This window comes from Chlorocebus sabaeus, chromosome 4 (assembly GCF_047675955.1).
Source record: "Chlorocebus sabaeus isolate Y175 chromosome 4, mChlSab1.0.hap1, whole genome shotgun sequence".
In the NCBI taxonomy this organism is placed as follows: Eukaryota; Metazoa; Chordata; class Mammalia; order Primates; family Cercopithecidae; genus Chlorocebus; species Chlorocebus sabaeus.
In genome coordinates, this window is record NC_132907.1 from 3,644,322 (window position 1) to 3,716,410 (window position 72,089).

The 72,089-nt window shown below is 43.3% G+C and overlaps 1 protein-coding gene across 1 annotated transcript; it reads right to left on the reverse strand.

The window, feature by feature from the left end:
* Positions 1–23,206: 23,206 nt before the first annotated feature.
* Positions 23,207–34,787, reverse strand: NR2F1 (nuclear receptor subfamily 2 group F member 1). Its single transcript, XM_007978456.3, has 3 exons — positions 32,369–34,787; positions 29,386–29,913; positions 23,207–24,271 (listed from the first exon to the last, which is right to left on the reverse strand). The coding sequence occupies exons 1-3, from the start codon at positions 32,829–32,831 to the stop codon at positions 23,991–23,993; spliced, it is 1,272 nt and encodes a 423-aa protein (XP_007976647.1). The 5' UTR covers positions 32,832–34,787; the 3' UTR covers positions 23,207–23,990.
* Positions 34,788–72,089: the final 37,302 nt, after the last annotated feature.

Below are 72,089 nucleotides of genomic sequence, written 5' to 3' on the forward strand. Positions count from 1 at the left end.
ATCATTAAACTGTTGTTTGTAAAATAAACTTGAATATGCCATAAATAAATGTGTTTTCCAAGAGGAGTCTGGTGAGATTAAGTTGCCTCCAAGTTTGTGTATATAGGTTCTTGATGTACTGTGTTCGATCTGAAAATAACTTACATTTCTTTTACAGCTTTCTTAAAACCTTTAGCCCCTTTTAGAGATATGTTAACTATATTATCCGTGCTAATAAGTTAGATTTTGTTTGTTTCTCTGGAGTATCTGCGGTTCCAATCCAAACACATGTGTGTATCTTGTTATAATCATATTTTTTACTGTAAACTGACAGGTTCCTGTTGGTGTCTGTAATCCTAATTCGTTTAAGAAAGAGTACTACTACAGAAAGTAAAAATTTCTCAAAAACTTTCCACATGCCTCTGTGGAGAAAAAAAAAGTCTTTAAATAAATGTGAGACACTCTCATCTTTGAAATATGGGTGGCAAAAAGGGGGATGATGGTAGTGGTTATTTTATTATTACTTATTAGTGGCTGTAATAATATAAAATAAAAGACTCCAGGAGGTACTCCCTTTCAAAAATTGAATACTTTCCTTCCTTCCTTGTATAGAATGACTGAGTGGGAGTCTCTTGAATTGTTCGTCTTCCTTTTATCTAATATTCTATTAATCTCCAAAAAGATCAGTTTGAGTCTGGGAAAGGGTTTTTAATCAACACTTCACAGAGCTTAAAGCTACCCTACCTAAAGCGTCAGCTTTGTTAGGCGGTTTTAGATTTAAAGCATTGCAACTGTCATGCACTGTACTAAGAGTAAAGAATGTACACCAAGTGGAAGATGTTGAAAAGAGGGAAATAGCACAAAGTCGATTAACGGAGATTCGAGAATAGAAGTAGCCATCAAAGCATTCCAGCATTTATCTCAAAATCTATGTAAGGTTTTTTTTTAAAAAAAAAAAAAAAAAGCAACAATGATAGTTTTAAACCACACACTTAGGAGGGATGAATGTTGATTTAATTGATTCATTTGGATCGATGTTTTTAAAGTTTCACACCACTGATCTTTCATGTAGTGATGTCTTTAGCAGTCAGTGGTCTGACATGAGCCTTCTCAGATTTCATCAGTGGGACTCTCCATGACATCTAAAATTATGCAACAGCCTGTGCAATGGTAACTTTAAAATTGGGAGACCTTGATTCCAAAGAGCATGATTAGATTGAAGAACTTTGTTAATTCCCAGCACAAAGGTTTTAGAGAAGTAATAACTGTAAAACGAACTGCAAAGGTTAAAATCACCAAATGTTAAATAGTTGGCTTTAATTGCTAAATAGGAGAAAGTCATCCTGAAAGTTTGACCATGAAGTGGATACCACACAGTGACCAGTATTTTCCCCTGGAATATAAAAAGCTTGAAAGTGGAAGTTTGACTTAGTCCCTGAGGCCTTCTAAGCAACTTTTCCCAGTCCTTCGCCTTGAGATTTGTGAAAAACCTTTCACTATATCCTTTGTATTGTTGGAGTTGAGTTCTGTTTGAAACAGACATAAAACATGTTTCTAGAAAGAAATCTAGAGAAGTCCTGCACCTTTCCTTTTAGCTCATTCATCTTTCTCTTCCTTGGCTATTACCTCGGGTAATATGGAGAACTGTCACAGGTAAAATAATGTTGAAGTGCACTTTGTGGTCAGCCTGCAATACCAATACAAAGAATCTGAAATGAAAAGACAACCAACACCCCAAGAATGCTATGTCTCTTTTTAAAGTTTACAATTTGAATAATGAATTTGGATAGAAACTTGGCAGGAAAACAAACCATGGCACCCTCACATCACCAACCATTTTCACTTTTCTGTCCAATTTCAGAGTGCATGTGTTTGTGAGTATTTCACTAGATCAGTGACAGCTCTTTATTTGCATAATTATATGCTCTGGTCTGAAGAGAAAACTAACCCCCAAATTTCATGGGTCACCAAACTGCAACAATCAATGTTTTATCACGTATGCTAAGCAAAATCTAAGAAGCTATATGAAGTTTCTTGGGGAGTTTTTACTCCTCAGAAAATTAAAGGTTTTTCTCTCCTGAATAGATTCAAAATCTTTCCAAGTTCTTTGTAACTGAATTCTGTTTGAAGGCAAAACTAGAGATTAACATGTAGATCTGGATCGTAGACTCACTAGCATTACTTCAAAGTGGCTTAAGAAGAGCAGCATTTTGGGTGCACTAAACTTTTAAATTCTAAGCACTGTCCTTCATGCCCTGAGGAAAAAAATCACTGGTCAAATTATGATTAGCCAAAATGAAGCTCGATTAACTACAAGTGAGTATAAAGTTTATTTTCTTCTTTAGAATAACTCAAGATTTTAAAAAAGAAAGAGCTACCTAATTGAAAATATATATAAATGTCTCATACACACGTATTCATCCATGAAATACATGTGCCCATTCCTGTCCGTTTCACCTGAAATACACAGACAACATATACAATATGTCTATGTCTTTTCAATGCCTATAATATAGTAGATGTTCTGTATATGTTGGTTACCAAACTTCTGTTAAATAAATTTTTCATCTTCAAATCTGCAAGGCATTGGAATAAATATTTCAATGCTTCAAGTTCATTGAACCTGTAAATTATCTGTATGTAATGTGCATTTGTGTGTAAGGTTGGCTTCATTGAAGAAAAATTTTATTTAAACTGTTGGTATCTTTACTTTGTAGGCAGTCTGCCAAATTTGAAATACTATAAGGGATAAAGACACATGCAGAGAGAGACTTTTTATGGAGTTATTAAAATCCTGGAAAATATACCTTTACCTAGATTATTAAGGAATATACTAGGTGCATGATTTAATTCTGCAAAAGGCCTTAGATATGAATTTCATTTCAGAGCATGTAATACAGTGCCTTTTATTTGAAGTGATCTGTCAGTTTCTTATCAGGCAGTTTACTGTCATCAACAAAAACATCAGGAAAAAAGAAACATTTAAGGGAAAAATTTTTCCCTTAAAGAATTGCATAGTTTTGAAGTATTTTATTCTCTATCTGAAGAAAGATGAGAGGACTTTAGGTCAGGCATCAGAAATTTCCTAAAATGTTCTTATTCTTTCAAGTGAAAAAGAAACCAGGTCTCCCAATTTTTTAACTACAGTTGAATTCCAAACGAAAGACATTTACCTGCTCTTGAACCTAAAAAATGTAAACCTCTCCTTGCCATGGAACACTACCCAGGACCACCACATCTCATGTTGATTACTGTTCTTACTGAAATGTTCAGCAAGTTATAACCCCTCTGCTACCCCTCCCCCCATCATCTACCTCCCCAGAAATTGCTGTTTTGACTGAAGATCTTGGATTCCTCTAGGTGAAAATTCCTCAAAATTGAATCTGTAAAAACAAATAAATCCAAGTTTAGCATTTTTATCAAAATGGAATTTGTAAGCAAATGAGTCAAAATATAAGGTTAGGGTTAGGAACTATGTGTCTCTGACTTAAATTAAATACATTTTATTTTTTGCATGGTATAAATCCTTCTAAGGAAAATAATACACAATATTTAGACCTGTTTATTATTTTCTCTTTATTTGACCTCTGTGGGAACATTGCTTAGAGTGTCAGATAGGGCTCTCAGTTTTCCACTCTGCCAAAGATGGAGAAAAATTTGTTATTTCCCACTGAATTCCACACATGAGGGGATTGACCCTGTAGCGATAAGGCCTAGGTTTTCTCTTTTTATCCTTTTCATTTATTTTTGTTCACATGCCACCAAATCCCATTGTGTCTGAAAAAGGTGCCTCTGATCCAGTTCATCTTCATGTACCTCCAAATAATTTTTCAAAGGTTTATTTTAATTTTTTATCCATAATTAAATAAATGGCTTTTTTCCAATAAATGTTCACACCTTTTCTACGTACTTGGATAATCAGGATTTATCAACTGAAGAAATATTGATGGTTTGTTGTGGTGGTGTTTTTGGTTCCTCCCCTCCTCACTCCCCATTTTTGCTTTTGCTTTGCATCAGTAAATTACTTAATATCATCCTCTGGAGTAACCACCTCTAAGAATAACCCTATCACAGAGTGTCACAATTTGGCTTTCATACAGGTTTGAAAAAACCAGTAACATTGCATTGATCTCACAAATATTGATCTAGTGCTTGATATCAAATATCAGAAGAGATGCTGTCAGTTGCTGCTGATTATTGTGTCAGCTGTTTGAATTCACGTCCCTTTCCTTCTTCATTGTCACATGGATTCCAGTTGCGGAGGCTAAGTAAGATTTTCTTGATAAAACAAGTTCAATTACTTTCCTGTTTTTCACATTTCTGGTTGAACCAAACATAGTTTAATAGTCTACCTGAAATTTTGGCATGCGGTATGTCTGTACGTGTGTGTAACAAGAGTGTGATTCAGTTCCTAGGTTATTTGTCTATTTAGCCTAATCTTGAAATAATTTTAAACTGTACTCTCCTTTATTTCTGATCACCTGTATTTTTAAAAATGAAATTTGTTTTTTTAAAAAATGCAATTATTAGAGTACCATTTTATAACTCAGAATGAAACCTTAACCATTTCTAGTTTATACACACACAGACTACAATAGCAAATTGCTCCTTTTATGCTTGCTCACAAAAATATAACTATAGCATTTGGCAGGTATAGAGTTTAGAGAATTATTTAAGTGAAGTTGAATCTGTATATATTTAATACTGTCTCAGTAAACTCTTGTTATCTAGCAGGTTAAGTTATGCTGTGCTTTTATTTTCCATCAAATCTGGAAATAGCTAATTGCCCCTGCATATGTTTAGAGTTTCAAATCAAGTCTCAAATCATCCTTTTTCTTTCCTCCTTACTCTTTACTTTGTACACCAAGAATTGCTGATTACACTACTTTGAAAAATGGAACACTTTAAAGAAGAAGCTACCGGTTAACACTGCTGTCTAAGCAGTAATGACTGAAATAAGGAATAGAAACCCCATAAAGTACAATTTAAATTGTACAGCCACATTTGTATTTTCTACATTCGCAGGGAGGAAAAACAAAAATCTAGCCGCACGAGTTGTTGGTGTACCTTTCCCTTTTATACACTTGAGCTCGGTTTGGGGACAGCAAAGCGAAATGAAGCCGTGCTCTCCCCAGCACCATGGACAGCGCCCAGCCCCCCCCCCCCCCCCCGCCCCCTTCCCTCTCCCCTTCCTTGGCCAGAACCCCAAAGTTGTGGCCCTCTCCTGATTCCTCTCTCCGACCACTCCCCTGCCACAGAAAACTGGCTCCCGAAATCTTAAGATCTGAGCCTAAAGCGACAGTGACTTTAAAGAATATGCAGTTTGTGGGTGAAGAGTCTTGCTTGCTCCAAGCCGGAGTTAGAGCGCCCAGAGTTTGCACAACATTTGCCTGTGAATCTCCTTGAATTTGCATCTAGTCTAAGCTGAAAGCAGCGCCACTCTTGTCACTTCTATGGCAGGGCTCCCCGTCCCCCTTACCCCCGACTTTTCTGTGGCCAACTTTTCGCCACCACCCATAGCTGGCAGGAGCTGTACATGACTGTACTTTAAGAGGTCTGTACTGCGAGCACATTCTTCCCGGGCTCTGGATCTCAATCTCGAGAGATCTGCATTCCAGAAGATCTAAGTCCATACCCGGCCAGCCCTTGGTCCCACGACTCTGCCAGTGGCTGGAGCTGTCTGACTGGCTCGGGTGCGCCCAGGCACTGGTTAATTACCTCCCGGAGAGAGGCGGCTCCGCTGCGGGCGCCCGGCGCGCCGCGCTAAAGAGCCTGACAGCAACTTACTTGACAGCACCAAAAAGGGGACACGTCTGGCTCGGTACCCATCACCTCTTCTCCTACTTGCAGCCCTTAAGTCCAAGCTGTGCTTTTCGGCACATCTCCCTGTTTGGCTCTCTTTTTTGCTGTCGCGTTAAGCAAAGTACAATAAAGGAAGATCAGTTCCGTGTGGTATCTTTTTCATTGCGTGGTCTCCCTAGCAACACTTAAGTTGCCACTCCTAAGACAAGACTACTTTTTTGTAAATTTCAAATTGCACCTTGCTATATGGAAACTCTCCTCACTTGCTGGGTTTTGAGTGAAATCTCTTCCCTCGCACCAGGACCCCATTCTGGTCACCCACTCTTTTGAACTGATGTTGGGGACGAAAATACTAGGTTTAGAGTAGCTGAAACGGCCAAAACCAAATTTCTGTTAAATGTCAATTGTACTGAAATAACTTCAAACCAACTTGATCCAAACTATGCTGGAAAGAGTCAGGAATAAGCGAAAAGGGAGAGAACCCTAATATCTTAAGTTAAAGGGTTTATTACCTACAAAATGCCTTCAATAAATTTATTTGAAAACTGCTTCTGTATAGTAACATGAACTACAATACATTTCAGGATAAATTATTATCTATTTGCCATAGTATTGCAAGGAAAATTTTCAGTAAACTAAGGCAAAAATTTAGATTCAAAACACTATTTTTGTGTCCCATAAGACATACAAATATTTTATTAACTCCTTGATGGGTTAACAATTTAGTTTGTTTTCTCGGAACAGCCATCATCAACGCACTGCTTTCTCACAGCACTACTTGCACAAACTTTTTGTCTTTTCGTATTCTGCAAAGTAACTGCTGAGTTCTCCTCAAATATTTTTTCCCCCGTAGTTTGGTCATTTTTTCCATCTCAAGAGTCATTTTGCCAAATGCTAAGATAAATCCATGCTACTAGAGAAACTCAGCCATGCCGGAAACTAAACTAGCAACACGACCCTCCCACGAAAACGGGGAAAAACTCACGTTAGCTAACGCTGTTTGGCATCTGAAGTGTGCAGCGTAGCAAAGACCTGTTGAATAATAGTGACTTGAAGACTCGAATATTCTAGACTAGGATCCATCTCCCACTATCTAAACCTGCAACTGAAATATCTACATAATGTTTACATATCTTTGGCCAGAACCCTTTTGGGGAGCTTCCATGAGCTGAGTTTCCTTCCATCTTTGGATAAATTCATTCTAGCCTTCCGGAGTTCAGGAGCAAGCAAAGGGAATCAGGTGCAGAGAAGGACATGAGGTTTTCCTCTGTCAGGGCTACGGGAGTTGTGGAGATTTGGGGTGGAATGGACAGCCCTTATTGAACTCCTGAGTGCCTAAGGTTTACTCTATCAGTCTGGGTTTTGGGAATCGCTTTCTTTCACGAGGGATTTCCTTTATGACTTGGAGGAAAGGAGTAGTTAAGATCTGCATTTCATTAATCAAGAAAGTCTTACTTTTTTTAAAAAAACGTATACTCCTAATCCAGTTTCAGAATGACTTTTCTGGATTATTGTAAGTACGTTAGAAACTCCCAGACCTGAGTAGAAATTTCAGAACCACTGTTGCCAGAGAAAAATGTGAAGAAAAGAAGCATGGGAAACTCATTTTCTTTATAATAAATCAGAACATTGAGGATACTGATCAGGTCCCCCTGAGAGGAGCATCTTCAGTGATGTTTGCTCGCCATCTGTGTGTCTTCAGTGAAACTTTAAACCATTTTACAGCATAGATGACTATTTTTTTCCTTATTATCCAAGCGTTTGTTTTAATTCCAACCCTACTATTCCATAGGATTGCTGCTATTGAATCCATTTTTTCCCATTCAAAGTCTTTTAAAATAAGTTTCCTTATCTCTTGCCCATTTGTCAATGTCAAATATACACTGCCTATTTAGTTAAAGAAAAGTGTGTATTTCATATGTTATAAAAGAACAGCTTCTTTATTTGGTTTCTTGGAAATCAATAATCTCTTAAACGTTTGCCAAGACCCCTTGGGGAAGGGAGAGATGTAAACAATAACTACCAAACTTCAACATGACAATATCGGTTAAAATCTGCAGGATGATCATTCGAATGCGAAGAGGTAAAGGGGGATGACTTCAAACTCCCGCGATTCAGGAAGAAGGGACCCCAGGTGTCTGATGCCTGGCTCCATCCTCTGCAACTTGCAAGGGAGTTACCTTGGAAAGTGGGGAGTTAATTCTAAACTTCTTTACCAGGCATTTTAGTAGCCACGCTGGCCTTCAAATAATTTAATTGGGAGGTGGCTGGATGACCACAGAGAGGTTGCTAAAGATAGTTACCCCCATTAAAAGAAATACCATGATTTCAGTCTTTCCTGACATAATTAAAGGCTTTAGTAACACTCCTTTATTTTGCCTCATGCTGTGAAAAAAATCACTTACTTCTCCAGCAAATGAAACTTTAAAATAAATCCTGCAGTTTAATTTCTGTTTTTAAAAGTTAGTAGGTATACGAGGAAACACAGAAAGCATTAGAACAACTGAGTTACACTTCAGCTATTTAGCAGTGTAACATTAGAAGGAAGAATACAGCCAGTTTTCAACCTAGCCAACTTTTAAAACTACATGTGTTCCTGGAAAATAATACCCGACTAGAGTCAATTTGCATGAGATTCTAAGCTAGGATCTCAAGAAGGTAATAAAATACATGAAATTTATTGAATAAATGGTTGGGGAGGATTTGTAAGCGTTTGACGATCTAGTGATCTATTAGAAGCACAATGCACTCAAATTTGAATTTCCATGATCAACTTTCAACCTGAAAAAATGAGAGCCATTTGCTTAACTTAATCTGGAACATATGTTTGCACCAGTAGCAGGTTTTTTGGTGTGTGGCTGGGGCTGATCAAGTTGTAAATTTTCTGCTTTAGGTTTTCAGCGCCTGCTAGTTTCAGCCTAACACCTAGAGAGAGACTTTGCGGGGTTCTTCACCAAAGCAGCCAAGGTTTGACAAAAGGTTTCCAAACCACCCAGCTCTGTATGTTGTTAATTTCCCCCAAAGGTAGAACATTTCTTACAATTAGTTTCCAAATCCTAAAAGCAAGTAACAAGTTAAACTCTCCCATGTCCAAGTGTTTAAAGTTATAAAGAGATATTTTTCTTTAATTTGCAACCGTTGCCTTCCTCACTTGCAATCCTTTCTTTAAAAAACAGACAATGGTATGAGAGCAGTGGGTGCTGTGAAAATGACATCTTCATTCGACAAAACAATATTCAGGTCTTTTTGGCTTATCTTAATTTTTTCCACCAGAAACTTAGAACTACTGATTTTCTCTCTTCATGCTTCAACACAAAGGAATCTCCCCAAAAGTGTTTTGAATATCTGAGAAGAATCATTTAGTGATTGAAATAAATATACATTAGAATCCACAAGTCATCCTTCTTGTGAAACAAGCTAGGTAGTGACTTTCATTACTAAGATTAAAATATATCTCTTTGTAGACATAAATTTTTAGTACTTGGGCTATAATCATAATACTTTTTCAATCAATTAATGCTATCTCATAATGACAAATGAAAGTAATAAGTTCCCCAAATCAGCCTGATTCATCTTTGAGTGAGAATGGGGAGTAGTGGTGGGAGAGGGTGGTGGACTCTAGTGGGAAACTTCAAAGATTGTAAATCACCATCTGGACCTGCTGAGTTGTCTTCTTGAAAACCTCAATCAGACTCTTGGAGGAAAGTTACTAAGGTGCCTTTTTAAGTGCACCAGAACAGGTAATTAAACCACAAATGTGCCCTAAATTTGGATGCAGAGTTTCCCTGAATTTCATTATTATATGGATTAAGACTGGCAGCTCCCACCTGGACGATACCTTAATCAAAAAGGGAACAAGTGTGAAGAAAACAAGGGCAATAATAACATTACCAGCACTGTACTAATCAAATGCCCACAAATAGTTCAGAACAACGGTGCTAAAAAGCCGCTTTAATTCTGAAACAGAAAGTCCTGAGACACCGAGCGCCATCTAGCAAGCAAAGTTAGAATCAAAATACGCCCGAGTCGAGCACAGAGGGAGAGGGGATGGCGAGGTAAAGGGGGACTTCGAGATCACTTGCTGTGATTTAACCGTCTGCCCAGTCTCACCTGAGCCCAGAGATACCTGCAAGTTTCTGCTCTTCGCCTCACCGACCAGCTCAAATAAATTTAACGACTGAGGTGAGACAGACCATTCTGCCTCCAGCCAAGGCTAAAGGACAGTTCCTCGCAGGATTGCTTATTGTCTTTAATTAGAACAGGCCGCCTCTCCATACCCTCCTACCACCTCCCCAAAGCCAGCCCAGTGTCTAACTAGTTTTGCACTTTCTTATCCAAATGGGGACAAAGAGCAGTGCCTGAAAGGCTCACCTTGGGCTGAAATGATTCCCAGGGCTTCAGCGCAGAGGAAAGCGCATCGCTGGGAAAACATAGCACGATTTGAGAAGTCATTCTGAGTTTACAAGGCTGCCCAGATGCCTCCTGACAGGCGATCTGAGCTCTCTCCGAGTGGCATAAGACACAGATTTACTTAATAAGCCACTGATGGTCATGGAAATGGAATGCTGCCTCCTAAATATAAATGCTATAACTTTATTCTTCTCCAGGCAACTGGGTCTTTGATATTTCCTTTGGCTGAAGAAAAGTCAAAGGTAGCTAGAAAGCTGCCAATACCCCTGTTAGTGTGTAGCTTGAAGGGGGTGGGGTTAAAGCACTTTTTAAAAATAATTTTAAAGTTTGAATAATATTACCTAATTATATGAATATTCTTTGGAACTGGGCTAACAATGTAACTACCAAATAAAGCTTCTGGGATTTCAATGTGAAGAAAGTAAAGAATAATCTGCTGATTTCTGTAGAGGCAGGAACCCCATATTTTTCTTTTAAACCAGCCGGTCTGAATTGATAAGACTGGGAGAGTTCATCTCAATAATATGTGTGCTTTCTAAAGAGTCTTTCTGGAATTTCATTTTAAGGCTGGAAAAGAATCCGCATATATACATGCTAGTCTTAAACTACTCTTAATTTCCTGCTATTGAATATTGCCTCTATAATAGCTCATTGATTCACATTGTTCTTAGAATACAGAGCCAGAGCTAGGCTTTTCTATTGTTCTTTCCTCATCTCCACCACCCCACACACAATTTTCTCCCAATGTAGTGAAGCTTTGTAAAATAACGACAAAAACAAAAACAAAAAAAATTAGAAAATGAAATATTAAAATATTGCTGTTGAATATCAAATGCTATTCCAATCTCAGGTTTGCTGAGATTATGTTCATTGCTTCTCAATGAACATAAGCACAATAGATATGAAATAACAGTCCTCTTGATTTTTCTACTGTGCTATTTGCTGTGCAAAACAACCACATTAAGAATAAAGGAAGCATGAGATAAGAATATGCTCAACACGCTCACAGGTCATAGTACTTACAGGAAAAAAAAAAACTCAGAAAAATCACTACCCACCCAACAAATCTAAGCCAATAAAGAGAGACTTCATAGTTTAACCAACAATTTAGAACACATCTAAAACATTTCTACTAAACCTCCTTGTCTCCTTATGCCTGAAAATATGTGTAAAGATCTGAGGATGGACAGTAGACCCAATTCATGCTCTCTCTTAATTCCCTCTCCCTCTCCGAAGTTCAGAGGAAAAGTTCCCAGGGCAGTCTTGCCTCCGGATGTCAATAAAAATTTAACTTTGTGTGTGTGTGTGTGTGTGTGTGTGTGTTGTTAAATAGTACATTTCTCCCATCAAGGTCTTCTTAAACACGGAACCTTCTCCTAGACAGGGTACCCAGCTGTTTAATTTAACATTGATTTATTGCTTTTAAAAGTAAATTTACACACATGCCAGCAGCGCTCCGTTTTGTTTCCCCAGACTCTGAGATTTATTTTCTACTTAGCGCTTGTCTGACAAAACAATGTCCTTTAACTTTATTACACATCGATGAGGAAATCTGTCTTATTTTTGTTCAGATTTATTGCTGTGTTACTTGTGGGGACTTTTGTGATCCAGAAAGGCTCAGGTTCGAAAATAAATAGAAAATTAAACAGAGTTGATCACAAAATAATGATCAAAACCTTAGAATATGGTCCAGCCTATACCAGCCTGCTGGGGGGTGAGGTGGGGTGGGACACAGGATGAGACTCCCCTAGTGAGCACCGTTTCTCTGGAAGAAAACAAAATGTCTTTAATGGGCAGGTAGCCTTTGAAGGTGGAGTAGCCAAATCTGGGTTCTGTAATATCTCCAAGTTATTGGTTGAAATGTATTTGGAATTACAGGGCAGGGAGGTACATCTGCGAGACTCCCCACCCCATGGCGGCCTTACCTCCGTGCAGAACTCCCAATTATCACACGTTCGTGATGACTGAGCCCAAGGGAATTAAGATGGACTTTGAAGCAGCTTTTACGGTACACTTCATCTACATTTGGGTTTTCTTTAGTTCTCATTAAAAGGGCCACTTTCTTCTTTTCATTGATATATGTCTTTGTGTCCTTCATTTCACACTCTTAAAAAAGTTCTCTCATCAGATCCAGTGCAAAAAGGAGGGGACGACATAATAACCATCATAATCATGATAACAACAACAACAAACAACTGGTACTGTGGGTTTAAATCTTTTTTAAAAGAAGGTTTTCTCCTGTATAAGGCATGGCCCTCCAATTAAAAAAAAAACAACTGGGGTTGAGAATGAGGATAATAAAAGTGTTTCTAAGGTTAAATTACATGAAGGCAGGCTTAAAAATCATCTCTGTATGTGATGAGCTTTCCTCTCCCAACCTGATTTCTCACAGAGACATTCAGTAATCACTTCAGAGCTGTTCACATGAGGAAATGAGGACACTATCTTTTCTAGTAAGAAGTGAAGATGTGACAGGTTTTGTTATTGGAATGAGGGAGAACTTCGTAAGATATTCCCTTTTTTTCGCCCCTACAAACACAGCATCTTAAAAATCCCCTGTCTGAAAGCGTGACTCGTCTGTTGCCTTTCCACTCTGGTCAGTGAGTCCTCGAAAACACCGTAACATGTTTCAATAATTCTGAACAATCCAAGAAGATTTTTCAAAGTTAATGGATCATTCTTTCTCCTGAAAACACATAAAAACACGATTGTGCACGCAATTCCAATCTAATGAGAGGAAGGAAGGAAGGAAGGAAGGAAGGAAGGAAGGAAGGAAGGAAGGAAGGAAGGAAGGAAAGAAGGAAGGAAGGAAAGAAGGAAGGAAGGAAAGAAGGAAGGAAGGAAAGAAGGAAGGAAGGAAGGGAGAGAAGGGAGGGAGAGAAGGAAGGAAAGAAAGGAAGGGAGTGTAAAGACAGAAAGGAAAGAAAGAAAAATAGGAAAAAGGGAAAGGAAAAAATATCCCTCTTTAAACGGGGGGAGGGGGAGTAACTGCGAAACACTGAAAAATCTCCTATTCATATTAGGAGCTACTACTTCTTATTCTGTTTTTTTTTTTTTTTTTTCTATTTGCCCTTTGAAAAGGGGTCCTGTCACTCAGAAAGGGGCTGTTTCTTCAACCTCCTCCCCATCCACCCACCAGCCGGCCCCCCTCAGCCTCGCAGCCCGGCCCCGGCCCACCCCGCGGCCCTCCCAGCGCACACACAGTTTCTTCCAAGTGCTTTTTCAAGTAAGAGCCGGAGAGATGAGAGGTGAGGCTTCCCCAGCGCGGAGCCAGACAAGTACTTCTCATCCCGGCGGAGCGCGGCCCGGCGCGGCCAGCCCGAGGCCCGGACGTTGTTTTTATGTCAAGAAGCCCCACGGCCCCTCGGGCTGGCCGCCCCTCCCCGCGGCGGGACCACAACGCCGTGCTCTGGCCTGTCACGTGGCCGCGCCCCCGAGCCCCTGCGGAGCCCTTTGTTAAGCCCCCGGGTCCCCACGCGCGGCCGCCGCGGCTGGGGCGATGCCGCAGGGTATGCGCCCGGAAGACGATCGCAGTACCCTGGCTTTGCCTGGGCTCACCACACAGCCCCCAAACACCTTGGGCAGAGGCCCCAAGCACTTGGCAAATCAAGATTCTCCGTCCTCTGGGGAAGACGGCCCTGGGCCACCTCCAGTGTTTCACACCAAAGGCACAAAGTGGGGCGAGGGGGCCAGTGGAGGGCGCGCCTCTGCACAGGGGTGTAACCACTGGGCTGACTTCCCTCCTGCTTTGCATTCCGCCTCACCAGTTCCTCGCCTTTTTTTTTTTTCCTCTTCTCTTATCCTCTGCCACGCTCAGAGGCTCAGTGGGTGGGAGTGTGTGTGTAAATGTGTGTGTCGTGTGTGTGTGCGTGCATGTGCAGTTAGGTGGAAATTTCATAAGAATATGTCCAAGGCTTATCAACTTGCTAGGGTGAGGGAGGATGTTCTCCAGTAAATGGACTGGTGGGAGAGTTTAAGCGACTTATTTGGGAGGAAATAGGGGGTCAGATTTGGTCTAAGTGGAACATCTGCAAAACATTCAAGCAGCTTATTCAACAAAGAATCTAGCCATTTATTGTAGAAATAATAAAAAGCCACTAATGATTATGGTTCCCACCCCTTCCCCCAAAAGGCCAAATCCTAATGAAATAATTCAAAGGTAGGCCTCATTTCCTAATAGTGGAATTAAACAACAACAAAAAAGAGCCCAACTAAACTTTCCAGCTCGGCCTTCTTAAGGGCCTGGGAACCTTGCTGAGAAATTAGGTAAATAAAAGGCGAGTTGGAATTTCTGTTGAGCTGAGGCTGCAGTGCCCTGACTTGCACACAGTTCTGCCTTGATACGCAATTAAATTACAGTAAATTCCTCTTTAAATAATAAAATTTGGAAGACTCCTCAGGATTCGAAGATGTCTGGGGTTAAGTAGCTTTTAAAACGTCAGTTTTTAAATGGCTTGTGCAATGAATAGCTACCTTTAAATTCTAAAACCATTATAAATATGCTATACATCTGGGTGCCAGTTTATCTCTCCATATTTCTTTTTAAAATGAGGAAAGCATTCATAAAAAGCTACTTGGCACACTTTATTTTAGGAAAGCAGATGTTAATTTTTTCACGTATCATTTTATGACCAAGTACATGTGTAACGCTGGAAAGCATCCAGAACGCCTCTATTATTTGCTAAATGACTGTTAGTCGAGGCATATTATTCTCAGCCTAACCACGGTATAGGTTATATCAATAAAGGAAACATCTGTGATTTTTTTTTTTTTAAACCAGAGGAGGCGGGTAGAAAGAGTTACTAGAAGCGAGGCACGGGGGGATGGGGGAGAGTTTGGGTAGGAAGAGCGCACCTGCGTTGTAGCAAATAGGATATTTATATTGTTCGGTGCAAAACAAAGTCCCTCAGTCAGGCACTCGGGGATATTTACATGGCGGGAGATAAAGTTGAAAGCCTTTTCGGGCGTGCCAAATGGGATTCTCCCAGTGGCCTTCTGCCTAGCAAGATAACAGGTACCGAGTGCTCCTGGCGGCGTCGGGCCTTCTACCGCCGGCTCGCCTTCCCTGCACGCCAGCCCCAGGCCCAGCCCGGGTTGAATCAGGCGCTCAGGCTCTAGGAATTCCCAGGCACCGCGGAAATTTCAGCGGGGTTCCCAGCCTAGAAATATGCTCAGGAAGCGTCCTCATTTGCCCTGCGTCGCTCGAGGACGCCGGCGCCCAGGAAAAGCCAGTGGGGTGATAATTAATGGAATACAATATTTATGGTCCGATGTATTGACTCTGAGGCAAGCCGCCGTGTAGAGTCCGTGGGGGTCTGACAAACAGGGGTGAGTGAACAAACATAATGACCGGAGTACTTATGCCTATCCGGTTTACTCACTTAAACCCGAGGTATGTAACATCACGATAAATACTAATATCCACCTCGACAGACCCACAGCACCGCTGTCCTCCTAAGCTCTCCCTTCCTGAGCGCTGCCCTTTACAAAAAGGCCAGAGAGGAGGTTTTTAATATAAAATGCTGCAAATATGAAAAATAGGTCACCAATAAAATTGGTCTCAGCATGGAGCGTAATTGCAACAAAGTGCCGCCGAGTAAAATCGAGGAGTGAGCTGGCTGAGGCGGCACAGTCGCGAACCATCTGGTGTGTATTAAGAGTGGTGCTGTAAATATTGCTGAGAGCTAATGCATTATCGGCTTCTATAAGTGCACAGGGCCTGTAAGCTTTCCATATGTTAGAATATGTAGATCGGGTGAGAGCAGGGAAAGGTGTCTTATCAATCACAGGCTTCTAAAGCATTGTTTTGCCCATGCTTTGTGGATGTTTGGCCCCCCAAAAGTGTAGGATATTCATTCTCATTCTCTCCCCCCACCACCTTTTTCCTCTTATCTCAATTCCTCTTTCTCTTTTTCTCTTGCTCTTTCTCCCAGCTCCTTCCTTCCATCTCCTCCTCCTCTCTCCCTTCTCTCCAAGGGGATAGGGCAGGCATTGCTGACGTCACTTCACATCAGTAAAAGAGAGTAACTGTTTCAGAGAGGAAGAAAAAAATCATCTGTTTTTCATCAGTACTAAAGTTTTGCCTCTTTAATAGAAATAGGCTGCCCAGCCTGAGTACTCCTTGTGTTTTGAAGCTTATAACTACTATTACCCCTTTGGCCCAAGAAGTGGGGAGGTGTTCTTGATCCTGTGAGCTGATTCATTTTATAAGTGGTTCTAATGCCAGAATCAGCTCAAATAGATGAAACTAATTAAAATAAGGTGCAAAGATAATGTCTTCTAGAGAATATTTCACATCTACACCTCCTAAGCAACTTTTGTCAAGGAGTGTGGAGGGCTCCTGGTTCCATGACATTTCTGCTTTGAGTCCTGGAACTTCTTCCTTTCTCTGAAGTCTCCCTCCATAATTCCACCCCCCACATACCTAACCGCCACACACAGCACAGCTAATAAATTTCCTGCTGTCACATTACTTTTCTGGGGAAAACAGAGTCCTCCTTTTCCTGATGATACCCCACATCTAAGAGTTTAGTGTAATTATCCCCCATCTCCTCTGAACCCCCCTCCACATATTCCTCAGCTACGAGATTTTAGTCAAATCCAGTGCCAGGAAGTTTATTTACGTTGTCCCACAGAGATCATTTTCTCTCTCTCAAAATTGGCCTGTTCTCTTATTCTTCCTACTTTCCTTCTCCTTCCTTTTCTCCCCACCTCTCCCTCCTGTGCACATATAGCACAAACCTCCAGCACTTCTAATGTGGATAAACCTGCTGGTCGTGACAACCCAAGTTCAATCAGCAAATAAATAAAACTCTTACTTTTCTTTTTTGGCTGCCGGCTGCATTTCCCCTCTGGTCGTTGCCTCCTTTAATTATAGGAGCTATATTTCTTCCCTGGGAGACATTCGAGGGGATTTTTAGTTGGAAACTCGTTTCTGCTGAGTTATTTTGGAGCCAGGACCAGTGAGTGAGTGGCCCGTACCCAGAGGCTTTGAGTGAAGTGCAGATTGAGACATATCGAGTTCCCTTTAAAAGGATCATTTCATGTGGGAGGTTGGACACAAAGTTTGCACTCGTGACTGGCATTCCAGTGAGAGACATGCATATTTTAAAACAACAAAGCAAGCTGGAAAGAAAGCTTCGGGGAGGGGGAAAAACTTGGAAAGAAGTTACTAAGTGACAAACACCTGTCAACGTGGGATAATTTGCACACTCCAATGTAAAACTATCTGACTAGTTTGATGGAGTTCAAGGAACAGGATCTGGGAGGGCAAAGTGGATACATATTTATCCCTGTGAGATATGGCTAAAAGACACTTTTCCCCCAAATAGGTGTAAGGTCATTAAAACTGCATGTTTGAGCATAATTTTTAAATGCTTCCTACAATAATAGAAGTTTCTAAAATTGCATTTTTCTGATAGTTAATACAAAATTAGATCTATGTAATTTTAAGATGTATTTCATTTAAAAAACAATGGAGAGCAATAAAATTATAAGCAAGATCCTTATTACAGAAAACAAAATTAATTTTACCTCATAACAAAACATGACCAAGAGAAAGAAGGGGGGGAGCTCAAACAACCCCTGATTGCTAGGTTCTAGAAAGCTTTAACTGAAAGTACCAGCTTTACATGTGTATGTGAATCAAATATGTAAACATCCACCTCTCTTCGTGTCAACAAGGAAAAATGGCAAAACATTCTCAGAGAATTTTTCTCTCCCATTTAAGCTTGAATTTTCAACAAGTATATTATACTTTGACAGAGAAAAGCAAAAAAGTTCCCTCTTTAAGAGGAAAGTTTTTAAAAGAAGAGTGAAAGATCAGGCAAGATCCTGGTATGTCTTTTTTTAGGCACTGAATCTCCAACAACCACATGGAAGTTCAGGCTCCAGCTTCCACCGAGAAATCTTTTTCTCCTCCAGATCTGAAGACAAAAGGAGAGGAGGCCTGGTGGTGAGCGGGATATCTCTGTTAGTTGTCAGCGCAGGTCCATGGGTTAGGAATGCTAATGAGCCTCTTGGCCAGCTGAAGACTTGGTTCTCTCTCTCGCACACCCTGACGCTCACACACACTCGGGCTCCTGCATGCCGACTGACAAGCACACAGACAGAGCCTCGTGCACGACCCTGTCTCTCTCCTCTTTCCTCTAAGCCCAGAGATCGATCGCTGACCCCACTGTTGGGCCAACGCTTTATTTATCTGTCTGCGCAATGATATTATCAGCCTTAAACGTTATATACAGCAAATGTCTTCCTAAATCAACACAATAGGATAGCTTGCAGAGACCAGCCTGGTCTTTCTTAAAGAAATCCCTCCCTATCTCTTTCTCTTTTTCCTCTCCCCTGCAGGCACCCCTTCTTCCTTCCTTCTTTTCAGCTGGGGGTATTTTATATGCTGGACTTGGGGATTTGATCCTTTGCTTTCAGTTTGGTTAGAGGAGGCCTTCGCAGACCAGGAGATGGATAGACACCATTATCCAGCCATCACTGAGATCCCCATCAGGGGTTCCCTTGTCAGCCGGATCCAGCTGCCTAAAGCCACTCCATTCACATGATCCGAATTTCTCAAAATTTGGGTAGAAGAGAAGGCGAGAGGTGGGGAATGGAGTGTGCAACCTTCCACTGTGTTAATTGTTTTCTTTCCTCTCAATTACATTCATAAACCTATTTTCTGCATTGCATGTTATTTCTTTGTGCTTCAAAATTGAAACCACGTGCAACTTTCTCCCCTCCGCATACACAATAAATGCGCTGCCCCCTCCCCCCAGCCCATCACGCAACTGTGTACATCTTGGTTACTCACTCCGCGCTCCGGCCCCCGAGAAGAAATTGGCCCCATGGGACTTGGTGAGGCTTTGTGAAAGCATCTCTCAAATCCGTATCTCGGGCCCCCATTCTCGGAGAAAGGCTCCTGGATTCGCCTCCCGGGCCTCCCCACCACCCCCTCCTCGTACAGGTGGTTGAGGCTTACACAGGGAGAGACAGTAGAGAGGACATCCAGGGAGAAAGGCAGCTCCGCAGTGTCTAGCCAGGACCACTCACCACCCACCCCACACCCTGGCTCGCCTGCCAGCCGGGGTCAGCTGTGACCACGGGCGTGCCTCTGCCAGTCCCTGGTCCCCACACCCTGGGCATAGCAGATCCCGTGCAGGGAGAGGCTACTCCCTGGGGAGCATTCCAACCCCAGGTCCTCCCAGGCAAAGAAGTCCCACTACAAATAAATAAATAAACTGCAAAGTGGGGGAGGGGGAGCTGGAAAATGGATTCGCTGACAAGGAGAGATAATAAATGAGAGGCGCTTTCAGATAGATATCTCAGACGTGAAATTGCGCCCAGCTGGTTGTGTAAGCAAACAAATAGTTTCATGTTAGGAACTCTCAACTTGTGGCTTGATGAATAGGACACGACAGAGGTAAATGGGTCTTTAACTCATTTAGGAATACAACTCTTTGGCTTCCCAAGTAAAAGGCCCAGTGACGCCAGGGACCCTGAGCAGGCCCTTTAACAAGAGTTTTATTAGTTCCCACTTGTGTCCCCCTCCACTACTCCTCACACTCCTCATGGTCTGCTATTTGCAGAGACATTCAGGTGATTTGTTCTGAGGAATTGCAGAGCTCACAGGATGAGTTATAAGGAGTGTCTAGGAGTGAAAGAAGAGGAGAAAGATTTTTAAAAATAAAATCTCCCCACCCCCCTACATGCTTCAAGCAGACAAGCTCAGGTGGGCTCAGATAGAGGGGACTCCAGATCCCCATCACGCCTGAATGCAAAGCTGGGTGGTTGGACCTCTTGGGAGCCAACCAAGACCCTGTGTGGCTGCCAGAGGCCAAGAGCCTGGAAGAACTGGAAGGGTGGAGTCCCCAAAGCTCATGGTTCTCCTGGTGGGCAGGAGGGACCCCACATTCCCACCATAGGCTTCCACTCAGCCTGGTCCCAGGTTGGGATGTGCGTGTGGGGACAAATGTCATACTTTTCCTCCCTAGCACCAGGCCTTGTCCCCTGGCTGCGGATAAAGTGCAGACTCCTTCCGTATCGATTCCCAGAGAAGAGCACGTCCTGAGATGGCCTGATGTTTTCCACAAAGCTTGTGGCTAAGGTAGTTTAAACAGATTTCAAAGCTCCTAAAGTTCTGAGTTGTCCAGCAAGCCTTTAGATTAGAACAGCGAACGTGTGACTTTCCTAAGTCACTGGTGATTTCGAGAGCGAAGTCACCTTATGTGGGCTGCCCTCCAACTGTTAAGAAGAATTTCCTCTTGCCCTGGGGAACGAGTCGGCTCTACCCTGCCCAGTTAGCCCAGTCCTACTCCCCTGACTCTTTAGGGCCGCCACCGCCCCTGCAGGCGAGGTGTGGCTGGGAGCCCAGAACGACTGCCCGGCCTACACCTGCTGCGAGCCCCGGTTCCACGGCTCCCCCTGGCGTCCCACATGAAGGTGGGCTCACTGCTCAGGAACCTTCTGGAGGCCACCCAGGCAGAGGAGGCTCTCAACTACACCTCGCCTCCTGCCCAGGTCTTGGGCCATAGCGGCAACTGGGGACTGGGGAGACACAGGACGCTGAACCCGGGACAGCCTGGCCCCTCCTGGAGCCTGTCCCTCCGCACTGGGAGGAAACCCCGGACCGCTCCGAGCGCCCTCAGCCCGCAGGACCCGCCACGGTCAGCCCAGCCCGGGCGGGGTAGGGGATCCTTCACATCGCCGGAACTGAGAGCAGAGGGTACTTTCCAATTACCAGAAGGCTCAACTCGTTGCACAGATAGCCGCGTCTCAGCTCCCAAACTTCCCCTTAGCGCGTGCAGATTCCTGTCTGCCCTCCCTGTGAAGGAAAGCCAAGGGCTCCTGCAACCTGTTCGGCCGGCGGGGACGGCCACACGACCCCTGATTCCAGGGAGGCTCTGTCTCTCTCTGGATGAGATACACAGAGACCTCCGGTCCTGGGAAGACGACTGACTCTCTGTGGGTAATGCAGACAGGGGCCACCCCAGTCACAGGAGAGACAGAGGAGAAACCCACTGCGGGGAGATGGGGTGGGCAGGAAGGTCCTGCGGAGCGCTGGAGAACCCCCGCCTCTCCCTTCCCTTCAGCCCTGGGACCTCCTGCTCCTAGAAGAGTCCGGGAGGGAGGCTGGGCGGCCATAGGAGGGCCTGCACTTCTTCCTAGGCTGGGAAGATTAGCCCCAGGCTTGAGCCCCGCCTTAGAAAGGTCGCTGGGATTCCCCAGGTCTTGGGCAACGTTCCAGCCCTGCGGAGCAAGAGCCAAGTTAACCACTGTCACCTCTGGGCACTGGAGCAAGCGCGAGTACATCTCGGGCTACTGCAGCTGGCGGGCCAGTCTACACTGGGCGCCTTGCTCTTGGGCCTCCATATTGAGATTAATTGAAAAATACGTTTCCGACCTACGAAAATGTTTATCTGTTTTCATCAGAGGGATCACACTGTAATGAATATATTTACATCTCATTTCAGGAAAGGCAGGAAAGATCGCTGGGCTCTCCGAGGCAGCTCGTCTCCCCTCCCCCTCAGAGCCCTGGTTGCAGCTCACCCCACCCCAATCCGGAACCCGCAGCCAGTGGCGCTCGCTGATACTTCTTGGGAAGCGGTCGGGGATTAACTGTGGGCTCTGCCCAACCCCTCCTGCCTTAGGTGTCCAACCTGCAGGGAAGTCAACACAGGCCCAAAGACGTTATTTCTGGGCGTGGTGCAGAGGATGCAGCCCGGGGAGGGATAAAACGGGCCCTAGTGGCTCCATATCCTACCCGCCTGGCCGCCCTAGCTCAGGCCGGTCCCCAGGCGGGCCAGGCTGCGGATCGTGGGCCTGCAGTGGCTTCTCCACAGAGAGTGCGGCACTGCCCATGCTGCACTGCACCCAGAATATTAAAAACCACAAGCGGGTTGGAGTGTAGGAGCTTGTTAATGCATTTGGTGGCGGGGGGTACCGGGGGGACGTGGAGACTTCCAGATAGCACACTGAAAGCAAAACATTGCCAGTGACTTCTGAAAGTGAAGCTCTTCCCTCATCCGGGCCTGTCTGGGGCTGAGGGAAGGGGGAGGGGTGAGAGGTGTTATTTTAAAAGATCTGGCTTTATTAATACGTTAAGAAAGAGCTCCCTTGGCAGTATGTGTTCTCGCAGCGCCGGCTCTGATCCTATAAAACATTCATGCTTCGAAAGCTGTTACAGAGAGCTGCCCCCCAAGCACACCCACCGATAGGCCTCAGCGGGAGGCTTCTGCCCTCAGAGGGCCACTAGGGCCCAAATACCTCTTCGGTGAAGAACCTGCTCCAGCCCTCTGACTCCTAGGTTCCGGGTCCACGCCCCTAAGTGCCACGAGCGGGGCGGGGCAGGGGTTCCCTTCACCCATCCGAGTTCCAGGACCCTTCTGGGAACCCAGGTCACAGGGTTGGAGTGAAGGGCAAACCACAGCCACCTCTTCAGCGGACCATAACGGGGAGCAAAGCCAGGACTCCCAAGGCTGAGGCCCCAACTCTCTCCCAGAGCTGGGAAGAGGCGGGATCTACTAGCGCCGGGCTCAGTGGCGTCTGAATGGCCCAATCCCGCCACCCCCAAGTCCCGCTCTCCTTGTCCCTCTGTAGCTTCTCCAGCTCAGCAAGTTCCCACCTGCAGTAAAGCCCCGGTTGCCGCCGCCAGAAACTGAAGCAGGCTGCGCCCCCGGTGCTTGGTGCCTGGAGACACAACCAGCGCGCGACCCTGCCTGCCCCACTCCCTGGCCCAGCTGAGCACGGGACCGCCCGCAGCCCACAAGGTCTCAACCACTGAAGTCAGCAACCAAGGCGCCCTGCCTCTCCGCGGACCCCAGCCCATGTAGAGCCTGGCCCTCTGCATTTACAAAACCAAAGTAGCAGCTTGGTTTTAGGAAATGAATCTAACCAACTTTGTAGTAGACTTTAAAAGTCTCCCCTTTCACACACCAAAACCTTCAATTCTAATAATAGTTGAGGTGGAAATTAACAAGGAGTTCTCTTGCACGGATAACATCCATCAAGTAACCAGACACATGGGTTTTGCTAAATTCTTTTATTTTTGTTTAAATTTTCACTTCAATTTTAATTCTTGAAGAACAGCCTCGACAACATATATCGCACTCATTATAAGAAGCAAAGGGTTATATCAAAAATTATTAGTATAGAATCACAGGAAATCTGGTTTGGAACCAGAAAAAAATACAAAACAGATATAGATACATAGACACAGGACAATTTTTTATAATTATTTGGAAAATGTTATTTTCCCCTAATTCTTGTTTCCTTTTTCTTTATGCGCATACGATGTTTAAATTTTACAAAAAATGAAAATAAAGACTAATATTTTACAAAATGAATAACAATGTTCAGTGTGTGTGTGTTTCTACATAGGTTTCAGTCCACTTCCATATGTGTTGTTTCTGTACAGAATATATCCACATCCGTCCACAATAAATCCTGGAAGGTCCATTAGTTTCCTTCTGTTTTATTAAAATTCTCATGGTCCTCTCTTCCAAAATTTTTTTTCTTTTTTTCACCAGACAGACACAAGGTTCTTTTTTTTTTCTTTTTCTTTTTTCTCTTTTTTTTTTCCTCGCCAACGTGCTCACAGATCTGATCCTAAACGAGTCTCTTTTTCCCATGCTTTGTAGCTCGGGTTGTATTTCTGCTGGGTGGGCTGCTCTTGTCTCGGCCCTCCTCCCTCCCGCCCGGCCTGCCTGGCCCGCTGCACCTCCCGGTGTCCCCGCGGCTTTGGAGTCCTTGGCCCAGGTGGGTCCACTGAGTCTCTAGGGGGACGGGGGCAGGTGGGAAGCGCCCAAGGTCTAGGAGCACTGGATGGACATGTAAGGCCAGTTGAAGCTGCTCCCAGACAGTAACATATCGCGGATGAGAGTTTCGATGGGGGTTTTACCTACCAAACGGACGAAGAAGAGCTGCTCGATGACAGAGGAGGACACGGTGCGCAGCGAGGGCAGTCGCAGCAGCAGTTTGCCGAAGCGGCTGGGCTGGTTGGGGTACTGACTCCTCACGTACTCCTCCAGTGCGCACTGCGACTTCTCCTGCAGGCTCTCGATGTGGGCCGCATCCGACAGGCCACAGGCATCTGCCCGAGCAGCCACAGGAAGGAGAGACAGGGAAAGGTAGCACACGGTTAGGCTGACAAATAGCAAAGGCACAAATAAGTCATTATTTTTCTTTAAGGAGAAAAGGGAAAATAAAAAAGAAGTAAAAGAGAAAAGAAAAATTCACCCTCCCATACTTCTCCATCCCCTTCTTCATTCCCTTCTCCCCAGCCCCCAATACAATACAAATAAAAATAAATCAAACCCCCACCAAGCCTATGGGAGCTGGAGAGACAGGCACACACATGCAGAGGCAGGAACCTCTCTAGTCCCTTTGTTTTTCCTCTTTCACCTTTGGATTAAATAATGTACAATGCTGGAACCATGTTTGCTGTGCTTAACAACCTGTCCTCCGCATGCAAGGGAGCACCTTTCTGGCCATGCTCATTAACTTTCACCCCTTTTGCCTGTAATTTGGGGGAGTTCAGTACCCCTTAGGAAATATACGGCCTGAAGGGAGTTCTTAAAGGATTCCTGGAGTCCCCTCTCAAACCCAAACAACCCCAACCAGAAACCTCAAGGAGAACCTAGATTGTGTAGTGAGCAAACACATGGGAGGGGGTAAGGAATCATGGGATGACAGCGCCTGGAATCAGATGAAGCCCATGCTTTAGCAATACATGATTTGAGACCCACTATCTATGCAAGAAAGGACTCTGCAGCAAATCCTTGGTGAGGATGTACACTTCTATCTATATCTTAGATCAAGTAATTGAAAATTGGTCACATCTCTGTAAGCTGTAAAATAATCAGGAAGAATATGACTCAGTTACTCCAGGCTGCAGAAAGGCGACATCTTCAGTGATCAGACACAAAGCTAGGCTACAGGCAGCAGCTGCTGCTGCTTCAGAACTGGGGGGTGGGGGGGACATGGGTGGTGGGGAGTTGAGGGGGGACTTGGGGGAGATAAGCTTTTGGTGGCAGGACCAAGGGAGAAAAAGGCACCTCCACACAATGACAGCACCTCAAAATCTGTGTGCTTAGTTCATGTCAACCAAGGTCTTGGTCCTCTAAAAGTATCTCAGGGCAGCAGATTATACTATATCAACTAACTAGAGGCAAGCATAGGGAGGGGAAGATGGAATAAGAGAAATGAAGTAAAGGCATCCTCTCCTAGTTCAAATACCCACTTGTTTCTTATATTAATAATAAATATTTTAAAATCCGGGAAGATCACAGAGGAGCCCTTAGCCAGTCAGGAGGTTGACTAGAGATCAAAGGCAGAGTTTGCTAATATATAGATCTGGGAAGAAATTCATGCATGGCAATGCCCCCAAAATGACATTGTATAATTGTGAATGGGCAAGTGTGACCCTAAGAAGACACAACAAATGATTCAAAGCGAAACCTGTGTCTGCTGAGTTTCTGAGCTTTATGTCCTTATATTTCAAGAACTGGGACTTACAAAGCATTCTAACACCTTCATCTACAAGGCTATGGCCTCGAGCAAAAATATAAATAAAACTAGTGATAATTCAAGAACTTCTGAAGCAAGCCTCCTTTGACCTCAGATACAGACTAGGTTCCTCTCAGATGTCTAATTACTCCAGCTAGCCAGTTGGGTATATCCACACTGGTCTGATTTGGGAAGCCAAATGAGACTTTATGGCTATCAGGGCCAGGGCAGTAAGAGCTCTGTGGGGCTTTGCTGCTTAAGGAAGGCACCCTGAGTTTGGCCCTGCTTGCTAACCTGGCCCCCATGAATGACCCTCACTCAGACCCAGACCCATATTTACATAGAGCTTGCTTTACATGCATTATCTGCCCGTATGCTATGGATCATTCTCAGTCCTAGACAATGCAATGTGAAAAGGACCCCTTGGTACCCCAGCAGATTTTTTTTTTTTTTTTTTTTTTTTAAGATCCATATGGCATCCCCTTAGCTCAGTAAAATATCTATCTGACATTTACGATTAGGGCCCTTGAAGTACAAGGTCACTTCCCGACTTCCAAACAGGCCGCTCCAAGAAAGACAAGCCCAGGAAAGGCCTGCCTGGGTCCTGTGCCGGTTGCTTCCATTTCTTCCTTCCTTTGGAGGCGAATGCCTATAGCTGGGCCTGCCTCCCAGGTACCAGACAGTTAGCTCTGTGGCTTCCCTCCGGCAGGAACCTTGGTTCTGGTCTGGCTTCCCAGTCTGGAAACTCATTCAACCCTTTGCAACAGGATTCCCCCAACTGTGGACAGAAGGTATGAGCTCCCAGATCAACTAGGGGGTTGTGGTGACATAGCTAAGTGACCAGGGGGTGTAATGCAGTATATATTTACGCTCCATGAGTTATACCCCAAACAAGAAAATGAGGCATAATGTACAAAATCCATGTCACACTTTTTATACGGTAGTGTCAGTATGGGAACTCTCAATATTTCTTCTACAGTGTATGGAAAAGAAATTATGTAAATAAATAACCATTACTGCTCAGGCCCTCCTGGCTTAGCCTTTGTAGTACAGAGAATGTATTTCATGTTGTGCATTCAGAAGAGTTTAGTGTTCAGGAAATATAGATGTAATCAGCTGCCATAACTAGAAATCAAAGTTATTATTGTGCTGAAAATGGATTTATTGTATTTATGTTAACTACATGGTTCCTTTCAGAGAAAGTCTCATTTTTTTGAAAGAATATTTAGGTGTATGAATTAATGAATTTTTAAAAAAGTAAGTTCAGGTCATGACCTAGTCCTTGGATGCAGTCCAGAATATTAAGGATTAAACATACCATCCGGAGGCCAAATGTGAAAACCACCACGGGGGACCCCCGTGCCAGCTTCAAATACTTAGCCAAAGCAAACCACATTGGACAATATGTCTAAAACTGTCTTTTCCATCATTCAAAGTTTGCTTAAAAGTTGGATGACTTTGAGAAGGCTTCCCATGAATTCCCTTCTGGCTAGCAATCAAAACAAGTTTAGTCAAAAGTGGAAATGTGTTGTATGGGGGGGGGGGCGGTGAATTACTACTGACAGCTCTATTTCCATTTTCAGATATTCTACTTGCAATTTTCCAACAAAATAATGTTATTGTTCATTTCTAGGCACTCCTTGCACCTTGAAGACTTGATTCAAGAAACTTCTTTGGAAAACTTTTTAAATGAACACTTTTCACAGGAATGTTTTAGTATGGAAAGTTAAAAGAAAAGCATGAATAATTCCACAATGCTTGCCCGAAGCCTGCACAGTCTTCACCTCTCTCTGGGAAAGGGCATGAGATTAGCAAAGTCAAGGGGGTTCAAAGAACCTTAGGGGGTATAAGGAAAAGAGAGGAGAGACCTTTCCTGAGAAGACGTCTGTCCAGTTCCAAGTCTCATTTCTGCTTCAAGACACCTCGCTGGATGAGATTTTCAAACCCCAGCTTCCCTGACACTGGCTTGCTTCCTGATGAATTTGGCTAAAGAGCCCAGTAGTAGACAGCCAGCCAGGCCCCAGGCCTGCCAGAGCTGAGGCAGCCTGGTTGCTGCTTCCCAGGCTCTTTGTCACTTTTGAAAAACACGTTTCCATCAAGAAGACTTATTAAGATAAAATGCATTCAAACACAGAGGAGGCTATTCCATAAATCTTCCATTTGTTTTAAGGTTTGCACTTTATCCTCTTGGAAAGAATAACTCCCTCTCTCACTTGCAGACCTGCATTTGCACTGACAGTAAAAGGGGGGCAGTCCAAGTCCATGGCTCTGGCCACCCTGCATACAAATGAGATGCTCTTGTCTAAATAAATTATCTGCTGTTCAGATCGATATTAATACTACATTTGCTACATTACAATATTGTGCAAATTTAAGAGTCATTTTAATACAATGTAAATACGATTCTTCACGCATGAAAGCCAAGAAATATTGATAGATTATACCATTGCTTACTGTTCAACAAGGCCTTAGGAAAGGGATTTTGGTATCTCTGTTCAAGAATGGTTTTAATTTGGCCATTGGAAAGCCTGGCTTTAGGACAGATTTATTGGGATGGTTTATTTGTTCTCCGAAAGGAGGAATTAAAAACAATACTGCCAATAATGGTGGTAAAACTGCAGCTAACCCTACTCACAGTGGTCAGGGCCCAAGACCCAGTGTAAGCAGCACTACTTCCCACCAGCGTCCTCTCTGGCTTTGTTTCTATTTCTCCCCATTACCTGCTGTCCTGGGTGTTTATATGTTTCCCTCTTGCATGTTATAATAATAAAAAGCCGGCAATGTTCTCAGATGCTCAGACCAGAGCCCTTCAAAGGAAACGTTAATGCACTTTCCTGGAAGTTAATTTGAACCATCTATCATAAGAGAAATTGTTAACATACATGTTACCACTGCCTACACATAATTTGATATTTTTAAAGTCACTCTGTTAAATTTCCAACCTTCATGTGTTTTGCATAGCTTTGGAATTCATCTCCAGGCGGGGAATCCTCCCATACTTGCGGGTTCTACAGTATTGCCTTTGTTTTTTATCTTTCTTGTTTAGATCGAATCCGTTTTTTACGACCCTCAATAACCTCAGCAACTGCAAACATGAATGGTTTCCGATAAGGGAAAATCAGGCAGCGATAAAGCGGGATTATTTATGATTTATTTGTGCGTATTCTTCTCTTTCCACCTCTCTCTGTGTCTCTCTGTGTCGGGAAACTCATCCAAGGAGCGTGCCACAAAGGGTAAGAAGCCACATTCCCACGTTCTCTTCCTTCCCTCGCCTCCCCCAGAAACGCTGAGCTCTGGCTCACACATAACACGCACCACACACACACACACACACACACACACACACACACGCAGCCAGACGGATCCACAGCACCGCCCCCCCGCCCCCCCCCCCCCCGCCTCAGACACACACCCGCGGCAGCCGCGGCCCCACGTAGGGGTCCGCGCGACCAGGCCCGGCCGCCCGCCGGCCGCACCCGCGCCGCCTCGGTTCCCGCACCGCCGCGCTCCCAAGATGGCAGCGGCGCGGCCGGCCGGTCCCCGCGCGGGGGCCCCAGACCCCGGCCAGGCTCAGGGCACAGCGAGGGCCCGACCCGACACGCACCAGCTGCGCGGGAGGCTCAGAAGGCCAGGCCCGGGCGGCGCTGGGCCTGCGCTCGCCGCCGGCGCGGCCTGCCCTCCCCGCGACCGCAGCCTCACCTGACGTGAACAGCACGATGGCTTTGAGGCAGCTGTACTCGGCCGAGTCGACGTGCAGCGCCTTGAGCTTCTCCACCTGCTCCTGGAAGATGCGGATGTGGTCCATGAAGGCCACGACGCGGTCGGCGGACATGGGCGAGGCGTGCAGGCCGGCGGCGGCCAGCAGCGGCGCCACGTGCAGCGGCATAGAGCACTGGGCCGCGTTGAGCACGAACAGCTCGCTCCAGGTGAGGCGTAGCAGGGACACCTGGTCGGTGATCTGCAGATCCGGGAAGAAGGGGATGTTGCGGGCCCACTCGACGGCGCTGAAGAGCAGGCGCGCCGCCAGCTCGCAGATGTTCTCGATGCCCATAATGTTGTTGGGCTGCATGCACTGGCTGCCGTAGCGCGACGTGGGGTAGGGCTCGGCGCGCAGCAGCAGCGAGATGTAGCCGGACAGGTAGCAGTGGCCGTTGAGGGGGTCCCCGTTGGTGAGTGCGTACTGGCCTGGATTGGGCTGGGTTGGAGGCATTCTTCCTCGCTGAACCGCTGACAAAAAGAAAGAGAGAAAAGAGGCAATGTGCATCCAGAGGGCTTGCGAACATTGCCGCGCCGCAGCGTACCCAACACAATGCAGAAGCTCTTCCCGCAGCCACACGCGCCCCGCGCATCTTCTCCGGCTCGCTCGCACAGTCCACACCGCTAGGAGATCTGGGGTGAGGCCCTCCAGCTCCACAGCTCGATGTGTCCAGCCATCGCCTGAGCCCTTGGCCACCTCAGCCCCGCCGGAGCTAGGCCTGACTACAGGGCCCCCACCCTGGCAAGGTCAAGAAAGTGTCACCCAACCCCTAAGCCACCAAGGGGGAACACACAGATAAATGAAACCCCACTCACCCCTCCAGAATGGGGGAAAAAAAAATCAAGGTTAAAAAAAGGCGAAACCGGAGAAAGGTTGTGGTTCTAGGCAAATGCCTAGCGGCCTCCTTATTTGCAAGCAAGCAGCGTTTTGCTGATAAAATGTTTCCACATTCTCTTAAAATGCTATAGAATAATTCTTAAAATAGACACAAGTTACATATCCTACTAACCACTTACAACTTTTGAGTAGAGAACAAGTAGCCTGCGCCCCTCCCTTCTCCTCTCCTCCCCGTCGCCCCATACAAAGTTCTCACTATTAAAAGCAACAGAAAATTGAAAATTTTCAAGAAAAAAAGTTGAACTTACAGTAGCCAAACATTATTGAAAAAAGTAGGAAATATAATTAATGTCTGTCCTGCGCGGTGCCACTGCAACCTGCAGCCAGCTTTTGCCCAGTGAATGCACGAGCTTTCAACTGCAAAAACACTGGATTCATTAACCATCTGAATGCAAAACGTAAGCATGCTTTGAGTTCTTAAAGCTGACCAAAGTTTTTTTTTTTTTTTTTTTTTTTTTTTTTTTTTTTTTAAATGTGTATGTTTTACTTCAACAGTGCCAGCGTTTTAAATTGCCATGTAAACAAAGACAACTTTAGGAAAAGTTAGGGCTACTGAACTCTTCCCCCCAACAAATTAATATAGATATGTTCATGTACATGTAGCTGTCTTATTTCAGGTTTTGCTCTATTTTCTGAAGTTTGCTTTGATTCTAATTTTAATGCAAGTTCCAGTGCAATTTAAGCTCTTGAAACATAATGGCTAGAATACTTTTTTCTAATTATAGTTTTGAACTTGGCAGTTATTTTTCAATTAAGTGAGAGTACAATTCAAAGTTGTTTTTTTTTTTTTTCTTTCAGATGCCTACAAAATCTCCCTGGAGCTAGAAATGAAGTAGTCATATTTGTCTGCTCCTTAAGATCTGAAGGAATTCAATTTCTTTTCTTGTGGCATATAAAATATAATTTTAAAGTCAATTACAAGAAGGAGTAATCTGCATTCTGCAAAATTGACTGGTTCGCTAATTTGACTATAAGACATCTTTAATGATTGTCAAGAGATAAACTTTAACTGTAAACGGCTAAATATATTTATAAGAAAAGTACTGCATCTCTTGCCACATGAACATGAAGCATATCCAAATACAACATCAAAAGTTGTGTTTTTTTAAAAAACAAAGCCATACAACACAGGGATTAAATGATGTGGAAGCTCATGCCAGCTGTAGTCTATGCATTATGGCCAAATCAGAAGGATCGGTAAATGCCGTTGTAAATTGTAATTTGTATGCAGTATTTAAGCAGAGGGTGGAGTTTGATGAAGAAATAAAACGAGTATCATGCTTTAAAAAAAATGACACAACTATGAAAGCACAGTTCAGTCACAAACTTTCCTTTCAAAGTAGAGGGGTGAAAACAAGGCCACAGCTCTGGAGGAGGCGGCCCCAGCTCCGTGAAGAAGAGAGGGAACCAGTGAACGGGCCAGAAGCCCCCCTTCCCCCCTAATTAGACCTACAAGTGCAATAAATCTCACTCCTCTTTTTCCAAGCTAAGCTTCCAAAAGGATGATGGCAGCAATGAATCTATGGTTCAGGGTACTCCAGCCCCAACCCTCCCCCATTTTAAATAAAGGGTATGAAGAGGTGGAGGGAAAAGTGTAATGAAAAAAAAAACCACAGAAACAGAGTTTTCTGGGGGAAATAAGCACCCCTCCCCAAGTTCATGCCAGCACAGCCCCAAGCAGCCTCACGCACACGCGGGAAAGAGACACACCGAGCACATCCAAGACAGAGGGAAGAAGGGGATTTTAAGCCACAGCTCACGATCTCAGGGACACAATCCTGAGCAGGCAGCGGGCGGGGTGGGGGAGCCGGGGAGAGGAGCGCAGGCCGGGAGGGGGAGGCAGCGGCAGTGAGCTGGGGAGGGCGGGGGGAGACGCCGGGGGAGGAAGGCAGCGGGGAGAAGGGAAGCTGGGACAGGCCGGGACCACAGGAGCCCCAGCCCCACACAGCAACCACCCGGGCGAGAAAGAAAGAAAGAGCCAGGGAGGCGGGCGAAGCGCGGGGAGAGAAGCAGAGAAGAAATATTCACCTTCCCGCCTCATGCCCACTTTGAGGCACTTCTTGAGGCGGCAGTATTGGCACTGGTTGCGGTGGTGCTGGTCGATGGGACAGTTCCTGTTGGCACGGCATGTGTAAGTTAAGTTCCTGCGGACGCTCCTCTTGAAGAAACTTTTGCAGCCCTCGCAGGTGAATTGGCCGTAGTGCTTGCCGCTCGACTTGTCCCCGCACACCACGCACTCGATGTGCTGCTGGCTCTGGCCCGAACCGGGCGGGCCCTGGCCCTTGTCCCCCGCCGTGCCGGGGGTGGCGGGCGCTCCGGGCTGGCCCGGGGTCTGCGGCGTGTGCGGCGCGCCCGAGCCCGCCTGCTGCTGCTGCTCGCCGGCGCCGCCGCCGCCGCCGCGGGCCGCCTGCGCTGCGGGGTTGGGGCCGCCGGGGTTGCCCCCGGCCACGTCGTCCTGCGGATCTCGCCAGCTGCTAACTACCATTGCCATATCTTTGGGCCCGGGGAGCGCTGGGGGGAGCCGAGCTGCTCGCCGAGGGCCGCGGGGCGCGCCGGCGCGCTGGGAGGGGAAGGGGAAGGGGAAGGGGGGAGGGGGAGGGGGCGGGGGGCCCGCCGGGCGCCCCGGGGTCGCAGGAGCCGAGCCCGAGCCGGGCACCGGCCGCTGCCTCCGCCGCCGCCGCCGCTGCCGCCGCTACTGCCTCGGCCGCCCCGCTGCTGCTGCGCGCCCGCCCGCCCTGCTGGCGTTTTGTTGTGGTTCCTGCTGTTTTCTTTCTCTCTTTTTGCAGCCCCCCCAGGCTCTCAGGCTCCCCCCCCAACACCCCTGCTCCCCTCGCCCGCTCCCCCCGCGCTCCGTTCCTGGGGGGGCCGCGCTCTCCTTCCCCCCTCCCCACCCCCCGGCGAGCAAGCTCCCTTCTCTCGCTTTTTTCTTCTTCCCCAAGTTGCAAAATCAGAAATGGCACAGGCGGCAGCCGGGAGCGGCGCGGGGCGCAGCGCCGGGGGCGGCGGGCATGGGCCACGGCGCGCGCACACACTCGCCCTCCGCCTCGCCCGCACCCCCGCGCACACACACACTCGCACACACACTCGCTCACCCGCGCCGGGCGCCCGCCCGCCCGCCCGCCGGCCGCTCGGGCTACGCGCAGCGCGCGGGCTGAGCCGACATAGAGGAAGCCGGCGAGGGCGGAGGCGGCGGCGGCGGCGGCGGCGGAGGAGGAGGTCGCGGCTGCAGGCGCCGCTGGAGCTGCCGCCGGAGCTGCTGCGGCGAGCGCCGCTGGAGGAGCCCGGGCCCGGGCCGGAGTCCGAGCAGGAGTCGGGGCCGCAGCCGGAGCGCGAGCGGAGGCCGGGGCCGCCCGCGCCGCCGCCGCTGTCCCGGCGGGAGCCCTCGCCGGGCTCGGGAGTGCAGGGAGCGCGGTGAGCCGAGCAGGGCGCTGGGCGAGGCTGCCGGCGGCGATCAGGGCGCGCGGGTGTCGGGGGGCCAGGTCCAGGGCCGGACGCAGCCAGCCATTCAGGAAGGCAGCGCTGGAGAGCGGGAGGCAGCCGGCGAGGAAGATCACACACTTTGCTCTTTTTGTTGTGCCGGTGGCGCCGGGCTCTAGCTGCCTTCTTCTTTCGGGAGGTGACGGAAGGGGGAAAAAAATACGGGATAATTCACGCCGGCGACGAATTCACAGCGAAATAGAAAAAATAAAAATCAGAAGAAAATAATTGCCAAAAAAAGGAAAAAGGAAAAGCGAGAGAGACATCCAAAGTAGGTCGAATAAATAATCCTCTTCTTTTCCTCTTTCTTGCTCCTTCTTCTGCTTCTTCTGCTATAACACACAGAGCTAGTTAAAAAAACCCTGGAGATCGCCCAAAAATGTTCTTTTTTTAGTATTTTAAATAAGTGCTCTTCAGCCGGGAACCAACACCCTCCCTCCAAAAAAAATCATATATGTATAAAATAACGATAAGAAGAATACGAAGGGGGTGCCTCCTCCTCCTCCTCCTCCTCCTTTTTTTTTCTTTAAGTTTAGCCCTCTCTCTTCTGCAGGAATGGAGTAAAAGAGACGAGGAGGGAGAAAAAGGAGAGAAAGAAGGAGAAGAAGGGGAAAACAACTAGTAGAATATGTAAGAAAAGAGAAAGGAGAGAGAAGAGAGGTTCAGAGAAGAGAGGAGAGAGAAGAGAGGAGGGAGAGAGAGGGGGGAGAAAGAGAGGAGAGAGAGAGAGAGACAGAGAGAGAGAGAGAGAAGAGAAGAGAGAGAGAGAGACCCAAAAATTGAATGCGTTTAAACGGGAGGACTCGCAGAGCAATGTTTCCGAAAGGGGGATCTGCGCGAATGTCTGTATATAGTGAACTTTGACACTACTATTGAAACTGACACGTTTCTATGGAGATCGCTGCCTTATATGGAGCTCGTGTCAAGGAGCCAAGAGAAGGGCTGCTGGCAACTGATAATCAAAGGCGACTGACTGGTCAGAGCCCTGAATCGGGGGGAGAGAAAATGGGAGGCTAAGGTTAGCCAAGCCTCCTGCACGCCATTGGTTGGAGAGCCCCTCCCCCCTCCTCTTCTGCTTTCTTTCTTTTTTTCCCCCCTCCCTCTTAGCTACCTACAGACTGGGATGGTGTGGGGAGGAGGAGAGAAAGTGAGGGAGGGGGGTGTGTTTCTGACAAGCGCAATTTACATTGAGATCGCCCTGCGCTGCTATTTACTCTGAGACCTGATTAGTATGGGTCGTCTATGGTCACACACACACACACACACACACTTACGCACACACCCCAGAGGGGGAAGGGATGACGAGGGGGGGAGAACGCCTAGCGATGGGCAAAAGGAGAATTAGAAGGAAATTATTTTGATTTCTTCTGAAAAGTTTTTAAAATTAGATTTTATGAGCGTGAAGAGAGTGTCATTTAAAATGTTTAGAAAAAATTTTAACGGGAATGAAACCCCCACCATTTTAATGATTCGTGAAATATACTGGATTTGGATTGTTTTCTTCTCTCACATATAAGCACAATCCAAGTCTGGATTCTGCTCATTTTATATCCTTGTTATAAACAAGGTAGGATCTCCCTATTTTTTGATCCAAAGTATACCTGGGTTTAAAAGGTTTAATGACGACAAAGCACACTCCTGGAATTTGCAGCTATTGCCACAAATTCGATCGGAATCAAGGGTTCCTATTTATCCCAAAGACGATTTTAAAAATAAACTTTCCAATCAATCCAGTTTTTCCTTCTTCTTCTTTTTTTTTTTTTTTTTTTTAAATCACCTGGCTGTTCCAAACTCCAACAATGCTTCAATAATTATTAATAAAACAGTAGTAAGTCCCCATATTGTTGCGGGGTGGGGGGAGATTAGTGTGGCCAAATCAGTCCCGGGAAAAGAGCAAACAAACGAGAAGATGGAGAGGGGGGAAGGCGGAGAGGGAGAGAGAAAAGGGGGAGGCGGAGGGAGAGAGAGGAGACGAAAGGAGAGAGAGAGAGAGAGAGAGCGCGAGACATTGAGAGAGGAGAGAGAGAGAGGGGAGAGAAGAGAGGAGAGAGAGAAGGAGAGGGGAGAGGGAGAGAGAGAGAGAGAGAGAGAGAGAGAGAGAGAGAGAGAGAGAGAGAGAGAGGAGGAGAGAGAGGAGAGAGAGGAGAGAGAGGAGAGAGAGGAGAGAGAGAGAAAGAGAGACCGAGACCCCGATTCCCGAAGGTGATTGGTTGCGGGAGGAGGGGCAGGCGGGAGGAGCGGGTCCCGCGGCGGGGCTTGCAAGAATCGCTGGCTCCGGCTGCCACCTAGCGGACGGGAGCCGCTCCCGGGCGGCACACAGCCGAGTCCCTCCTCCCCTCCCCGCAGGCAGCCTGTGCCTTTTCTCCAAACGAAGACAGCACTTTGAAAATTCTTTCAATGGATTTTTTTTTCCTTGAAAGATCGTACTGGGGGAAAATGATACTTCTATTAGTTACATATTCTCCAATCGCATACTCGCACCCCCCTCGTTTTGAGATCGCTCCCCTAGGCAGGCTCAGGCGGGCGCGGAGCGGCGCGGAGTGACAAAGCCGCCGCTGCCGCCGCCGGGGGTGGGAGCAGCGCTCGCCCGCCCGCCCCTCGATTCGCGAGGGCGTAAAAGTTTGTCTCAGCTCGAGCATTCCTAGCGCCAACATGCCCTCAGGTAAAGGTGGAAGTAAATGGCCACGCTGTATTGACAGAGGTAGGGTTTGTTTTTTAATACTCGTTCTCACTTTAAGTCTCACCAGGGAGGGGTTTGGGAAGCACTGCGTGTTTGGGGGACGTTTTGCGCTTCCCGGTCTCTCCAGCCTACAAGTCGGGAGTCGGCGGCCGTTTAGTGACGAGCGATGATTTTAAAGAGCAGAATAAAAGGCTTTCCCGTGCCTGCCCCACAGCCCCTCCAGCTCGAATAATGGAGAACTGTCAATGCACTCCGCGAGCGGTGGCCCATTGTACGCAGCTGATGGCGAGGAGGCGACTGGGGGTGGCAGGGGCTCCTTGCCCTCGCCCTTATGCCCAAATAAACGCGCAAACGCGCTTCCGTCTTCTGGTCAGTTAAAAGGTGAAACGAACACGATTAAAGTAGACCAAAAGCAAAGAAAGAAAAGAAAATCTTTCTACGTACAGATTCTAAATCGTACTCCCCATACAGTCAGAGGCAGGCAGTCGAGGGCAGAGGCAGCAGGCGGAGAGAGGGAGATAGGGTGAGGGAAGGAGAACGCGGAGAGAGACGGAGGGAGTGGGAGACGAGCAACAGCGAGCGCCAGGGCACCGCAGGCACACTGGATGCCAGGTCCGCCGGCCCAGCCGCGCTCGGACCCTGGACCGTGCGTCGTGGGCACCAGAAACGAGACTCGGCCAAATCCTGCCTCACCAGGCAAGTAACGCAATGGTTATCGTTTCTCTTGAACTTGGGGTTGGTAACGGGCAGGGCCGGAAGGCAGTCTTGGCTCGCACGGCCTCCGCAGGCCGAGAGCAGAGTCTAGGCAGCCAGGGCGGGACGAGGAGAACTTTCCGCGGAGCCTGCTCGGGAGTTGCCCTCGCTCGGCCTCTGCCTCGCCGTGGCGCGAAGGCGAGGATCGCGGCCGCCGCGCCTCCTTGGAGGGGAGGATCGTGCCAGGCGAGCAGCAATCCACATTCAAAACAAGCTGCCCCCACCCCCACCCGCTATTCCCTCTCTCTCCCACGGCGGGAAACGGATGCCTGGGCGGGGGACGGGGACCCGCCCGTTTAACACCGGCGGGGCTGTTCCTACTGGTGCCGAGCGCGACCCGCGGTGGAGCCGGCTGCGGAGTCCGGCCCGGCTGGCCCTTGTGCCCGCGCCTTGCCTGGTTGCGACCAGAACCTGGCGAGCTTGCCTGCAGCCGTCCACCTGCGGGCGCCGTTTGTAACGCCATCCCCTAATGTAACGCGATCGATGGCTGCCTGTCTGATGTGGGCGATAGTGTCAGCGGATTAAAAGGGACATCAAGCTGCTCTCCCGAGCAGACAACCTGCGGCGGCGGCGAGAGAGCACCGGGATTCGCAGCCTAGCAGCAGAGCCAGACTCCCTGCGCTGCTACCAGCCGACTGGGGGCGGGGAGGGGGTCGCCTCCCAGGGGTGGGGACAGAGCGGCTGTGTTGAAAAGGAAGAGGCTCAATTAAAACCAACAAGAGCGCTTTCCTCAGTGCCGGGCAGGGGCGTGCGTTTGCGTCAGAGTGCGCGCGGGGGGCGGGGGCAGCCGACGCCAGGGACCGCACCAGGGGGCTGGGGGGGCTCGGGAGCTAGGCGGTCTTGCCTAGCTGTGCTGGCCCGGGGTCAGGCCCTGTAGGCGAGGGCCAAGGCGAGACAAGATGACAGCTGAACCTGCCCGGGAGCAGCGGCGCCCACCCATCCTTACTGTGGGCTCTCAGTGCCCCCACCGAGCTTTCAAACTTGAAAGAGGCCCCTGGGACCCGGCGTGACCCTGGGGGTGGGGAGAAGTTGGGCCGGCGAGGCCTCAGGCGAAGCCGCAGGCTCCTCCGGAAGGAAGGGGGAGGGTGCAGTCCCCTGTCCTAGTCCCAGGGGTGGGAGTGGGAAGCTGTTGGTGGTGATGCCCGGAGCAGCGGAAGCCCGCGGCTTTTCGGAGGAGGGGAGCGGCTCGCACTCCTACGGGGCATCCGTGCCAACTTTCTGTCACAAGAGGGGGCGGGGAGAAACCAAGTCTTTTCGAGGAGGGCGCTGTCCCCTCTGGAACTCGTCCGGCCTGAGCGGCACTTAGAGCTGTTTCTCTTCGGAAGCCTGTGCTCCCCTGCCGCGGTGGCACACCCACAGGGCGCCCCACTTGTGCTCATAGCCCTGCCTCCAGCAAAAAAATGTCTTCCCCAGAGGCACTGAGAGGTCAGCTCAGTTCCTGGGAAGCCCTTTCTTTCTATCTTCAAGGTTCTCGTTTGATACTGGTCCCACTTGGCACACTTGTCCTGGGCCTAATGCGACCCACACTCAACCAGGAAATGATATCTTTTGTTGTGGGGTAGGGTACCTAACAGAAAACTGATCACAGTTTTCGAGAGTACTTAGATCCCCCAATTGGGAAATCCTACATACTTGTCCAGGCACGCTCAGCTGCAGGAGCAGAAAACGCAGTTGCAGTGCTCACTTTTCTTTCACCCACCCACTCTTCTTCAGATCTCCCTCCCTTCTAGGCCTGGCTCTTCACCTCGGAACCTTAAACTGAGTCTGGACGTGGTTCTTGGACTCAGACCGCTGTGGCTTTTGCCTCAGCATCCTACCTGAGGCCTCCAGCCAGGCCCGCCGGGGCTCAGCCCTCTCCAGGCTCTCTCTCTCGGTTTGGCGGGTCTGGGAACTCTAAGGGCCTCGCCGGGGCCTGGGCTCCCGGGAGCCTCCCTTCCTTCCTCTGCCTTCCTGTTCCTCACAGACCTGTTCAGTGCACACTAGATCTTTAGTGTAGTTCCCCCAAAAGGCAATGAGAAGGTACCGCTCTGCTTGGGGAAAGGAATTAGGCTGTAAGCCTATAGTACCCTTTGCGGACTGCTAGCATCAAGCTCAGCGTTAATCACGTTTTAAAAGACATACCAGACAAAGGTTGATCTCTCCCAGCTCGCCACCCAGTAAATTGTCGTGATCTGGTGAGAGAGGAAGAGAAGCACAGATCGGTTTGGCTGCACATTCAGGGATGACTTGCGTTCCAGGCCCCAGATTCCGGATCTAAGCGGACTGTCTAGCCTGTTAAGGTACTCCCTCCCTCCATATCTTTCTTACCACGAGGCTGAACCGTTCTTCACTAATTCTATAGGTTTTTTTGATATTGATATCTTGGTCTCCCGAAAGTCATTCATTTTGGCTTTTTGGTAAGTCACACTGAACACAAGTGACCTTGTAAAAACATTTTCCAAATCTAGTTCAAGAGCCATGGGACCCTACAAATGATCAGATATGTGTAGGAAATTCTCTTTTTTACCTCTTCCCTACCTCAAAATCGTTAAAAATGGTATTATTCTGTTTAGCAAGACCACAGAACAGAACTAAGCCCGTTTTATCGAGCCCATCTGGAGAGATGAACATGCCTGCAATCATTGAGAAAAAGGTCAGTGCCTCTGATCTTGCTGCAGACCTTTCCCAAAGAGCTTATTTGAAAGGTGCCGAATCAATTAGTCTCCCCTGGCATGAGATTAAAGCCAGGAAGGACATAGTTGAAGATGTATTTAAAATGGTCTCGCACAGATCTTTTGGAAGAAAGGGTGGAGAGAGGCGCAGGAATGCCCATCTAATATTTTGTGATTACTAAAACACAAAACCAAAACAAACAAACTAAACCCCAGCCTATCTCAGAAATCTTTACCCCCAGGACCGAACCCAGCCTATATTGTTGCTGGCCAGTTGTAAAAAGTCCTGCCTTTATCAACAAAAAACCAGGTGGACAGGCCAAGTTAGGAGTCAGGCTTCTGCTGGACTGCCTATCCTTAGCGTGTACATGTAGTCAAACTGTGAACCCAACAGACTTCAGGGTTTACTATTGCTCTGGTAGCCCAGGCATTTCTTCTTTGTCACCTTTGGGTTGAAATGCTCAGAGTTAAGTGCTATACCTTAGTTTAGTTTTCTATCTCAAACCGGTCATTTAAAGCACATGTTTTGAAAAAGAGAGATAAGGGAAGCACTTCCCCTTTTGGCCTAGGCCCCCAGTTAGAGGGCCCACGAGAAGCAGCAGGAGGAAGGATGGCAGGAGAGCAAGCACTGACCTTTGGATGCAAATCAAGCCTTTTTAGAGGAGGAAAAGTGACAATCATTCTCAGCACACCAGTGAAACCAGAGCCAAATATTTACTTTTTATAAAAATCAAGTCTTAGCTATCTAAATGTATTTATGCAAAAAGACAGGAAATAATTGGAGACTTTTATGTTACAAAATGTATTTATTTTAAATACCCAGCTTGAGTGAAGAATAAAACTGCATGGCTATTCTTCCCTATGGGTTAGGTCTGGATGAAAGTTGAAGTTTTGAAATGAGTTTGAAGGTTGTTGGAGTACCCTGACAATAAAATCAACTGCTCTATGTAACCATTTCCCTTAATAGTTACCTGTCAGAGCACCTATTTCTTTTACTACAGGATTAGCCCATCAGAAGTAGATCTGAGTTGGATATTTCACTGACTAAAGACTGCTCTAATATGTTTAAGTCTTTAATGTCACTTTCTTTACTGCCTATGAGATAAACTAGTGGAAAAGTATTGGCTCAAAAAGCCAGCAGATCTGCTGGTGTTACCAGTCATGCTGCAATGGTATATACCTATCAGAAGGTTGATCTAAATAATAAACCTAACATTTCCTTCTAAACTGTCAGTGGAAAGATATGTTTATTACAATGTCCTCCATCATTGAGGAGAGAGGGGTTTAGGTAAAGTTTAAATGAAAAAAAAAAAAAAAAAAAAAAGCACAAGCATAGTACAACACTGATATAAGCAATAGAACAGTAAACAATTATGCTATGTATATTTTATTTACCCATTTCGAAGGTGGAACATAAACCTAGCCCATCTTTGGGGGGAGTTAATAAAGTATTCCAAATGCATGATCTAACAAAACTCGGGGATCGTTCTATGTTTTATTGTTACCCCCCTGCATAAAATCTTCTGAAGCTGAAAAGAGAAAGGAAAGGGCTTTTGTGTTAGTTGATCCTTGGCTATTCTAGGGCTCAGGTTGGTGTGAAAGGGACGAGGAGGTCACTTGAAATCTCCTTTTATCTACTTTTATTTTCTCTCTGGATCAGCAACTTTGAATAGACATCATCTAATCGCTCTTAATGGAAAGAAACTATGGGAGCAACAAAAATGCCTTTACTCCAGGAGTGAATACATGCGTGCGGACAGCTAGCTGAGCTTTCATAGAACTGAATCTCTGCACACATGTACTTAAAGATTTTTCAGTTCATGGATATATACATAAATATTTCCCATACATGGGATTAGGTGATTAGGTGGGTTATTTTGCCCTTACGCAAAAGTATGCACACATGTCTACCTTAGAATTCTCTAACGAGCAAGTCTAGGTGATACTTTCAGCTGACTCTTCATTCAGCTTTTTCATGCTGTCACTCTCTGGGCATATTTAAGTACTGAAAAAAAAATAATTAAGAACACAATGGACAGCTTTTTCCAGAAGTCATCTTATTTCCTTTCTGTTTTCAACTGGAAGTCACAGTGACAGGAGGATTTCTCTTCGGGGGAGGAGACTGTGTGACAGGTGGGAGGTAATGGGGCAAGACAAGACCTTTGCTTTCAATTTCTCCCCACAATTTTTTCTTTGTGTTTGGAGTTAAATTGGTTAAAATACAATAAATAGTGGAAAATAAGAGCCTGACATTAGGCAGTTTAAAAGTTTTACATGCTATAGACACATGTCTCCAAATTCTTGAAGCTGAGGAATTAATCATAATTTTTTGAAATAGGAATTAGTAAGTCTCATATGCTGGTTAAAATGTCCAAGTTGTCTTCCTTAGGCATTGTTATAGTACTTACTTCAAAAAGAAAAACATCTCCCAGGACATTCAATATGAATGATAATCCAGAAAAAGACATTGGATTTCTAGGACTGAAAGCACTGGGCTTTACCTCCTAAGAGGTGGATACTCCCCCTACCCCATGTTCTTCTCAGTAAAATTCTCATTGCTCCCAGAGCTTGGGACACTTTAATGTAAAATTCCATCAAGGGAATACATGGTTACCAGGGCTACAAGTTCCCATCTCAACCTGCCAACCTCTCTTCCTCTGGCTCCAGATCGCAGAGCTGGAGCTGTCAGGGCTGGGACTTGGGGGACACCCCCCAGGCTGCGGGCGATTGCAGTTCTGAAGTTTGAAGTTGGGTGGGGGAGGATTAATCCCTCTTTAACTCCTCTCCTTCCCACCCTCAATTCTGAACCCCAACGGATACGTTTCCCCGGGTTTCCTAGTGAATAGGAGCATAGGAGCCGCCCTGTCCAATAAAGATTAAATTAAGTAGAAGAATCCCAGCCGCTGGATATTTGGAAGCTCCGGTGGGGCGTCAAACCGACGTTTAACACATTTTTTCCACTCACTGTGCACAAATCCTGGACCTGTTGGGCTTAACTTTTAGAAAGAAAGGAAGAAAAAAATATAAAGAAAGGAAGGGGAAAAAATCAAAGAAAGTCACAGAGAAACCCCGCTTTCAAGGGGGAAGTGGTTTTAAACTCAGAGAGGCTGAGGCAGAGGTTGGGCTTCCTGACCTTTCCTGTCTTTTCTTTCCGCGAATCACTCCCAGAGTTGGATCCTGTCCCCCACTCCCTCAGGGCTCAGAACTTTTCTGTTTTGGCGGTCTGACTCTATGTTTATTCCTTAGGGACGGTGTGGTGGCCCAGGGTCATGACTGGATGTGTGGGCAAGGGGCGAATTGAGAACACAGTGGCTTTCTCTGTGGTGACAATTTCTATTTTTTCAAATAAAGGTTTTGGTAGCATGAACTGAGCTGTTTTCTCCAGTTACTGTCTAGCAGGAGAAACAATGGTTTTCTCTGTAGGCTTTCAGCCACTGGACAACTAACCTTGAAGCTGAGGCCCAGTCGGGTGCCTCCTCCCCTGGGGGCCATCCCGGCCCCCAAATATTGGCTGCTCACTCCCACCTGCTCTTCTAGCCCCTGGGCACAGTCCAGAGGGGCAAAAGGCAAGTCCCTTCATGGCAAAGGCTTGTCCATGCAAACACAACATTGAATAAATTAACCTCAAACCAGCTAGTTGGGGTGTAGTAGTTTAGCAGGACTAATTGCAGACAATGGAGCTGAAATGACTTTTCCAATTAGCTGCTGGTTGGAGTTTAGTTGGAGGAACTGTCAGCTCCAACGATTGGTAATTGCTTTATTGCTCACAAAACTATCATCTATTTAGAACATATGTGCTAATTACTCTGGATGGGCGTCGAAAAAGAGACCATAAATCTAATAGCACTTTAAAAAGTCTATGGTGCTTGTAAGCCACCCCAGCCCCTTGCACATTCTCTCCTGCCCAGGTTGGAGTGATAGATGGCTGTCTTTCAGGAAGGGAAGGTTTGGACAGGAGGCGAGGACGGGGTGCTCTGGTCAAATCACTTGGAGAGAGACCATCCCGTGCGTGCTGTGCTGAGGCGATAAATCACTGTCATCAAAACCGGTCCCCTCTTTAGTCGCGCACTTTTCATTTTCGCAAAAGATTACTTTAGAAATCTTTTAATTGGATTATGCTGGGAAATTAATCTCCTTTAGCCTTGGCTAAATTTATTGTGGCCACTGACTGAAGGAAAACCCTGTCACTGCAGTGAGGGCCATCTCCCCTTGTTCGCTTTTCCGCCGTCTTCCAGGATCTCCCAGTTGCGTGTGACAGTCGTGCCCCAAGTCCTCGGGAGTGACTGGAGTGAGAAAGGGTGGAAAGACACATCTGGGCAAAGGCTGCGGAAGTCCCCAGTGAATCCCCTTTGTCCTAAATGCTACGTTTCTGTCCCGGATTCCCTAATTCCATATCCTGCACCCCCACACGACCTTGCCTTTACCAACAAGGGGTTCTGGAAGCCTGCTGCCGGGAAGGAGTCTGGAGTGGCAGGAAGAGAAAGTGGGGTGTGTCGGGGGAGCACTGCCAGCCAAACTCACTAGTTTGCTCTCTCCCCCGCACTCCCTTTCTGGGCCTTCGGCAGGGAGCTGCGGTCTTGCGAAGACTACTTCTCTGCGCAAAAACGCACAGCTCGTTCTTGGTGTTCTTCCTGGCACAACTCCGGAGACACGTCCCCTTGAAGTGCATGGCGCTTGAGGCCACGGGTCTAGGGCACTTCTCACTCCTTCTGGCTCCTCTGGCACCCGCTCATTGTCGGGCGGCGACCTCCCTTCTAGCCTCGCCGCCCTGCGCGGTCAGCCTAGTCCAGCGCGACTCCGGCAGTCGCGGGAAGCGGAGGATCCGGCCCCGCCAGCCGCGCCTCTCAGCGGGAGATAACAACATCTGCCTGAAACGGGATACCTACTTTTGCAGCTCATTTGAGCTCTTAATAGCAGCCCTCTGAGGTGTGCTTAATTGATGGGGATAAAGGCGTAATGACTTAACGGGGAGACGCCAATGATCCTTTAATATACTTTTAAAAGAACAACCACCACCCCCAAACACCAGCCTGTCTTTGCTCGGTGGGGGGAAAAGGCAGGGATCTGGAGGCTGGAATAAGGATCTGGCGCTGTTGGTGACTGTACCTGGAAGCGTCAGTGTAGGGTGAGTCCTGGCTTGCAGGGCTGGGGCACCAGAAAGCCGCCAAGGCGCCCAGCTCGGGCTGACAGCCCGTTGTTGCGTGGCTGCGGGGAGCGAGGAGGGACTGGGAGCCAGCTGAGAGAGTACCAACTGACAGGTGACCCGGCCTATAGCTGGGGAGGAGCACGGAGCCGGGGTCATGTCGCTTCTCCCTGGGCTCTGCCCCTCTGTGAGCCCTTCTTCTACGTGGGGCTGGATACCCACAAGCCGGGTGCCTCCGTCTGCCCGCCCTCCTTGACTAGAGAGACCCGGTATCCAGTATGAGCGACATCGTCAAGTGGCCAGCGGGAACATGGGGGTTCCGCTGCCTGGATAACCTCAGACCCCAGCGCCAGGACAGAGGCACGCGCCCGTGTGTGTGTGCACGTGCGCGTGCGCGCAAACCGCCCCGAAACGCACAGCTGGAGCACAGTAGCCCTGAGCACGTGGCCGTATTTAGACCAAGTCTGTCCAGAACCCCAGTGCCCGGCATATTGGGATTTACCTGCGCGGCAGCTGGGTCCAGCCGCCGCGTCAGAGGAGTCCCCGCGCACTATCCCATCCAGACCTCCGCTTACCGTTTTCTCCTCCGTACCTTCCCTTTCCTTTGCCTGATTTCCCTTTGCTCAGTCAGTTCTAGCTGAGTCTCTAGAGGGTCAAGTAAGTGTTTTAGTCTTCGCAGGTACCGAACGTAGGTTCAAACAAACACTAAAATGAAAAAAAAAAAAAAAAAATCAGATTGCCTTTTCTGTTTGCAAAGGGGAACCCCCTCTAGATGTGGGCTGTGGTGTCCCTAGCAGGTTTTGCAAATCTCTTGTTTTACCTTTGGAAAAAGATAACCTTGATGCTTCAGGTTTGAGCTCCCTCTGGAAGCAAAAAGAGAAACGATTCCAATCACCGTCTGTATTTTATTGCATTGAGAGATAGCAGGTGTTGAGGCTGCAGCTATTGTCTGCCTTCCTCCCTGAGCTCACATAACAAGGATGAAAGAGTCTAAGGAACTTAGTTTCCCCAAACGCTCTTGCTTAGGAGGGCGGGGAAACTTGGGAATCAAGGATTCGAAGAAATGCAATTGAGTCCCAACTCGCAAAGTGTGTCAGTCTCCGTGTGGTTCCGTCCTTCCGCCGTCACTGTCTAATCTCATCTAGTGTCGTGCTTCTGCCTCCTGTAGATCTCTAGGAACTCAGAATTCCCTGTCGCTTGGACGTCGAGCTCCCGACCCCTCCGCATCCCTAGCCCAGAAGGACTGCGAGTTGGGCTCCAAGGTCGTGGTCTGGTCCTCAGGGACAAGGTCCCGGGCCCAGACTCTTTCCTTGGCCAGCAACTCCTGCTGGGAAGGTCCCGCCCCGAATGGAATCGTGACCCGGCGCTAGGTCCCCCGCTGGGAGTGTCCGAGGCTTTCCTGAAGGTCCTATGCCTTCGGGCCACCAGGGTCCTAAGGTGCCTGTGGCGGACCCCTCGTCCGCCTGAGCCCTGAGATCATCTCGGCCATCGGTGCTGCAGGGCCCCAGGGCGGCAGGGAACACCTGCCTCAAGTCCAGGCCCGGCCCCACCGCAGTCCAGGACCCTAATTCTCGAGTGTCTCTTCACGACCCTAACCCCGCAAGGGCGCTCCCTTGCGAACGAATTTTTCACCCTGCGGACTAGGATCCCTTGTAGTGACCCCTCCCACCCCTTTCCTCGGGCCTGGCTAACTCCGACCCTAAGCGCGGCTCAGCCGGGAGCGGCTCCCGGAAGCTAGGCCCATATCCGGCCGCGGAGCCTCCCGCGCGGGGTTGGCTGCCCGGCGCTCGACGCAAGTGCGGTGCCCGGCGCGGCGGAGGGACGCGGGCCGTGTTATCTGCGCACGGAGACGTCGGCGGAAGGCTAGAGGCCGTGCTCTCGCCCGCGGAGAAGGCCACCACTCCTCGAGCAGGCTGGAGGGACAAAGCCCCTGGCCTGTGCCGGGGGCATTCAAGAAGGAAGCCAAGCCTGACCGGGGGGTGGCGCACGCTTCCTGAACCCCAGGCCCAACGCCCCGGTTCCGCGCGGGCATTCGGCGTCCCTCGGGTCGGCGCCCCCTCGGGTGGGCGCGGCAAGCCTCTTAGGAATGGGCCCCAGGGAGTGTGACCGGGTCCCTGCCAATCTTTTAAAGTTCAGAGATCCACCGTCGAACGAAGCCGCTTTTTGCAACTTCCCCATTTCGCCTCTTTCCTTAACCCCCGCTGGCTAAAGCGCTAAGCCTTGCCATCCTCTTTGAGTGCTTAACGATGTGCCCTGCCTTGGACAGCCAGTCCTCTTCAGGTGGTGGGCTGCTGGCAGGGGTAGGAAGCAAGGCCTGGGGCACCGTTGGGGGCCCTCACACCTGATTTTCTATTTTAAGGAGCAACTGGGTTTCACGAAGTTGGAGGGTCAGTGGGAGTTTTGTGGCCCTTGGCACTTTTTAAAACTCCCATCTGCAAGGCGGGAACAGCAGAGAAAGTGCTGTGTAGTTCATAAAAAAAGATATTGGCAGACTGTATCTTAAGAGTTTTTCCAGAGATTGTTTAGTAATCTCTCAATTTAGAGAGTTGCTATGTCCCGCGCCATCAGGCCGCTGAATGGGATCTTCCTTCCGACAGGGACTGAGAAACGGAAATACCACCCTCCAGCCTATCTGTTGGGAGGACTGCTTGCAGGGGACTCGAGCCCCAGATATTGCACTAGAGGCGCTGCAAGTGTGAGCAGGTAATGTGGAGAAGAGTGACATTGTTAACAGAAAGCATCTAATTAAAAATGACTTCATTTGATTGGAAGAATGCAAAAACCTTTTTAAATAAATCCAGATTCACTGGCCTAAGCTCAGTCGATTTATGAATGTGGAGCCCGACTGGGGCCTGCTTTCTTTCAAAGATGTCATCTTAGAGGTAATAGCATAGGTGAAGTCATTTGGTTACACTGTGGAAACTTTTATAGTGCCTTCCTTGGGAATTTAATTCAGTGGTTCTTCATTTTATTAGGAACAGACTGACTCCATCAACTGTGCTCTCTCCATGTTTAGAGGCAGGACTGCTTGAAGCAATTAGGTTCACCAATTAGCATAGTTTTACTGACCTCCGCAGCAGCACCACCAGCGCTCCATTTCTTTAAAGTCAGGGAAACGCTGAAGCACAGCGTGCTTCCCAGGTGTCCAGGTTGGGGAGATAAGCCCAGGAGCAGGGTAGTGCAGCAGTGCAAAAAGCTTTCTAATAGTCCCCAAGTGTTTGTTTCAGCAACTTTTGTGGATTTTTTAAACCCCCTTTCTGATTCTGGATCTTGTAACACCTCCTTACTTTGACATAGCCCTTAAAGCCTCTCTTGGCTGAATTGCTTTTAAGAAAGTTGATTTTCTATTTTCTCCCTTCTCTTCTGTCTTCCTGTGTACTAATGATGCTGTAGGAAATTTTAGGGTCCAGAGAGAGGAAGTCATTGACAGGCTCGTTGAAACCTTGTTAGGTGACAAGGTAAGGGTTGAGTGTGTGGGTGTGTGTGTACCTCAAACCTATGAGGAGAGGCCAGAGTGGATACCGGGAGACAGTCATTGCTTTTCCTAATTTTTAAGGTGTACCTACAAAGCTGTCCTGCAACCTTTTCACCATAAGCTCAATCAGCTGGTACATCTTTAATCAAAGAAAATGTTTGGAGCCCAAAGGAGTCTAGAAAAGAAGGGTTTTGCTCTTGTCACTGTCAAGAGTAGTAAGGAATTACATTTATTTACATGGCTGTTGTTCCTCTCTTGTTCTCCCCTAAAATAAACATTTCTCTGTAAGATTTCACTAGATTAAATTGCTGACAGTTCATCAGTAGCAGCAACAATGTAATTCTTCTAACCTTATTAAATCAATAAATACTAGATCCAAGCGTTGAATTAAAAATGCATCAGCATGGCCAGGAATTGCGATCATACGACCACGGACCTCAGAATCGAACATGCCACTCAAAAATTGACTAGTTAGCATTTATTTAATCTTCTTTTTCTGTTTCAAATCTGTGACTAGGTATTCTGGAGTTTTAACATTTCAGGGACTTGTGTCAAGTTTTCTTTGGTTTATAATCTTGAAAATTCTTTTCTTTTACTGACTTCTCACATTTAACCAGGAATATGATGCATGCATTTACAATAGTAATGCACTGTGACTTTGTAGTTCTTGCCATTAGTTTTCGTCAAGGATACATACTTCTACTTAGAATACATTACTCTAGTAAGACATGGTTAGGTAAGGTGCATAACTTTCTACAGAAGCACAAATAAATTTAAATACATAGGCTTTTGTATAAGTATAAATAAATATACTCAGTTTAAATATACTGCTGTACATTTATTATAAGTTTATTTGTAAAAGAAAACCACATTTATCTTCCAACACTGTCAACTACATTATGAACAAAATAATTATTTATCATTTTAAAATAAGTCATTTATTTATAATCTGACTTGCTTGCTGGAATTTACACAAGAGCTTGAATTAAAAATTTTAAGTCTTTAAACTTAACACAGCATTAGGAAGTAACATATATCTTAAATGGTTACATTTTATGTATGAAGAAGTACCTCAAATATGGTTTACCAGGAATTCGTTAAGTTGTAGATTAGTGGGTAAATTTACACTTAGTTTCTGGTGAAAACAAGGACCGTGTATAACACTTTGTAGTTGGATCGACAAAGTAATATTTATTTTACCCATATATTTTACCATACTGATTAACGATGCTAATTATTTAAAAACATTCATCTCCTATTGATGTCAGCCAGCATAGATGGTATGGAATTCTGAAGATACAGTCGTTGGCCCTTGGGTTCACCACACTGTGGAAGAAAAATCTTTATTTGACGAAATAGGCAATCAACTGAAATCTATCCTCTTTAAATAAACTGATTCCTCAGTATTTTCCCAGTGTTGGTGTAAGTTGTTGCCTGTGATATCCCCCAGGGCTCTTTTCCTCTGCTCTCTGATTTGGTGTATAAAAGCAGCTCTGAATGATGGATTACTGTGTCATTGCAGCCTGCAAAGGATTAATTTGTTTCATTGATTTCTCTTTAGGCAGATTGCCAGAATTTGCTGCTTCCCACCTTTGCTCAAGACTTCTAGAAGTAATAGACAGTAATAGCGTAAGACAAATCAGCTGCTTCTTGTAAAAATAAAATCAGGAAACTAAGAGTCTTAGGAAAGCTATGGCAAACTTTTTTACTGGCATACGGAAACAGCAATTAATGGGCTACTTCATTTGCTTTAGAAATATTTTTAATTGAAAGTTTCCTTGAATTAGCAACATACTACATATTAGTAGATCTTAAGGAAGCATTTGTAATGTTTGTTCCATAAAAATTTTCCCTAATTTGTAAGGATTCTGTTTAACTCAGAAAAAAAAAAAAAAAAAAGGTGTTGTCTATGTGATTGACAAATACTTCTTTTTCTGTGCCAGATTTCAGGATCAAGTAACATAACATGTCAACATAACTTTAAGTCAATTTACCTGTAAATATTTATAGGACTCTTTTGCCCAAAGAATTTTAGAAACTTTGGACTGAGAATATCAGATCACAGAAATAGAACTGTTTAAAGAAAAAATCTTTTTCTGACAAAAGTAGTAGTATATGCCCATAAGACAGAATTTACAAAAATTAGAAATGCCATTTTGTGTGTCTTCTCTAAACCTTATTCCTCTAAGCATGTAATGTAATACGATTAAAATTATTAAAGTTGTTTATATTGACTCTGTAATGTTTTAACATATCTACTTTAATTATTGCTCTATTAGACAACTCAGATTTTTAATTTTCCATTAGTATAAAGTAAGTTGTAATGAATAGCATTTTAAATAAATCTTTAGCCATCCCTAAGGTTATTTCCTTACAATATGTTATTAAAAGATAAATCACTTAGACTGAGAATATAGACTATTTTTTAAGGTTCTTGATATTGATTGCCCAATTGTTTTCCAGAAAGGTTCTACACATTTATACTGGTACTTAAAAAAAATTCCTCTGTAGTGGCAGCATTCTAATTCATGTTACATGAGGAAAGAAAACAGAACAACACTCTTTTCCTTGTGTTCTAAAAGCAGTGGTAACGTTTTGCATATATTTAATCTGTCAAAAGTATTTTCCCAACTGCAGATGTGAAATAGGCTGCTTATACAAATCTATTTGTTTCTCTTCTGTAGTGCTGAAAATTATATTGATTCAGTGACCTCAAGTTATACTTTTTATGCAATTAGTTGTGTAGTAAAAACTAATATTGTCATGTGCTAATGTCTTTTTTTCCTCTATTGTGCTATGGTAGTAGTCTATGCAATATCAGCAAGTTTATGCTTTTCCTTTGCTTTGCTGAAAGGAAAAAGGAACATCTGTTTCCATTATATATCTGCATCATAATGATAACAATTAAATAGCTATTATGGTAGTATACAGTAAATATATTTTGCTGAATGACCTGTACTTTCTTGTTGGAAAATTTCAGATATTTTGGAGGCATGGTTCTATGTAGATATTTAGATAGGCCTTTGCTTACTTTAGGTACATTTTTGCAGTTCTTATTTGTTTCAATAAAAACAGCTAGCCAATCTGACGATGAAACACTAGGCTACTAGATGTGACTCTTGAGTATGTTTAAAGTACAAATTGTTAAGTATGTCTCTCAATATACTTAAATGGGTTTATCATGCTATTAGTAATAAAATTTATTTTGTGTTTTGTGCTATTTGTGTAGTACTTTTATATTTTACTAAGTTAGATTAGAAATAGTTGTATATGTATTTTTAGTACATTACACATTTTTTTCTTGTATTGGGGGACATAGTGATATTTACCTTTTAAACTCAGCAGAACATTTGAAACCATACACAACTATTTTCATTGACCTTTAAAGTTCCAGAGAAGTGTTTTCATTTATTTTAGCTTTTGATTAAAGATGTTTTGGTGGTTACATAAAAAAAGATTAGAAAGTATTTCATACAAAATGCTATATGAAGAAAAATAAGCATCCATGTACACCAAACCCAGTTCGAGAAATAAAATATTACCAGTACAATTGAAGTCTTCCAGAATCTATTTCTTTATGGCTTCTTGAAGAGATAATTACCCTAAATTTGGCAGTTATCCTTTTTGCTACTTAGTTACTTTTTTTACATGTTCTAAAAATTTGACGTAAATAACTTGTCTTTTTAAATAAGTAATTTTTAAAATGTTGGACCTGTGACTGTTGTTAGAACTGTTTTAATCTAATCACCTATGGCTGGGCATGTTTCTCTGTTTCAGTGTCCTCACCTGTGAAGTTGGGAGTAGGTCTCTATGGTCTCTGCTCTCTTTCTCGGTGTAATTAAAACGTTTTTTTTCAGTGCTGCTTGTGTTCCATATGAAACAAAATGAAACAAAAGACAGAGGCCAAGAAAGGCTAAGTAACTTGCCTAAGACTGTATAATAAGTCACAGGTGGGGAATAAAACTCAGTTTTCCTGACTTGCATTCAGGTAGTCTTTTCCTCACTCTGCATTGCCTGTCATTTTTTTCCTGATTATTCTTAAGGAGTGGGGAGAGAGAATAGAGAAACAGAGATTTTTTTTCCTCAGACTATCTTTTCTGTAGGGAAAAACCACTGAAGCCCCATCAGCCTGGAAGCTACTTATAGGGTTAGCATAGTGTGTGTCCTGCAGAGTCTGTGAATCTCTTCTGTGTTTTCTGGACTTTCCTGGAAAGTCATTTAGATACAATGTAATAAATATAATAAAGTAGTTTAGATATAATGAGGTTTTCACTAGGCTTCTTACTCTACAGTTAATTTTTTGATAATACAAGGAAAATAAGAGGGGCATAAACACAAGTGTCTTTTTACATGTATATGTCTCTAAAATTCAATGTTTTAGCAAGCAGGTCTTTAATAAATTACTTTTCCTTTTTTATGTAGTTTATACTATGTTCAAATGATAAATGACCTTCTATTGGAAAATGGGTTTGTTTCTTGTTTCTATTTAGTAGCCAGTATACCAGAGTACTAAAGTGAAAATAGCACAAATAATGTGGAAATACATTTTTAAAATCTCTTTGGAGAAAAACCGCATTCTAAAAATAGCAACTTAGAATTACATGCATGTACTTTCCCTTTCAGGTTTTTACTCTAACAAATTTAATTCATTCGTAGTTGAGATGACTAAGCTTGAGTCATAATATTCACACAGTGCCATGTCTGTCCTATGAAAAAATAGCAATGTAACTGGAGGTTGGAGTTATATATTTTATTGTAAAACCATCTTTTCCCAAATCTGTTGCTTCAAGATCAAAAAGTTGGTTTAATAAACTACTGCTTCCTTCTACAAATGCATACTTGGGAACTTATAATAGTAACCATTCTCTTTAGGGTGGATGAGGCTGCTAATAGTAGCTTTGTGCTATAAATATTCTCAAGGTAGTTGTGTTTTTTTTTTTTTTTTGAGATGGAGTCTCGCTCTGTCACCCAGGCTGGAGTACAGTGGGGTAATCTCCACTCACTGCAAGCTCCGCCTCCCGAGTTCATGCCTTTCTCCTGCCTCAGCCTCCTGAGTAGCTGGGACTACAGGCACCCACCACTATGCCTGGCCTGTACAGCCGGCTAATTTTTTGTATTTTTAGTAGAGACAGGCTTTCACCGTGTTAGCCAGGCTAGTCTCAAAACTCCTGACTTCGTGATCCGCCCACATCGGCCTCCCAGAGTGCTGGGATTACAGGCGTGAGCCACCGCACCCGGCCTGGTAGTTGTGTTTTAAAAAGCAAACCAGGTGACACGTTTATTCGTCTGTATTTTAGGTCAAATTATCTTACATGTTCAACAGCTTCTTATAGGAAAATTTCCCTAGTATATTAAGTTGGGGAAGAGAGATCTAATGTAATCGAGATACCAGTATTCAGTACACCTTTTATTTAGGCATTGCTTTATTTGCTCACACTTACTAAATGTGTTTTTTTTTTCATTTCTGTCTGGGAAAGCTTATTTGGGGTGTGTGTGAAAATATTTCAAAAGGCAACTCTTTGTCTAATAGAAATTTCTGGCAAATATCTGTAATATAAGGAATTTTCTACACTGATTAAATTTCCCTGTGTTTCTCCAACAGGTAGATGAAAGTCAAGAGAGAAGGTGTGGATAAATGAAACTAGCCCATGATGAGCCTGTTTTCTCCGTGACCACAATATGAACCAGGATGATGGTGGTAAGAATATTGAGACTTAACCATTAAACCAGCAATGCTAAAACCAGAGACCCTAGTGAAACACAAGAATATATAGTCATCGTGCAGTTCGTATATGTTACCTCACTTTCTTATTTATTGTAGCTCTCCATAGAGATGTGGTGTGGTGGTTACAGAAATAATACAGAATGTGGTAAATTTTCTTTCTTGGCCATATATAATCTCAGGATTATAGGAGCTTAAATATATGCACCGTTTCTACTCAGTTCTTAATGACTTCACTTTAGACCAAGTTGAGATTATTTCAAAACCAGCATTGGCTATATATTTTCCATTGACACAGTCAATACATAATTTGTAGCTGTGACTTACAATTTGTGGATACAAGGGGTAGAATTTTCTCTTACCAATGTTAGATTTGCATAATGTAAAAATTTGTTCATATCCTGTTTTGAATTCCCAGTTCTTTAGGATTTTTCTATATTTGATTCTCAGGAGAATTATGTGACCATTGTGCTTATTGTTCTCGAAGTATAGATATTCAACACATATTTATTGAGTTTTTATCATGCTTAAGGCATGTGGAGTAGATAAAGGCATACTCCCTGCCCCAATTACTATCCATAATAATTGATATGGTTTTTTGCCAATAATTATATTTTCTTAGTATAATGTATTCATGTGATTTTTATTAATATTACTATATTGGGACTTTAAGATAAAAATAAAATATATTTAATTTTTCCTTGCTGTTCACTTTTTGGAAAAAATGCTTGGAATTGAGGCCAGGTGTGGTGGCTCATGCCTGTAATCCCAGCACTTTGGGAGGCTGAGGTGGATGGATGCTTGAGCTCAGGAGTTTGAGACCAGCCTGGACAACATGTTGAAACCCTGTCTCTACCAAAAAAAAAAAAATAAAAAAACCAAAAAAACCCACACAATAATTAGCCCAGCGTGGTGGCACTGCCTGTGGACTCATCTCCTTGGGAGGCTGAGGTGGGAGGATCACTTGAGCCGGGGAGGTCAAGTCTGCAGTGAGCTGAGTTTGCGCCACTGCACTCTAGCCTGGGAAGCTTGGGAGATAGGAATTGTAATTTGGGGACAGCCCAAATTATAGTATTATTTAGTATGTATCTTGAATAAATATAATATAGCATTTGCTAACTTTATCTTATTATTTTATTTTCATTTTTTTTTTTTTTTTTTTTTTTGTAGGGACGGGTTTCATTATGTTGCCCAGGTTGGCCTTATACTCCTGGCCAGAAGTGATTCTCCCACCTTGGCCTCCCAAAGTGCTAGGATTACAGGTGTGAGCTATAACACCCAGCCATGTTTGCTAACTTTAAATCAGTACTTAAAAAAAAAGTCTTAGAGTTTTTCTTAATACTTCAAAATATTTTGTTTAAATTAAATGTGTCAATTTAGTTATCTTCTTGCAAATAACATTGTTTTCTGAAAAGTGACCTTTATGTTGTTTAATTGAGCAAAAAACACATTCGTATTTCGAAAACTCAACTAACAAAGTCTGTTTTAAAGTTAGGAACTACACTAAGAATAAAGGCAAAACATGTTTTCATAAATATATATGTGCATAAATATACACATATATATTTATAAATTTGTATATATGTGTATCTATTTATGCACATATATATTTATACAATTTTTTTTTTTTTTTTTTGAGACAAGGTCTCTGTTGCCTAGGCTAGAGTGCAGTGGTGTGAACACAGCTCACTGCAGCCTTGACCGCTTGGGCTCAAGTGATCCTTCCGCCTCAGTCTCACATGGAGCTGGAACCACAGGCATACGCCATCATGCCCAGTTAATTTTTAAATTTTTTGTAGAGACGGGGTCTGACTTTATTGCCTGAACTGGTCTTGGAACTCCTGGGCTCAAGTGAACCTCCCGCTTTGGCATCCCAAAGTGCTGGGATTACAGGCATGAGCCACTGCACCTGGCCTGTTTTCATAAATATTAAAAAAAAAAAAAATACCTATGTTTGGTCTTGACCGTACATTAGCTTTGATACTGATGCTAATATTGTTGAACTTATTATAGTATTGAACATGTTTTTATAGCTCCTTAAAGTTTTTAAAAGATGCTAAGAATAATTATCTCTCTAACTAGGAGAAGTGGGTTGTTGATATATTTTCCAACAAGTTTGACCAGTGCCGATAGCTCTCTTTTTTTTTTTTTTTTTGAGATGGAGTTTTGTTCTTGTTGCCCAGGCTGGAGTGCAATGGTGCGATCTCAACTCACCACAACCTCCGCCTCCCAGGTTTGAGCCGTTCTCCTGCCTCAGCCTCCCTAATAGCTGGAATTACAGGCATGTGCCAGCACGCCCAGCTAATTTTGTATTTTTAGTAGAGACGAGGTTTCTCTATGTTGGTCAGGCTGATCTCGAACTCCCTATCTCAGGTGATCCACCCGCCTCGGCGTCCCAAAGTGCTGGGATTACAGGCGTGAGCCACCATGCCTGGCCATCAGATAGCTCTTTTAGACAAAGAGGTTGACAAAAATACCACTATTCTTTCCATAATAATTGGAGTCTTTCTGGACTTAATTGTGCAATTTCTTCTACTTCTTTATATGTAGATATAGGAGCAAATTTCAGTTTACAGATATTGAAATTCATATGGGAATATAATTTGTATCTTGTGTAGATTGTTTGCATGGTATGACAAAGTCCTTTTGAATTTGGTGATTTGTTAGGTTTTGCGTTATTTAAATATTTCTCAAAATAAGTATGTGAATTCAAAATGTGTATTTTCTTCAATTAGCTGATTTTTGAGATGTATATTTTACAAGATTTGTATTTAAAAGAGATAAGCAAACACATCGCTAATTCCTGGTAGAAGGTTTAGTAGATTATACCATCCTATTTGAGTTAAATTGATATGACTCTAAATTGTAAAGGTAAGTTTTCTGGACTGGCTAAAGCTTACAGATTTGAGGGAATAAAGGAGTGGTGTTGTGGATCTTTGAAAACTGCATACCAACTGATGTCAACAGCAAAGTCAAAAGTCACTGAGATCCTGTTTGTATTTTAGTTCCAAGAGTAGGTTTTGAATGTGTTTTGAGTTTTGACAAATAGTTTTAAAATTCGGAAAGTCCTACATTTTATAGTCAGGAACTAGCCAAAGGCAATATTTAGTGTACAGTATACGTGATCAAGACTTTTATTCTTACATGAGCTTGCTTAATTATTTTTCCTACCCAAGAGAAGTGTAAAAAAATCCTTAATTTATAAACATTCCTTTTAATAAAAATAGTAAAGCCCTATTACTATTATTATTAATATTATATGTTAAGCACATTTCATATATCATCTAATTTCTTCAGTTTTTATAAAATGTAAAACTACCATTTTATTGATGAAGAGTTTGGGGCTCAAACATGGTTAAGTAATTTGCTCAAGTCATAATACAGGCATATTTTGTTTTACTGTGTTACATTTTATTGTGCTTCACAGATACTATGTTTTTTACAAATTGAAGGTTTGTGGTAACCCTGTATAGAGTATATGTTTTGGTGCCATTTTTTCAACAGTATGTGTCACTTAGCGTCTCTGTGTCGTAATTTGCAAATCTCACACTATTTCAAACTTTTTCATTGTTAGAGTATCTGTTAGAGTGATCTGTGATCTTTGATGTTACTCATGTAATTGTTTTGAGGTGCCACAAATTGAGCCTATTGAAGACAGCAAAGCTAATTGATAAATGTGTGTATTCTGATTGCTCCACTGATCAGCTATTCCTCTTTCTCTCCTTGGGCCACCCTATTCCCTGAGACACAGCAAGATTGAAAGTGTGCCAATTAATAACGCTAAAATGGGCTTCAAGTGTTCAAGTGAAAGGAAGAGTCATACCTCCTTTACTTTAAGTCAAAAGCTTTTAGAAATGATTTAGCTTAGTGAGGAAGGCATGTCAAAAGTCAAGATAGGCGAAAAGCTAGGCCTCTTGTGTCAAACATCCAAGTTGTGGAAGCAAAAGAAGTTTTTGAAGGAAATTAAAAGTGTTATTCCAAGGAAAACACAAACAATAAAAAAGTAAAACAGTCTTATTGTAGAGAAAGTGTGAGTGGTCTGGATAGAAGTTCAAATCAGCCACAGTATTAGGTGAAAGCCTAATCTAGAACAAAGCCCTAACTCTCTTCAATTCTGTGAAGGCTGAGGAAGTTACAGAGAAAATGACTGAGGCTAGCAGAAGTTTGTTCATGAGGCCTAAGGAAAGAAGCAGTCTCCAGAACATAAAAGTATAAGGTGAAGCAGCAAATGTTGCTGTAGAAGCTATAGCAAGTTACTCAGAAGATCTAGCTAAGATGATTGACAAAAGTGGCTACACCAAACAACATATGTTCAATGTAGATGAAATGGCCTTCTATTGGAAGAAGATGGTATCTAGGACTTTCATAGCTAGAGCAGAGAAGTCCAATGCCTGATTTCAAAGCCTCGAAGGGTTGACTGACTCTTGTTAGAGGCTAAACCAGCTGGTGACTTTAAGTTGAAGCCAATGCTCATTTGCCATTCCAAAAATCTTAGGGCCTTTAAGAATGATGCTGAATCTTCCATGCCTTTGCTTTTTAAACAGAGCAACAAAGTCAGGACGACAGCACATGTGTTTATCATGCAGTTTATTGAATATTTTAAACCCACTGTTTTAGACTTGCTGCTTAGAAAAAAAAGATTCCTTTCAAACTATTACAGCTCCTTGACAATGCACCTGGCCACCCAAGAGCTCTGGTGGAGATATACAAGGAGATTCATATTGTTTTCATGTCTGCTAATACAACATGTATTCTATAGCCCATAGATCAAGGAGTAATTTCAACTTTCAGGTTTTATTAATTAAGAAATACATTTTGAGTCTAGGAGTGGTGGCTCATGCCTGTAATCCCAGCACTTTGGGAGACCAAGGCAGTTGGATCACCTGAGGTCAGGAGTTCAAGACCAGCCTGGCCCACATGGTGAAACCCTGTCTGTACTAAAAATATAAAACATTAGCTGGGCGTGGTGGCACACGCCTGTAATCCCAGTTACTAGGGAGGCTGAGGCAGGAGAATTGCTTGAACCTGGGGGGTGGAAGTTGCAGTGAGCCGAGATCGTGCCACTGCCCTCCAACCTGGGCGACAGAGCAAGACTCCATCTCAGGAAAAAAAAAAAAAACAAAAAAAAACAAAAAAAACACACACATTTTATAAGGCTATAGCTGCCATACGTAGTGATTCCTCTGATGCATCTGGGCAAAATCAATTGGAAGTCTTCTAGAAAAGATTCATCCTTCTAGCTGCCATTAAGAACATTTGTGATCCATGGGAGAAGCTCAGAATATCAACATGGACAAGATATTGGAAGAAGTTGATTCCAACACTCATGGATGACTTTGAGGGGTTCAGGACTTTGGAGGAGGAAGTAACTGCAGATGTGGTAGAAATAGCGAGAACTATAATTAGACGTGGGGCCTGAAGATGTGACCGAATTGCTGTAATTACATGATTAAACTTGAACGGATGAGTTGTTTCTTATGGATGAGCAAAAAAAAAAAAAACTGGTTTCTTGAGATGGAATGTACTCCTGGTAAAGATGCTGTGAACACTGTTGAAGTAATAACAGATTTGGAACATTATATAAACTTAGTTGATAAAGCAACAGCAGGGTTTGAAGGGATTGACTCCAGTTTTGAAAGAAGCTGTACTGTGGGTAAAATGCTATCAAACAGCATTGCATGCCACAGAGAAATGTTTCATTAAAGGAAGAGTCAATCAGTGGGGCAAACTTTATTGTCGTCTTATTTTAAGAAATTGCCACAGCTACCCAAACTTCAGCAATCACCACCTTGATCAGTCAGCAGTCATCAACTTCAAGGCAAGACCCTCCACCAGCAAAAAGATTACATCTCACTGAAGGCTCAGATGATCGTTCACATTTTTTTAAGCAATGTTTTTAAATTAAGGTGTGTACATAGTTTTTTAGACATAATGTAATTACATATTTGATAGACTGCATTATAGTGTAGACATAACTTTTATGTGCACTGGGAAACAAAATTTGTGTGACTTGCTTTGTGCAATATTTGCTTTATTGCTGTGATCTGGAATTAAACTTGCAGTATCTTCAAGATATGCCTGTAACTAGTGAGTAACAGAGCAAGGATTTGAATTGAAGTATGTGTTACTTCGGAGCCCATTCCTAGTCTGTACCAAGATTATTGCTCATCAAGTAACTCATTATACTATGTTTTGGTTGTATTATGGGTCAGATCACATTTTCACAGCATGAAAATTCACAAAGCAACTCTACCCATTACCAAGAAAAATTTATATAACTTCATTTTACTCTCTTATCCTAATATCTATAGAATGATTACATTCTCTAATGTTTGATTATGTGATGCTGTCTGTGTAAATGATACTATATAGGATGAAGGATGAATCATGTTTATTCTTAGAAGATTTTGGCACTAGATTGGCTTAGCTATTAAATAGCACATTTGCTACCAGAGTGAGAAATGAATAGCAAGATATTTTTTTGATTTGTAATCTTACAAATGTTTTTGTTTTTAGTGACTTTCAGTGAAAGAAGTCATGGTTTCCCTTAGTAGTTGTGTTATTTTGCTATGGAGGCTATAACAAAATACCACAAACTGGGTGGCTGACTCAGCAGAAATCTATTGTCTCTCCATTCTGGAGGATAGAAGTCTGAGATCAAGGTGTTGGTTGTTTCTAAGGGGTATGAGGGAGAATCTGTTCCATGCTTCTTTCCTAGCTGCTGGTGGTTTGCTGGCAATCTTTGACATTCCTTGGCTTATAGATCTATCACCTTGATCTCTGCCTTCACATGGAGTTCTTCCTGTGTGCATGTCTGTCTTTGTGTCCAAATGTACCTCTTTATAAGGATACCAGTCACATTGGATTAGGGCCCACCCTAATGATTTTGTCTTAACTTGATTATTTGCAAAGATCCTATCTCCAAATAACGTCACATTCACAGGAGTTGGAGGTTAAGGCTACAACATATTTTGGGGGGAAACAATTCAACTCATAACAGTAGGCAACTTTTCTGAAGATAGATTTGAAAACTCTTTAGTAGTGGTTATATACATAAGTTTGTTTATCAAAACATTGGAATAATTATATGTGCATATGTCCATAAATGAGTCATGTATGAATATTTGCTTTGGAATAGGACTGACTTGCACTAGTCTGTTCTTATATAAAAACTATAGTAAGAACAAACAGGAGAACTACTAAAGATGGTTTTCAATAAATTACATATGATTGGATGTGAAAATGTATGGAGCAGGTAATGCATGTATGAGATCATTATAACTGGTGGTATGATGAAGTTGAGATTTAGATGGACATTCGGGGCCAGAGGCTGCTACAGAAGCAGAAAGAACATGGGGTAAAGTCCTGATGTAGGAATAAATATTTTAGGCATAGTGAGCTGTGGTGGTGAAGAAGGCTTTGGGCCCAATTATATTGTCAAGTGATCCTGGGTGAGGCTTTTTAGGGTTAATGCAAGTTTTAGCTATCACAGCTTCAAGAAATTGTTGTAGAATTTATTTTTAATTTTATTATGTAGAACATTTGGAATATATGACAAGAAAAACATGACCTCTAATCCTACTACTCATTATTAATATTTTCACATTGATATTCCTGTGTTGAATTCCTGCCATTTTTTTCATTGAGATTATATTACATAAACAGTTTTCTAAAATAAATCAGTGTCTGTAGTATTGTCTAAATATGTACCTAGATTTGCGACTTAGTGGGTAACAGACCTAATGGTCATTGGTGGTGAGTTGGGTCACTATAACTCCATATAGCATTAGGTCAAGCTCCTTTGTCTTGTGTGATTTAGTCCATTGCCTTCAGTCATGTTCTTCCTCCCATCTTTCATATGGCTGTCAAGATCTTTTTCATGATTACTTCACTTTCCTGTCTTCACTTCTTTAGTCAGGATACAGGTTCAGCTTTTTAGCATATAAGTCATCTCCGTTATCTTTCTCATGCCTTTGTCTTCTTATTTGCTGCTTTCCCCCAAAAATACTTGAAATTCTCAGAATATTGTGTGCCCTTTTGTACCTCCCTAACTTTTTACCTCTTTCTCCCACTAAGAATGCTTTCTCTCTGCTTGTCTCTCTGTTCAGCAGCTACTCATTCTTTAAAGCCAGTTTTTCCTTCATTTTAGTGTCTGTAGTAGTTTCTATAAAACTTATTATAGAACTGGTTACAGAGTATGTTAGTTAGCCGGTTTTAATCTTAATTTCTTACTAGACTGAGTTATTTGTGCTGCTAGGCATTGTAGAAATTGGAAACCAAAATGAAGAGGAACTTTAGGAGTTTGCAATCTAGTGGAAGACATCCAATTTTGGTGAGTCGGTGGGGTATGATAATGGAAAGTTGTTGAGAATATACTTGCTTCGTGACCCATTAAAACAGAATTGTGACTGGAAATGTTTATATGGTATCTTAAAATTAATGAATTTTATTTGTTTGCAGGTGGCAGTGGGCTTGCATCACAGGTTGCAGCAGATGTTCTCAATATCTCTATTAAAATTTCCTTATTTCCGTATGTGAGAGGAGCTCCAGAGCCGCATCCTTATGGTAGCTACCATGCCGTGGTAGGTGATGCTGTACTTTTCTGCATCATCCTTCCTGTCCTAACAGAGGATCTGGGTTAGAATCTAGCTGTTGTTTTTATAAAAAACCTATGGAGAACTGAAAGAAGAATGTTTCAATAATATCTAAATTGTGATTTCTTTGAGGTTATGTTCTATGCCTTGTTATTTTTATAATTGTTCACAGAACCTCTAAATACTGCCTTGCTCATCATAGGCACTTAGCATTGTGATTTTGTTTGACTTGTATCTAGTTTTAATGGCTTCTTATTAATTTTTAAGTTGTTAATCTAATTTCTTATTCTTTCAAATAATAAAGAAGCGTGTAACATTAATTTTACTTACAAACAATGTCTTCCAGTAATATTTTATCAGCCTCTCAATTTTATGAAGGAGATTCAACTAGAAACTGATAAAATTCCATATCAGGAGTCAGAAGAACTATTTTATTGTAAAACCTCTGTATTAACAAGAATGAACACTGTAGCTAGTAACTAAAGTATTTTTTCTTCATAAAAAATGGAAGTATTTTTCAGAATTCTAGGAAATGTCAAAGTAATTTTGGCTGTAGTCGTATTACATTTAATGCTATAGAGAGTATTTCTAAAATTAACAAAAATATTCTGTAATTTCCTCAGTTATTGCTACTGGTGATGAGGGATGTAAAGTTGGCATGCTTTCATGTTTTGAGCATCATCATTATACACTTCTGATTTTGCAAGTCAGAAACAATCTTTGTTTTAGTTAAGATAGCTGAGAACATTCTTAGGTAGGGGATCAGGCTTTCATCATTTGTGTATTTATGTAAGTATTATATACAATACAATGAATTGATCAGAGTAACTACATGTATAATTTTAAATGAAAGAATCATACAGTATTTATACATATCTGTGACTTTTTAAAAGTTTATCAGAATATGGTAGTTTGGGACCAAAAACATAGGTTTTATTTCTGTATAGATCATTTTATTTTGTTATTTTCTGTGACCACTGGTAACAATCATCTTACAGATGTAAGCTGCCATTCACTGGGAGCTTTGGCAAGAGAATTGGCTAGATCAGCAAGCCCATCTCCACTATGGAACAACAACTTGCAGCTCGTCTCTATTGATGGTGAGTCAGTGTCATCTTCATACATGAAAGATCATGTTAATGTTATTTTATCTTTGCAATGTTATCAAACAACAATTTGTCTTAAACTTTGTTTTATGAGACGTTATTGGGATCTTGAACCATGATGCTTCATTAGTTGAGCCAAAAAGACAACAAAGAAATCAACACAACATTGGAAAATAATGCAAGTTATAATTTGTTATCTATGAATATACTTAAAATTTGTTTGATTAACTTCTATCTGTCATCTCCATTCTCACCCCTTATAACACATGCCAGCTAACTTATAATTCATGATTCTTATTTGAGTACATATACTAGAAAAGAGTCCTATTGATCACATATGTTGTATACTTATTTTAAAACTGTATTACTAGGCCAGGTGCGGTAGCTTATGCCTGTAATCCCAGCACTATGGGAGGCCGAGGCGGGAAGATCACTTGAGGCCAGGAGTTGAAACCAGCCTGGCCAACATGTTGAAATCCTGTCTGTACTAAAAACACTTCACTTGGGAGGCTGAGGCACGAGAATCGCTTGAACCTGGGAGGCGGAGGCTGCAGTGAGGTGAGATCGCACCACTGCACTCCAGCCTGGGTGACAGAGCAAGACTATGTCTTAAAAAAAAAAAAAAAAAAAGTATATGTTACTGATACCAGGAAATTTCAGCAAAGATTCTCTTCCATTTTCTTTTTTTCTTTTTCTTTTTTTTTTTGAGACCGAGTCTCACTCTGTCACCAAGGCTGGAGTGCAGTGGTGCGATCTGGCTCACTGTAAGCTCCGCCTCCTGGGTTCACACCATTCTCCTGCCTCAGCCTCCTAAGTAGCCGGGACTACAGGCACCCACCACCATGCCTGGCTAATTTTTTGTACTTGTACTAGAGACGGGGTTTCACCGTGTTAGCCAGGATCGTCTTGATCTCCTGACCTCATGATCCGCCCACCTCGGCCTCCCAAAGTGCTGGGATTACAGGTGTGAGCCACCGCACCCGGCCTCTCTTCCATTTTCAAATAGGCTATTTAGTTGGTCTACGGGTGGCCATTGTTAATGCTTGTTGCAAGTTTGCTATTCCAGAGATATAGTGCTTGACTTTTTTTTTTTTTTTTTGAGACAGAGTCTCGCTCTGTTGCCCAGGCTGGAGTGCAGTGGCGTGATCTTGGCTCACTACAATCTCAGCCTCCTAGGTTCACATCATTCTTTTGCCTCAGCCTCCTGAGTAGCTGGGACTACAGGCGCCCACCACCACACCTGGCTAATTTTTTGTGTTTTTAGTAGAAACGGGGTTTCACTGTGTTAGCCAGGATGGGCTTGACTTCTATATATTTAATATCATTACAAGAGTCAGTAGTATATTTACATAGCTATCTGCAGTTCAGGGTCAATATCATTTAATAGTATTTAGTAATCATAACTTCATTTTACTGTACTAATTACATTTATAATTTGACCAAATCTTATATAATCATGAAGTATGTGTATGTATGTGTGAGTATATATAAGTAACTTGCTGCAGTCACTTATGTTGCTTTGACCCTCTTTATTCTAGTTGCTTTCACTTGAGTTATCACCATTGTCAGGTTGTCAAAGTAAATTTTCTTTACAGTCTTGCTTTGCTAGTGTCCTGCCTGTGGTTTTTTTTTTTTTTTTTTTTTAATAATTGTTACTATCTTTCAACTTTTCTTCTTTACAGTATAAACAAATCCCAAGGTCAAAAATTTGTAGGACTGATGCTCACTGAAGTCAAAACTACTTTTAGATATGAGGGAAGAGGATCCTTATCCTACAAGTACATGACCTCACATGATTGAACTAGCCTAACCATCAATATGAATTGTTTTTCAAAGAGGCTTCTGGCAGCCTTTTCCATTACTACCCAACATCGTATGTACTTCTTACATGTTAAACCCCAGTTAAACTGACTAGCTTGTATTCATCCTACCATGATAAGCTATTTTGCACTTTTGTCTTTGTTCATATTCTCCTTCTTACCATTATAGGCTTTCCTCTTTGCTCCCTGATAGGTACCAACTTTCATTCAAGATTGAACTTGGTGAACACTTTGAAATCCTTCTTGACTACTGACCTCTGTCACTGAAATTTCCAAGATATAGATCTCTTCTAGAGCCTATATTTCATTGTTCTTATTTACTTATGTCTTCTTCTTACTAGACTGTAGATTTCTTAAGGGCAAGTACAAAGACTATGTTTTAAATTCATTTTCATGTCCCCAATTTCTAGCATAATACCTGGCAATAGTAGTTACTTAATGAGCATTTGTGGAATGAATGAATAAGTTAAACAGGAAAGAAAAGGTGATTCTAGTCGTTGGTGTGATAATGATGATAATGTGAATTCCCAAGTGGAGTGCTGCTACACTTTTCAGGGAATATTCAGTGTGGAAAACAGCATCTTTCCCAAGGTCTCACCATAGTTACACTAGTTTCTTAGAGTAGACGTATAATGTGTGTCTGAAATTTTGTTATTTTGAAAAACCAAACATTTATTATTGGAAATTTACCCACAAAATTTATACAGCTGAATTTAAAAAATTAATACTAAATTTCAGTAATGAGTATAATGGAGTTTAAGAACTCTGTTACTTTCTCTATGGAGATCTTGTGTTATAATCAGTCTAAAGCTGGAAAAGGACCCTTCTGCTTGAAAATTATGAAGAGTAAATCAAAGGAGGAGCACATTTGTTACCATATTTAAAGTTTCATTTACTTTAAAGCTGTGTAATTCTGTGTCATGCAATGCTGATGAAAAAGCTTATAATGGCCAGTATTGTCAGAATGGCACATTCTTACATGGTTCAATAGTTTACACTTCAAAAAACACTCATTTATCACATTACCCCTTTAGTAATATATCAGGCTATAAGTTCATTTTATATTTTGCCTATTTACTGAGATTGTATTAATTAGAAGTTAAATGTTCTTTGACTGTCATATTATAGTTTTAACTGAGGAATTACAATGAGGATATTAAAAGGAAGCTTAAGGTTTCTAATATTAACTAGGTTCTGTTAAATGATTTCACTTGTTTTAGAATATATAGAAATACACCATGTTAGAATGAGTGGCATATATACTAAGTAATTCAAATAAAGTGGGGAGAGGGTGGAGGAGATTGGAAGGAATGAAATTTTCCTTGTTCAAACTGTAAACACTAAAACCTTTAATTTTGTAGGAAGACATTCTATACTCTGGTCATTCAACTTGTATATCCTTAGTCTATTTAGTACTCAAAAACTTCTAAGTAAGTATGTGTGATTTAATTTGTGCTGCTGAGAAACAGTGATCAAAAATGGCAATAAAAGCCACATAATGAAATAAGAATACTAAAAAAAACAAACAAAAAAAAAACAAAAAAAAAAAAACTAAGAATTTTACTGTGTCCCATTCTTCATTCAATTTCTGGCAGCCTTCATGATTACAAATCACTTGATTGACTGACTAGACATTCTCAAAGTGAATTATGTATCAGGCTCATTTTTCCTGGTTGATAGTTCACACATGCTGTAACTCTTTCACTTTGTGATCTATCAAATTCTTGTAACAGTAATAAGAGATATAATCAGCTCTTTATTTCAGGAAAACTAAATTGCCTTTAAAAAAAAATGAAATGCATTGCTAACATTTTAACAACACAATGTAATTCCTGCCTTCGGATATCAGGGTGGAATCTACAGTGATGATGTTATTTTTCAGATTAAAAAAGTCTTTCGAATGATTTTCTGACAGGCATAAAACTGTTGATATCAGTTCTATAAGCTGCCTGGGCAGTTGCCTGAGCCTAGTTGCAAAACAGTTAGATTTTCTGTTCTTATTATTTAAAAAATGCATGATAGAGAAATTGTGCATTTAAAAAACATTTTCTTTGGAAGGAAATGTAGTTTTCCCTAAATATCCAATTTGCAATGAGGCCATGATATTGCAAACTTAAAAATGTGGAGCATTCTAATGGCTATTAATGGGGAGGGTCTCTTTTTGAGTAGGGAAAAGGGTCCATAGTGACCTGAATCTTGAGTATTTCCATTCATTAAACGGAATCAAGGGAGTCAGCTGTGCTTTCAAATATATTCTGTTCTCTTTTGACTTAATATGAATTCTTCATGCATAACTCTACTGGCAACTGAGTGGTAGAAAATTCCTTTCGCAAAACTGTATTTTCTTTAATCCCATTTATCTAAACAATTGAAAATAAAATGGGCACTCTTTTTTTTTTATTGTACTTTAAGTTCTGGGATACATGTGCAGAACATGCAGGTTTGTTACATACGTATACACGTGCCATGGTGGTTTGCTGCACCTGTTAACCAGTCATCTACATTAGGCATTTCTCTTAATGCTATCCCTCCCTAGCCCCTCACCGCTCGATAGGGCCCTGGTATGTGATGTTCCCCTCCCTGTGTCCATGTGTTCTCATTGTTCGTCTCCCACTTATGAGTGAGAACATGCAGTGTTTGGTTTTCTGTTCCTGTGTTAGTTTGCTGAGAATGATGGTTTCCAGCTTTATCCATGTCCCTGCAAAGGACATGAACTCATCCTTTTTTGTGGCTGCATAGTATTCTATGGTGTACATGTGAAAATGGGCACTCTTTAATGTTATTGATATATTGAGAATTGAGAATCCTGCACAAAATTCAGTCATTCCCTCAGTAAAAGTGAAGTCACTTCACTGAGAATTCTCACGCATGGGAATGTAGGGCCTGTGTAAGTGTCATTATGAGATCCTCTTACTAATTAAAAAAATTGTATATGAGAAAGTAATTCTGTGTTTCTTATGAAGGCAGACTTATCAAAAGTTAACGGAAGCTTTGTGTATATAAGGACCATAGAATTGTACTGCTGTACCTACCCCTATGTAAAAGCAGAGTAATTAATACCTCAGAGTTTCAGTGCCTTTCCCCTTACTTTCTTTGTTTTTATGAATAAGATTTATTCTATTAGAACTAAAAATTGTTTTCTTGCTATTTCATTGTCTTTACAAGGATATGTTTTATAAAAAAAATCCTTATTACCTTTCTGAGTAATATTACCCTTCTGAGTAATATTCTACTGAATTTATGTGAACATATAGAGTAGCAATGTGTTATTACACATAGTTGTATATACATGGCAATTTTTTTTCTTAGTATTTTGTTCTCTTTAAAATGATCTAAAGTTCTTGAATTTATGCTTTGGCTACCTTGAAATTTAATTTTCAATCCCCTAACACTATTAATTTTGTGCTTAGTAGTTAAAATTGCTACTAAACATCTTTTATGGGATTAAAATTTTATTCCTGATTAGGCAATGAATTATATAAATAATCAGTTATTACATTCATTTACAAATTATGACTAAAATGTTAATCCTCCAAATATGTTTTTAACAATATAGACCACCCTGGTATAATTGAAATTAAGGAATTAGAAATGGAAAGATAAAGAATCAGTTTATTTAATTAATTAATTAATTTATTTATTTTTCTTTAGACAGAGTCTCACTCTGTCACCCAGACTGGAGTGCAGTGGCACGGTCTTGATTCACTGCAACCTTTGCCTCCGGGGTTCAAGTGATTCTCCTACCTCAGCCTCCTGAGTAGCTGAAATTACAGGCATGTGCCACCATGCCCAGCTAAGTTTTTTTCTTTTTTTTTCTTTTTTGTAGTTTCAGTAGAGACAGGGTCTTATGGAGTTGGCCAAGCTGCTCTTGAACTCCTGATCTCAAGTGATCCACCCACCTTGGCCTCGCAAAGTGCTGGAATTACAGGCGTGAGCCACCATGCCTGACCCAGTTTATTAATTATAGAAAAAACTTTAAGTCTTTTTTTACTTTAGTGGGTTTTGTGAGAAGACCATAAACTGAACTGGAGCCGTAAAATAATGCCATTCTCCAGTCTAACTTGATACATTCTGCGTTTTGACATAGCTGGACATTTGGAATCTAGAGGCATTGTTGTACTTCTTTAGACATACTGAGGTAAACCATATATGGTAAAATGGGCTTTTGTTGCTGTGACCAGACCATAAGATGTGGGAATGAAAGAACAGCAGGGGAAAGGGGGAGACAGAAAATATTTTTTTGGCCACATAAATTGATTGAATTAGTTTGATTGTTTGTTTATGTTGATTAAACAGATTGCTAGGTTGTCTCCATTTGTGATGTACAACTTGATGCTTAATTGCTCCCATTGAGCTATTTAGTAATAGGACAGTCATTGAGAGAGGAAATGAAATATCTGGAGATTTCCTTCAGGAAAACTGAAGGAAAATATTTAAGAAGGAATTTCTGGTTTTTGCTTTTCTAAGTAAGTGTGTAAAGGGGTCAGGATGCCCAGTATAAATAAAATCTGCCAGCCTTAACATTCCACAATTTTTACTTTAATCCTTGACACTGATTCTCTCTCCCTTTTTCCGATTGACATGTGCAAGACAATAACATTTGCATTTTTGTAACATGGTCCAAGTGTCTCATATTACATAAATTTATATTGTATTGGTCAATATCAGCATTACATTGGTATGCCTATTTTAGTTTTGTATGTTAACACTGACATTTTCTATTCTGATGATACAAGCAGGTTTTAAATAGTGTCTGTATATTAATATTTATGGCCCTTTTGAATATTTCTGGTTAAATCCTTCCTTGGCCTGGATTTGGTTAGTTCTTTATTTCTCTTGTTTAGGCATATGCCAAAAGTTGGAACTACAGAGTAATAGGCATGGAGTACAGAATTATGATATCTTTTTATTACATAAACGCTAAAATGGCATAAGTGTATTTTGTATGATTCTAGGCCTCCTTGCTGTTGATATTATAGATAATATGTAAAATAATTCTTTTAGATCCCCTTTTAATTGGATTCAATGATATTTGGTTTTGATTCTGAGAAATGTATACATTATTTTGCGAAGAGATTCAAGGGACATGGATGTTAATGGTGATAGATGCTGGCTGGAATCAGTAATTTTGGATTGATATCAAAGAAGAACATAAAGAAGGCATTGTTTTAGTTAAAACTAATGGTCTACAGCAACATGTAATAGCATTTAGTACATTCTACTTTTGGTGTCTACCTAGTACTTTAAAGCCTCAAATAATACACACTTTTGTTGGTGTATCAGTCAGTATTCTCTAGAGAAACAGAACCAATAAAATACATATATATGCATATACATATGCATATGCATATACATACACATACTCACACACACACATATATGATTTATTTTAAGAAATTGGCTCACACAGTTGTAGGGACTGGCAAGTCTGAAATCTGTAGGGCAGGCTGGCAGGCTGGAAACTCACACAGCAGGTGATGCTGCAGTCTTAAGGCAGAATTTCTTCTCATCCAGGACCCTCAGTTTTTGCTCGTAAGGCCTTCAACTCATGGGATAAGACCCACCCACATTATTAAAAGTTAATCTCTTTTACTTAAAGTTAGCTGATTGTAGACGTTAACAACATCTACAGAACACTTCACGGTAACATCTAGGTTAGTGTTTGATTAAATAAGTGGGTACTATAACATAGCCAAATTGAGCCATGAAACTAACCATCACAGTTGGTCATTCTCTCCCATCCACCATTATTTATGTCACAAGTCACAGAAATGCCTAATGTCAAACTATGAAACTATCATCAAAGAACATATTAGGCAACTTCCTTGAAATGAAAGCGATCAATTCCAGAGATAATAGCTGGCATCCGTTTGTTCATTAACAAATATTTATTGAATGCTCTGTACATGCCAGTACTGAAAAAGAATGACATGCAAAACCACTTATGGACCTTATTATTTTGTAGTTTACTGATTAGAGTTGAGGCCTAGGAAAGAGGCAAAATGTGGTTGTTAACCCAATGAAAAAACCGTTTCCCTGTGGCTTGCTTCATGTAAATTTTTATTACATAAATCTTATGATAATTGCAATGTATAAGATAGTCAACTTCCTCTTTAAATAATTTATATTTCTTTGATATTGGTATCTAGAGATTTTTGAGAACAGTTTTGGAAAATTTTGAGAAGTTAATTAACTTGCCCACAGTTATACAACCACTAAGTGAAAGAGCAGGAATTCAAATCAATCTGTCCGAACCTGAAGACCATGATTTTTTCCTATCCCACTCAGATTGTCTCTATATAAAACTTCTTAGCAAGGCTCCTGGATC

Excerpts from the sequence above, each read along its gene's own strand:
- NR2F1 (XM_007978456.3), bottom strand. The coding sequence starts at position 32,831 with ATGGCAATGGTAGTTAGCAGCTGGCGAGATCCGCAGGACGACGTGGCC. Across the intron at positions 29,914-32,368 it reads AGTGGGCATGAGGCGGGAAG|CGGTTCAGCGAGGAAGAATG; the intron begins GTGAATATTTCT and ends TCTTTTTGTCAG. Across the intron at positions 24,272-29,385 it reads CATCGTGCTGTTCACGTCAG|ATGCCTGTGGCCTGTCGGAT; the intron begins GTGAGGCTGCGG and ends CTGCTCGGGCAG.